Source organism: Solanum lycopersicum, chromosome 2 (assembly GCF_036512215.1).
Source record: "Solanum lycopersicum chromosome 2, SLM_r2.1".
Classification (NCBI taxonomy): Eukaryota; Viridiplantae; Streptophyta; class Magnoliopsida; order Solanales; family Solanaceae; genus Solanum; species Solanum lycopersicum.
In genome coordinates, this window is record NC_090801.1 from 34915327 (window position 1) to 34987415 (window position 72089).

Genomic DNA, 72089 nt, shown 5'->3' on the forward strand with positions numbered 1-72089 from the left:
AAGTAAGATGATATGTACTCTTAAATTCTATGTTATGGGAAGTAGGATTTTGGTCATGATTTTTTTTGGGTTACTTGATTGAGTAAGGTTATGGGGCTTTGCTTGTTCATTGCACTTGTTGACTTGATAGGGGTTCATGGATAATTGTCTTGCTTTGGTTATGATGAAATTTACCCTTAATAATGCTTGTTGCTAATATGATTTGTCGATAGAGTTACTTGAATATGTATTCAATTATATGATATGCATGTTGACTTGACTAGACTAGACTTGATGTTGTTGTTCTTGTGATTTACATGCCTATGACTAATGAACATGTCCTATTGGTGTTACCAATCTGTGTTAAGAAAATCAGAAATTACTGGTTGTAATAAATCATTCAGAAACACAAAGTAACTGAGATTTTTAGAACCAGTAAATAAGATGAACAGAAATTTATTTGTAAAAAATAATTTTATCTGTAAAACTTACCAAAATCTTAAATACTTTTTTTTGATAATTTAGGAAGAAAATCAAGTCCAGTGAATTCACAGTGTCCCCTTAAGAAAATTATTCCCCTCTAGTATCCGAGGTTTGATTTGGAATATAACCTCCCAGGGTAAAATGATCTTATTCAGAAGAGTATAGATACCAAAACTCTACTGTCAGCGAACCAATCCAAAGAAGGAAAGTACACGAATAAAAATGTGTTTTTTTAAGAAGAAGGAAGATCAGAAAATTCGTTAGTAATATTCTAAAGACTGAATGGTATTTATAGGCAAGAATAATATATTCTGAAAGGTTGCAACCCTTTCAGAATTGACACGACCATTAATTAAAGGTTGCAAACTTTCAAATGGTATTGACTGTTCCTGAAAGTTGCAACCTTTCAGAACAGTGACAGCAATTTTTTAAATATAACAGAATTTAAAACGAGTCACGTGCGCGGATCCGAGTCGGGTCGGGTTAACTAAAAAGTTGAAAACATTTCGGTTAATTTATGTTATCAAATGATTAATTGAAAATAATTTTTGGCCATTTAATTAATTAAATAAATAAATAAAATAAATTTGTCCAAAAAATTATCTCTCGATCGATCATTTGCCAAAGGCAAAGCCAAAGCCAAAGCCGAAGCCGAAGCGAGCGAGCGACGACGACGACGGCGCAAGGGGGGTCCCTCTTTCCAACCCTTTTAATAATTAATAGGAGTGTTTATTTATTTATACTCTCCTATTTTCATTTCCATTACCGATGAGGGACTATTGCCTTTTTTATTAAAGCATTAGAGGACTTTTCAAGTTCCCAACCTTTCAAGTTCTAAACTTTTCAAATTCCTCTCCTTCCCTCTATTTCCCATCAATTCTTGCTACATACCCAACAATCCCCCACATTGATGGGGAATAGTTATAACATAGGAATGCACGGACAATTGTGTACTTTACAAGCAAGTATTAATTGCATTTGGATAAGTAGGTTTCCCCTTGGACTTTCCGTAGTGAACATATGTCGGATATACTCTGTCAATCGGTAGATGTGATATCTTTGAACCATCGAACTTTGGTGTATACCTAGACAACCATATGTCACACAATTAACCCTTTACTGTTTATGATTCTTACGGTTGTGTTCATTTCAGCCATGAACACCTCCTGGTTTCATGAGTGTATAGAGAATAGGCTTTTGACATAAAATTCTCTTTGAAGCGGCTTCCACTTCACACTCACATAGGTAATTTCTAGCTGTGTCATCTCGTAGATACACTATTTGGTCAAACCTACCAAACTTAGCAAATCATTAAAAAACTTTAAGCTTTATTACCTCATTAACAAGCCTTAAAGTCTTAACCTTTTCCTGAACATTGTCTTCATCATGAGAATGGATTGAGTTAATTGACAATGTCGAACCGTCAGCCACAACTTTGTTTTTCTCCTTGAATCTAGCTCTTGGGATCTCCAGTCCGCTAGATAGAGTTACCGTCATGCTGACTTGTCCTAAGCCGTAAACCCATTCCCTTAGATGATCTTTCAATTGCCTCCCTCACTAGGCCTTTCGTTAGTGGATCTGACACATTATCGCTTGACTTTACATAGTCAATTGTGATAATTCCACTAGAGAGCAGTTGTCTTATGGTGTTATGCCTACGTCGTATATGACGAGACTTCCCGTTGTACATAACGCTCCCTGCCCTACCTATTGTTGCTTGACTATCGCAATGTATGCAAATTGGTCCAACAGGTTTGGCCAGAATGGAATATCCTCTAGGAAATTCCGGAGCCATTCCGCTTCTTCACCAGCCTTATCCAAAGCAATGAATTCAGATTCCATTGTGGAGCGAGCAATACATTCTGTTTGGAACATTTCCAAGAGACAGCTCCTCCACCAAGTATGAATACATAACCACTCGTGGATTTTACATCATTTGACCCGGTGATCCAATTTGCATCACTATATCCTTCAATCTCAGTAGGATATTTATTATAATGCAAAGCATAATGTTGTGTCCATTCTAAATAACCCAACACACGTTTCATAGCCATCCAGTGAGTTTGATTCGGATTACTAGTGTACCGACTCAGTTTACTAATAGCACATGCTATATCTGGTCGCGTGCAATTCATAATATACATCAAACTTCCCAACACTCTGGCATATTCAAATTGAGAGTCACTTTGACCTTCATTCTTCTTAAATGTACAACTTAAATCAATTGGAGTTTTGACTACATTGAAATTCAAGTAATTGAACTTATCCAATACTTTTTCAATATAATGAGATTGAGATAATGCTAGTCCCTGGGGAGTTTTGATAATCCTGACCCCTAAGATCAAATCAGCAACTCCTAAGTCTTTCATATCAAACTTGCTGGACAACATGCGCTTAGAAGCATTTATATCGTCAATTTCTTTACTCATTATTAACATGTCATCAACATACAAACAAACAATGACTTTATGATTCATAACGTTTTTAATGTAAACACATTTATCACATTCGTTAATCTTGAATCCATTTGCCAACATTATTTGATCAAATTTATCATGCCATTGTTTCGGTGCTTGCTTGAGTCCATAAAGTGATTTCACAAGTCTGCACACTTTCTTTTCTTTACCAGGAACTATAAACCCTTCAGGTTGTTCCATGTAAATTTCTTCCTCTAACTCTCCATTTAAGAAGGCTGTCTTTACATCCATTTGGTGGATTTTAAGATCATGCACTGCTGCTAGTGCTATTAACATCCTAATTGATGTTATCCTTGTTACTGGAGAGTATGTGTCAAAGTAGTCCAGACCTTCCTTTTGTCTGTACCCTTTGACTACCAGTCTAGCCTTATATTTGTCAATAGTCCCTTCAGGTTTCATTTTCCTTTTAAAGATCCATTTTTATCCTAAAGGTTTATTTCCTCGAGGAAGATCAGTCAATTCCCAAGTGTGATTGCTCCAAATTGATTCAATCTCACTATTGACTGCTTCTTTCCAATAAGTTGACTCTGACGAAGACATAGCTGCTTTAAATGTTTGAGGCTCATTTTCAAGCAATAGTGCTACAAAATCTGGTTCGAAAGAAACAGATTTTCATTGTCGAGTACTTCGCCTAGGTTCCTCACTAGTTAGAATATTTTCCATTGATTTTTCTCATGGTCGTTTAGGTATTTCACTTGTTGACTCACTTTCAGTTTTATACGGATAAATGTTTTCAGAAACTCTGCATTATCTGATTCAATTATCGTATTAACATGAATCTCAGGATTATCAGATTTGTGAACCAAAAATCGACAGGCTTTACTATTCACAACATACCCAATAAAGACACAATCTATTGTTTTGGGTCCAATTTTAACCCTCTTAGGTAAAGGAACCTCTACCTTGGATAAACACCCCCACACTTTGAAATATTTCAAGTTGGGTTTTCTTCCTTTCCACAACTCATATGGAACTGATTGTGTTTTTCGATGGGGTACTCCATTGAGTATTTTATTAGCTGTATGGATGGCTTCCCCACAAAGATTTCGCGGTGAACCAGAATTGATCATTAAGGCATTCATCATTTCCTTTAATGTTCTGTTCTTCCGTTATTCCAAACCATTTGACTGTGGTGTATAATGTGTAGTAGTTTGATGAATAATACCATATTCCAAACATATTGTCCACCCCTATCACTCCGAATCATTTTTATCTTTAGATTCAATTGGTTTTCCACTTCATTTTTGTATTGCTTAAATGCATCAATTTCTTCATCCTTACTATTAAGCAAATCTACATAACAAAATCGAGTGCAGTCATCAATAAAAGTTATAAAATACTTTTTCCTACCACAAGATGGTGTTGACTTCATATCGCATATGTCTGTGTGAATTAAGTCTAAAGTTTTAGAATTTCTTTCAACAGACTTGTAAGGATGTTTAACAAACTTACTTTCCACACAAATTTCACATTTCGACTTATCGCATTTAAAATCAGGCAATACTTCTAGATTAATCAATTTTTGCAAGGCTTTGTAATTTACATGTCCCAAACGGGCATGCCATAAATCACTTAACTCCAATAAGTAAACAGAAGCAGAATTTTTATTAATACTATCAATAACCATTACATTTAGTTTGAAAAGACCCTCATTGAGGTAGCCCTTTCCTATGAACATTTCATTCTTACTTATTACAGCTTTATCACTAACTAGGACACACTTAAACCCGTTCTTAATGAGTAGTGCAGCAAAAACTAAATTCTACCTAATAGTAGGGACATGCAGAACATTGTTTAAAGTCAACACTTTGCCGGATGTCATTTTCAGCATTACTTTCCTAGTTCCTGCAATCCTTGCTATTGTTGTGTTTTCCATGAATAAGTATTCATCCTACTCAGCAGGAGTGTATGTTGCAAAGGCTTGTTTTGCAGAGCAAATATGTCTAGTAGCACCTGAGTCGAGAAACCACTCCTTGGGATTTCCAACTAAGTTACACTCTGATATCATTGCACACAAGTCATTTGCATCTTCCATCTTTTCCACGATGTTTGCTTGACTTTTGCCTTTGCCTTTTTTTTGTCCTTTCTTAGAGCATGACTTCTTTTCGGCATTTCTGTTATCTTCCTCAATCTTGAGACGAATCACAAGATCTTCAAGCTTCATTTTTTTACGCTTGTTCTTTAGATAATTCATGAAATCATTCCACGAAGGAGGAAACTTCTCGATCATTGCAGCCACTTGAAAAGCTTCATTTACTACCATATATTCAGCAATCAGATCATGGAGAATAAGTTGAAGTTCCTTCACTTGTGATCCAACAGTTTTACTATCTACCATTTTAGAGTCTAAAAACATGCGACCACAAATTTTTTCAAGCATGCATCTTCTGTCTTATATTTCTTCTCAAGTGCATTCCACAACTCTTTTGAAGTTGTTATTGAACTATAGACATTATATAAGTCATCCTCTAAAGCACTCAAAATGTAACCTTTACATAGGATGTCTGACTGTTTCCATGCTTCAACAATCATAAATTTTTCCCTGTCTGGCATATCATCAGCAGGTACTGGAGTATCTTCACTTGTAAATTTCTGCAGACCAAGAGTGGTAAGCCAGAAAGATACTCGTTGCTGCCATCCTTTGAAATTCACACCTGTGAATTTACCCGGTTTCTCTGCTTGTGATACAAGAGTTTGGGTTGGTGCAGCAACAGCCACTATAACACCAATGTTTTCCATTTCTGATAAACAAAATTGATACAATATAAGTAAGCAATAAATTATAATTGATGACTTAAAGGAGTATAAAATCACAAAGATTTTTGTCTCCACCAAAAACACAGATTTAAATAATTTCCTTAAGATTGTTACCAATTTGTGTTAAGAAAATCAGAAATTACAGGTTGTAATAAATCATTCAGAAACACAAAGTAACTGAGATTTTTAGAACCAGTAAATAAGATGAACAGAAATTTATTTGTAAAAAATAATTTAATCTGTAAAACTTTCCAGAATCTTGAATACTTTTTTTTTGATAATTTAGGAAGAAAATCAAGTCCACTGAATTCACAGTGTCCCCTTAAGTAAATTATTCCCCTCTAGTATCCGAGGTTTGATATGGAATATAATCTCCCAGGGTAAAATGATCTTAATCAGTAGAGTATAGATACCAAAAACTCTACTGTCAGCCAACCAATCCACAACAGGAAAGTACACGAATAAAAATGTGTTTTTTTAATAAGAAGGAAGATCAGAAAATTCGTTAGTAATATTCTGAAGACTGAATGGTATTTATAGGCAAGAATAATATATTCTGAAAGGTTGCAACCCTTCAGAATTGACACGACCATTAATGAAAGGTTGCAAACTTTCAAATGATATTGACTGTTCCTGAAAGTTGCAACCTTTCAGAACAGTGGCGGGAATTTTTTAAATATAACACAATTTAAAATGGGTCACGCGCGCGGATCCGAGTCGGGTCGGGTTAACTAAAAAGTTTACAACATTTCGGTTAATTTCTGCTATCAACTGATTAATTGAAAATAATTTTTGGCCATTTAATTAATTAAATAAATAAATAAAATAAATTTGTCCAAAAAATTATCTCTCGATCGATCATTTGCAAAAGCCAAAGCCGAAGCCGAAGCGAGCGAGCGACGACGACGACGGCGCGAGGGGGGTCCCTCTTTCCAACCCTTTTAATAATTAATAGGAGTGTTTGTTTATTTAAACTCTCCTATTTTCAATTCCATTACCGATGAGGGACTATTTCCTTTTTTATTAAAGCATTAGAGGACTTTTCAAGTTCCTAATCTTTTCAAGTTCTAAACTTTTCAAGTTCCTCTCCTTCCCTCTATTTCCCATCAATTCTTGCTACATACCCAACAATTGGTTGGTATGTTCTTGTTGAAAGTGTATAAAGTCTTTTAAATGAAAAGTACATTGTTTATGAAATGTCCTTGTTTCTTAGATATGTGTGTGCATATAGTCTCGTACTTTGAACAAGTGGTGTACTATCTAGCTTATCGAGATGTTTTTTGTTAAAGACTTCTATGGTTCTTTCTTTCCATTTAGTATGAAACATTGAATAGCCCATGTGAGGCATTATTACATTGATGTATGGGTTATGACCAAGTTCTTATATTCTTATTAGATGGTTATGAGATGAGAAGACTATTATGATTATGTTATGTTTTATATAGTTATGTGCAATAAAACTAAAAGACGAAGTTATCTTCCTATCCAAAGTTTCTATGTACACTCTCTCTATATATATGTGTGTGTGTGTGTGTGTGTGTGTGTGTGTTTTTATGTGTCTGTGTGCGTGTGTGTGTGTAAATGTAGAGGTCTTTATATATATATGTATGTATATATATATGTGTGTGTGTGTGTGTGTGTGTGTGTGTGTGTGTAAATGTGTGTCTGTGTGTATGTGTGTGTGTGTGTGTGTCCGTGTTTTTGACCTAAGAATGTTATGATGTAAGCTAAGAGGCTAGTCTTAGTACTCAAAGAGGATAACGACACTGGTTACGTCTAGGGGGTAAATACATATGTGATAGGATTTCACATAGGAATATTGCACTTGTAGGCCTGGGAAAGGGTTGTGAGTAAGGGTCTTATATGTTTTGTGATGATATGAACTCTTGTACATGATCTATTGTTATGACATTTTTGTTGAAATTTTTATGCTTATATGATCTTTATATGATGTCATTCATGTTGAAATGACCGTATGTCGATAATATATCCATGTTGAATTGACTTTGTGATGGTACTGTTCTTATGTTGATTATGGGCTTGTTAGAGTAATGTTGTTACTATTGGCTTGTATATGTTCTCAATTGTGCATAAAGGCTTTTGAAAGTGAGTTAGCATGGTTTAGAACTAAATGTCCCTTTAAGCATGATTTCAATATTTTATGTTCATATGTTACCATACTTAATACATGTGGTTGTACTAACCCATATTCTTTCACTTCTCCCAAACAATTTAGGTTCGGGTTTTTGAGGTATCAAGGTCAATTCGAAGAAGACTTGGACATGTTTCCCATGTTGATTGGTGTATCCTCAATGTTAGAGGATGGTGACATCTATCTAGCCTAGTAGGATTTGGTTATAGTCTAAACACATTCTTTTCTTTCATATTGTTGAAGATAATTTTGTAAGCCCTATGTGGAAATTATGGATTTATATAAGGGCTATGCCGACTGTTCTACTTCTTTTTAGAATATTTAATGTGAGACAGTATTATTAGACTAAATTCTTATATGCTGGTTATGTTGTCTAAAAGAGAATCCTAAGGAAGCTTCATATGCGAGGAGTCTAAGTAAACTCCATATGTAGTATGTGAGAGGTCTATGTAAACCTCAATATGTACAAAGTTTTAATTTTTCCGCATTTTAACCAGTGATATGTTATGACGAATGTCAAGAGGCTTGTCTAAGTCCTCTCCGAGGACGACGACGACGGTTATGTCTAGGGGGTGCTCCCCGGTCGTGACAGCTTATCCATAAACTTTTACTTATCATCTATATGTATTCCCTAGGTTCTATGAACCTTTTTAGATAAGAATGTATCTATTTATTATAATACTTAATATGGTGATTTTTGGAGTGATTTCTCAACCTATAAATATGGTTGTTCATTCACCATTATAACACACACAAGAGACATGAAGAAATTTAAATAAGATGATCTCTACATTCTACTACCATATCTTTTGCATATATTATTTGCAATATATGTTTATATTTTACAACATAACTCATTATTCATCTACTATTCTGCTTAATTATATCTTTTAGTTCATGTAATATTCTTTGAGCCATTTATTTACCCAATTTACTACCATATTATCTTCCTATCCATTACAAGTATGAGTGTTTGGTGTTCTGTTTGGATTAGTGATCGGTTAAAATCAAAACCAAACCAATTTAATCAATTCTTAGATTTCTAAAATCAAACCAAGTCAAACAAAAAAATAAGTATTGGTTTGGTTATTATCGATTTGATTTATTTTTTCTATTTTTCGGTTTGAAATTAATTATTTTGAGGACTTACGTATCTAGATAGACATATACACCTAGTACATGAGCAATCGACATGAAACCTACTGTGAGTTCAATTAAACAATACTAGAGGTATTATTACACTAACAAAGTGACTCAATTAAGAGAAAATGTGACTATCTTTTGTAGGTATGGTAAGTAAAGATTAAAGTAATGGGTTTGATGGTCTTGGACTTAGGATTGTAAGAGTTTTTCTAAAATTAAGTGTTGGGCTTGCGAAAATGGAAACCTTGCATATTTAAGTTAAATAAAAATATTTTAAAAAAAATATTTCATTTATAAATGAATAATATATAAATAATCATAAAATTTATATATTTAATCTCTCTGTTCAATTTGATTATTTTTGTGGTTTATTTTTAGTAAAAACAAACAAAATAGTATCGACTTTTAAAATTTAAAACCAAACCTAACCAAACCAAAATCAAATATAAATTTTTTAACGAGTTTGGTTCGTATTACTGTTGGATTTGATTTTTTCAGTTTAACCATGAACAGCCCTAAATGCAAGGTCCAGTAAATAGGGATGATTTACTTTGTTTCAAAAATAAGAGAAATATGCAAGGAAAACATAGTGTGAAAAGATGAAGATACTGCCTTGTTTTGAGATTAAGTGAAAGAGAGAGTTGAGACAACGAAAAAATATTCTAAGTCTTTAACCAATTCACTATAAAAAAAAAAGAAAATAATATATGTTGAAGGAGTATGTTCTTTTGTTAGAGTTTTGGACTCTTCAACTAATCCTGAGTGGTTTGAGTTGTATAACATTGTTGGGTTGTTGTGTCCTGAATGGGAAAAGTCACAAAATATAATAGTGTATCAATGTAAGATATGTCGTAGTGGACTTTAATCTACTTAAAGAGAGTGAAATATTTGTGCCTCGGCGTGAATACATTTTTATTTATTTATTTTAGTCATTTTATTTTCAACGATAATTTATTGCATTTATGATATATTAAAGCAGCATAAGTGCCACGTAAAAGGCCCCAAGTTATTCTTTTATATATCTTGTATAAGATAAGAATATTATTTTGGTTGAATACAAAATTTAAGAATATAGGTTTTCTTTATATAGATTTTTGTAACACTACAAAAAGTCAAAACCTAATATAGCTATTAACTTGAGTTTCTAAAGGTTTAGAAACTTTTTTATGACCTAAAATAATGTTTAGAAGTCATCCGAGAAGTTTTAGAGCCAAGACGTCAAATAACGTCCATGACGTCCGAAAACTAGCCTAGTTGAACTAGTTGACGTCGCTATGTTTGGGGATGGTTTCGGAGGGTCAAATGAAGTCTAAAATTTGTAAAAATAATGGGGTTAGTTAGAGTGTAGTATAGATAGTCTAAACGTCCCATAACGAAGTTTCAAGGACAACCGAAAGGTCAAGGAAGAGGACCTCAACATGGTTGGGTAGGTTGCCTAAGCAGCCTGCGAGATGTAAAAATTCAGTGGGCTGTTGCGCGACGCGCGGTCTACACGGGCCTCAGTGGTCCAAAAATAAATTTTGGGGAAAAAACTGTGTTGGCCCCGCGACGCGGAGCCACTTTCCAGATTCGGTAAAATCATAATTTTGACATTTAGACTTCATAAAATACCAATTTAAGTGCGGGTGTTTTGGGTAATTTAGAGGGTGATTATGTATAGCCTAAGGGTTATTTTAAGTCATTTATCTCAAACCCAAATTTCTAAAATAAAATCCAAAAGTTCTCACCTCTCTCTACTCTCTCTCTCTCTCGCCAAATCCTCCATTGAAGAAGAAGAAGAAGATTAATTTCTATAGGATTTCACTTCAATTTAGTGGGTTAATATTCATTATGGTATGGGTTATTCACTCTTGGTATTCCTTTTCCCAAGAGGTCCTTACAAAGTTGATTTTCAAAATACCCAATTCCATCGAGTCTTCCAGTTTTAATGGGTTTTCTTCTAAACTTCAAGTTGATGATAAATTGTGATTTCCAATGATTAATTGAGTATAGATTGTTGATTAATTAATGTAAATTGATGCAATTTCATGATGATAATGTTCCCTTACCCAATTTCCTAAATCTTGGATCTTGGTCCTGAATTGATGGGAATTGAAGATGAATTGATTATTAGACTTGTTTTATCTATTCTATTCATGTATGGATTGACTAGGGTAATGTATTATTAGTATTGGATCTAATTAATGATCAATTTATCATGAACCCTAATTCCCCTAACTCTACGTTATGAATTGATGTTAATTGGGAAAGTGATGATGCAATTGACCTAGTTATTGTGTTAATTACTATTTATTGATGTAACTACACCTATTGGATGTTCATGTTACCTCTAGGGGTAAACCCAAATGTGACAGGACTCTACCAAAGCATTGCACTAGTTAGCCTTGAAGGAAATATTAGGAGAATGTTCTTATGTATGAATATGCTTATGATGATATATATGTATATGATAGACTTGCACATTGTTGATACGATACGTTGATTAGTCTCACTTATGAATATGTGTTGGTCTGTATTGTTAAAGTATGAAGACATGTACCGTTAAATGTTATGATATGGGAAGTAGGATGTTAGTCATGATTCTTGTTTGGTTACTTGATTGAGTAAGGTTATGGTACTTTGCTTGGTTATTGCACTTATTGACTTAATAGGAGTTCATCGGTAAATGCCTTACTTTGGATAGGATGGAATGTACTCTCATTAATGCTTGTTGAGGTTATAACTTGATGATTAGAGTTGTCTTGATATTATGTGTAAGTATGTTGATATGATCATTAACTTGACTATGCTTGGTATTATTGGTTTTGTGATGTATATGCCTATTACTTAAGGAATATGTCTTTTTGATTGATATGGCCTTATTGGGTGTGCATAAGGTTTTCAAAGGATAAAATAGCATGTTTTTATGAAAGGTCCTTTTTTAACATGCTTACATGATATGTGTGCATATGATCTCATATTTAGTACAAGTGGTGTACTAACCCCATTTCTTTCCTTTTTCCCCAACATTTTAGGTTCCGGTCGTTGAGAACTCTTTCTGACGACTTTGAAGAAGGCTTGGAGTTTCTCATTCATCCAAGTGGGTAGGTCCTCACTTTTCGAGGGCGATGCCAATGTCGAGCTTATGGAGTTGTTTTACTTTTAAGACTCTTATGTTCATTCTATTTCCATTTGAGTACGAATTATACAAGCATATATGTGGCTTCTTTAATTGATGTATGGGCTAGGCCCAATTTGATACACTCTTATTAGATGGTTATAAGATGAGACATGTTTTTGAGAATAGGTTATCTTTTAAATACTTATGTACATTAAAAGTAGAAGACTAAGTAATCATCATATACTAAGGGTCTATTTATACTCGATATATATCTATTATGTGTATGTAGAGGTCTATGTAAACCTCAATGTAGAGTAGTAAAAAGTTTTAAATTTTCCGCGTTTTGACCTATGAATGTAATGATGTAAGCTAAGAGGCTAGTTTTAGTCCTCAAAGAGGACGACGACGCTAATTACGTTTAGTGGGTAAACCCGGATGTGACAATTTTATGATTTAAGCTGAAGGGGTGAATAATATATATCTTTTTACCTTAATCATATCATAACATTCCTACAAAGGAGTTTGTTAAGGATAAAATAACAATATGTTAAAATTAAAAGTTACTAAAATACAAAATGGTGAAATTTTTGAAATAAACTAATATAAAAAAGAAAGACATATTAATTAAATTAAAAGAGAGGAAATTCATTTTTTTTCTTTTTCATGTATAAAAGTTGTGTCTATAAAGTCTAGGACTTTGGAAGCAAATTTAAACTTTTCAAACTCTTGTGATGTGAAAGAAGCAAATATCTTCCACACAGAGAAATATCTTCTCCCAAACTAAAAGGAAGAAGGCCTTACCCTTTTTCACCACATTTTCCTGTGGAAAAAAATGCATTCTTCTACTCTGCCCATACAAACCGTTCCCACGAAAAGCATAAACAAATTTCTAAATCAAAGAGCTCATTTTCCAAATTCATGGAAATTCCATAACAAAAATACTTATAAGAACTCTATTGTATGCAGAGCTAATACTAGTTCAATCACTGATTTTGACCTCTATGATCTTTTTGGAGTTGAAAGTTCATCTAACCAGGCACAGATTAAGCTAGCCTATAGGATGCTTCAGAAGCGATGCCACCCAGATATCGCTGGACCATCTGGACATGAAATGGCTATTATACTGAATCAAGCTTATGCGCTTCTTTCTGATCCTGTTGCGCGTATGGCTTATGATAAGGTCAGTCCATATACTTGCCTTGCTTATTGTATTCCATGGAGATAAAGAAATGCATCGAATACATATGTTAATTAATTAGATCATTTATTTTTGAGTTATATATATATATATATATATATGATATCAGCCTATGTTTAACCCATAAAAATATGAGTCTAAAATGTCCACAAGACTCAATTAATATATTATATACATAACTAATCAATTAATATATAAAAAAAATACAAGGCAGTAGTTGATATATATGTTGGTTTTTTTTATGTATGTGTATGACGCAGGAAGTGACAAAAGTAGCAGATTTAAAGGGGTATACAGGAAAACCTTTGTATTCGGCATGGTGTGGTGAAGATAATGAAGAAAGAGCTGTGTTTGTTGATGAAGTAAAGTGTGTAGGCTGCTTAAAATGTGCTTTGTTGGCTGAAAAGACATTTGCTGTTGAATGTGTGTATGGAAGAGCTAGAGTTGTTGCTCAATGGGCTGATACAGAAGCCAAAATTCAAGAAGCTATAGATGCATGTCCAGTTGATTGCATCTCGTAAGACATACATATATATAATACTATCGTATATTCTGAGTTCTTTCTTACTTACTTACTTACATGTGAAAATTTTCATAGAGTTGTTGAGAGGTCGAATTTGGCTGCACTTGAATTCCTAATGTCGAAGAAGCCACGAGGTAATGTTAGAATTGGTACTGGCAATACAGTTGGTGCTCGTACCTCCAATATATTTGATGATCTAGACAAATTTCAGAGCAGATATCAAGGTGCCTTCAACAAAACCAATCCTAAGGTAAACCTAATAACTGTTCTTCGTCTTCTTTAGCAAACAAAGCGATTCACAACTGTTACTATATTACAGGCTTCAGAAGAGGCACGAATATTAGCATTTCAAGCAATCCGAGCTATATCAAATTTTTTCTACTGGCAATCACCAATTGGAGGAGATGCAGAAGACATCCATGCTTTGGTACCAGTTAGGAGAAGGCTAATTGAACCCAACGTTAAGAAGCTTAGACATGTTGTAGAAGCTATGAAACAAGTCAAAAAATCAACAGTTAATCAAAGTAGCAACGATGAGTATTGGTCTCCATCAACTCCTACACTTGCGGACACCAGTTTGGTAGTAGGTGAAGTTGATTCCTTCCCCAAATTACCAATGGAATTCTATGATGAAGCTTTCTCACCAAGGGAGAAACATCAAGGTAGTCCCAGACTCGGGATAGTGCCATTCACAACAGCAACAGCAGCAGCAATTACAGTTTGGATAAAACTTGGAGAAGAAACGAGTGTTAGACTCAAAGATCATATTGGTGGTTCTCTCGCATTAGACATTGTGAACAGCCCATGGCTCAAGGTCATTCTGGCAGGTATTACATGGTATATGATTGGTATGGCACTAGTGGAACTCACAGGGACGATTCATAGTTTATTTAACCAGGACAGAAAATTGTGAGAAATTTCATTCCGGAATATAAGCTTGTAACTGGAAGGCATATAAATAGATCTTGTAACATAAATGTAAAGTTCAAATTATATGGCCCATTCAAATTTTGAAGTTATTGTATAGTCTAATCAGTCCTAAGTGCCTCAAAATCTGCTTATGGAAAATACTAGTTTCAACTATGGCTATGGGATTGAGTATTGACTAGTGTTCCGCTTTAAGTATTTACGAGGTAAAACATTAAAATGGTACGCTCGTATGATCTACAAGCATAGATAATATATTATTGAGATAAGAATTTGATAGACTTATTCCTTGTTTGGTAAGTTATTTTTGGGATAATTTGTAGTTTTATACCAACACTAATGTTTCGTGTATCTCAACTTATATGATTAACAACATATCTTGCTATCAAACCAAACGACCTGCAGAGATGACAAAATGCAGTCAACCACATACACATGCACACTAAATTAAGAGCCCATTTGAATGGACTACTTTTGACTAAGTCAAAAGTCATTGGAATTTATTTAAAACACATTTTTATTCAACTCAAACACTAGAAAAATATTTGAAACTTATTGTCTTAAAAACACTAAGCTAATGAATGGTTCGTCTCTTACATTGAAAAAGGATCACAACCATCCCATTATTGGAATTGGGATGGGAAATGCTATTCTCTATAGAATTAATTGAAATAAGTAACTTGTATAGAGAATAATAGCTACCTAAACAATTAAATATTTTCCCTATCAGCATGCTGAAGCCGGAACGACAACTACAATTACAGAAAGGTCGATATAGTAGAAAGATCATAACATGGTTTCAACAAGAGTTTAGTCCTTCCACTTGCAACAATGGAAAATTATTGTACACTTGGTTCCTGACAGCAACTGAATCAGTCTAATGGAAACCACTCAGCAACTGTATGTTGTAAGTTCAGTCATAAAAGTGCAGCATATTCCACAAACAAAATACAATATCAACACACTCAGTAACGATACTTGGTAGAGTAATCTTTTGGTGCAATAACTAGACCACGACCCTTTCGTGCACCACGGTACACTGTCTCAACAATATCAATGAACTCCTGTTTATCTTTGAGTGCCCAGTTGATCTTGTTGTTGTTTCCTGTGCCAAGATCAATCATGATGTGCTTGTTCCTGAAGAAGAACATGATAGTTGATGGATCGTACAATTCATACATCGTGTTAAAATCAGGGACCTCTGTTATGTCCACCAGGTATATCACAGCAAAATTCTTTAATGTATCTGCAACTGAAGCTAGCACCTCATCCATCTGAAATGCCAGAAGAAATACAAACCAAATAAAACAACAAGAGAGATTTTTACAATTTTACAGCAATGGAATATGAGAATGGGAAAAAAAAAAGTGAAAGAATCAATAAGCCACTGTGAACCCTCCTCAGGAGAAGAGAGCAGCCAAATGATGTTAAGTTACTGCAAAGTAATGCATCAATTAAAAACATCAAATATACCCATATTGCCCAAGCCAAATAGAAACAAGGTTCTGATAAAATGAGAGGTCTAAAAAGATGTATATCACTAAAAGCCGATGTGATAAGCTACTGAATGGAGAACACAAAGAATTAACAGCAGAAAAAACAATCCATATCCAATTAAAATGGACAGGCAATGACTAATGCACTAGTTCCGGTAGTACCCGACTTTAATCAGGTTTCATGGTGGAAACTAATGCATGTCAATGTGGTGCAGAAAGCTGTATTAAAAGATGGCCAATAGCATTCTGAATAACTCAAGCACCTGGACATCAAAGAAAATCTAGATACGAGAGATTTTATGACACCACTGAATGTTATAGACAAGTGGAGGCACTCTGCACTATAAGAGCTGATCACCTGACCTGCAGTATTGGGTGGAACAGAAGGTCATTACTGCTTATTTTACAATAAGGGCTCACTAAGCTGCATGGTCTGGATTATGAGACCCAAATAACAGGGAGCTGAAAATAGAGTTGTCAATCCACTATCAAAGAGAAATGAGGATGAAGCTATGCACAAAGAGACTGAAGCAGGGTTACAGGCCACAAGTTATTTTTCTTTTTTTTCAATGACAAGGGGAACCTGCAGCCACTACACTTTGGATATGCACAGGGTGAAAACCCGCTCCTATGCAATAGCTCGCAAACAACATAGGAGAGGTAACCCGCATTGGGCCAGCCCAATACGACGAGCTCAACCCAGAAGGTAAATCCCTTGCTTACGCTGGCAAGGGGTTCCTAACTTAAGACCTCCAACATGGAAGTCTCAAGCCCAAACCACTAGGCCACCCCTAAGAGTGTCAGGCCACAAGTTATTGTACCTACATGGCTTCAAAAGATTCAACACTGCTATGAAGGAGCAACAGAGTATAGAGTACAGACCTAATAACTTATAGTTCACACCACAGAGTCAGAGAGGCGACATATCCAGCTTACAATCCGTAGTACCACGACGAGAAGGAAAAATGCATGTCGGCAGAATTTAGACATCAAGTACTCAAGCATGAACCACCAGTAGGTAGGTAATCACGTCATATAGGAAAATTTAGGAGCATTTCCTGAAATAACTTAATAAACCCACGGTAGCTGTCGTGAAGAAGTGTATCAGAGAAGCAAGAAAAAAAACATATCCTATCTAGGGCTTCTATAACTCTTTCCTCTTCACCAGACTTGGAAGAGGTTCATTTTGTGATAGTAGAAAGGTTGACGAAGGGGTACAGAAGCTAAATTAAATCCCTGAAACCATCCTTTCTGACAGAGATTGGATAATATAGAGCAACTGCTGGGAGGAATTATTATTTCAAATTACTGGGAACACAACTATGTTAGCATAGCTTATCACCCTCGATCAGATGGACAGGCTTAGACAGTGAATGAATTTACTGATACCTATCTGAGATGCATGAAGATCATAAACTCAAAAAATGGAATCAATGGTTGGTTTAGCTGAAGTGTTACAATTCAAAATTCCATAACTGTTCAAACTGTGCACCATTTGAAACATGGAATGGATCCTCACCAGTCACCACCCAAGATATCAATTGGACCCTTATTAAAAACTAATGTACCAGCAGCAAAAGGTTTCTTAACCCAGAGGCAACAGATGCAGCAGTTATTGAAAGATAACCAAAAGCAAAGCACAAGAAAGAAGGTAATTTAATGCATATATGCCACAAAACTTGGTGAGAATTTATAGTCCGACATCAAGAAAATATAAATCCGGAAAAATTGAATTTCAAGTTATATGGCCCTTCAAGGTTCTGGATAGGGCAAGGTGGCATACAGATTGGACTGAACTTCTGACCCTAGTGCACCCTGTAATGCACACATGTATATAAGTGCTGAGCAAAGATGTGATCAATTTCTGGTGGAACCAGTAGCAATCTTGAAGAGACGGTGGGTCAAGCACACCGGCCAACCAAGAAACTGTTTGCATAACAACTTAGACAGCAAATTATTTGACTCAACCAAAACAGGATAACCCAAGATACTAAAACCTCTTGGGAAAAAAATTACTCATTCTAGGAGGGCATGCGCTACTTTTTAAAGGTCTCTTACTAGTGTTTTTACTCTCTTCTTAATTTCTAGTTTAATTTGGTTTTGGACAACCATTATTTTTCGTTGTGAAATAAATTATCTGTATTTTTTTGGCATTAATCTAAATTAATTTTTTATTGTGCAGGAATCAGGATCATGATAACAGTTTTGTCAATATTTTGAGGCTTGGTGATCTTATCAAGAAATTAGTAGTGACAGAAGCATGGAACTATCCCTGTGTTTTCTTGTAAAATTATTGGGAAAGTTAAGAGAGCTTTCTCGGCAATAAAGTTACTTAAAAATGATATATGGAATAAATGAATGTGAGCTTTTGAGAGGTTATTTGGTGCCATAAGTACATTTCTGTACAAAAATTAGTCAAAGAAAGTTTTTGAATGGTTATTCAGTGTTTTAAATACATTTAGAAATATGAAGACTTGTAGAGGGAAGTATGCAAGAGTTGAGAGCTTATATAGCAGAAAAAAGTATTTAGTACTATTTTGTTTTGAGAAGGTAATATAGTTGTTTAGCACTATATCTAATGAGACTAATATAAATACATTTCAAAATATGAAACTCACCGAGGGAGAGTTGTAGTGGTTTATAAAATTTATGTTTTACTAATATGATTTGAATAGTTATGCTGTTAATATGATGTTATAACAATTTTCTTTTTGATGAAATAAGAAGGATACCATTAAGAAAAAGCATTAAGATTATCAGCTCCCAGACCCCAGTCCCAGTATGGCAAACAAAAGTTATCACAACTTTCCACATAAATCTATGGAACTAATAAATTCAAGGAAAGATTCAGCACTCAGCAGTATTACAGAGGAGTGGTTTTACCGAACTAAAAGACTAATCAAAACAAATAGTCTTAAGAGAGGAAATGGGAGTTGATATGCCATCAAAACACCCTTTTATCCTCTATCCATCAACACCACAAGATACAAGCAGGAATCAAATACCAAATCTTTTTGATGGACATCCCAATTTTCTAGGAACTCCAACACACAAAAGCTTCTCTCAAGGAGCCTGACATGGCTCAGTCAATGCAACGAAGAAACGAGTGATTGATAGATTATGGGTTGAACAAGCATACATAGCATATGTTGGCGATATGAAGCATCCTCATTAATTGTTTTGTCCACTTTCAATAAATCTCGACAACGCTTAAAAATTATATGCATGCCACTGCACTTTGCACTACTTGGAATAAAAAGGATATTTCTACAAGGGGGGTAAATAAGTTGCAGGAATATCATTATGGAGTCAGCCAGTGGATCAAAATTCGAACCCCGGAGTAGTCAAAAATATCAGACCAAAATGGATGTCGGAAATGGTCAAGTGCTTTTGATTCCTCTAGTACCTTTGGTAGTCAGAAAGAAGGAACCAGTCTAGCTAGAGTAATCCACAGGAACATGGTTGGGGAGAAGTCATATCATTTTAAGGATAGAAAGCTGATAGTAGGAGCATTGTGTATGTTGTATCTATCCAGCTAGTTTTACTTTTTCAAAGATTGGAGCTAGTAAAAGGAGGCACTTTTACTCAAGGACATCGAGAAACCGTAGATGTTACAGCTATCTTCATCTTAACCTTTTCTCCAGAAGATGTCTTCAACTTAATTAGAAATTACAGCAATAAGGTTACTGCAGCTATTGGCCTTGGCTTGGAAAACAAAAGCTGAGAGATGAGCATTCTCGTCCTTCAACCGAGAGTAGAAGAATTTGATGTCAATATTCAATGTCATAAAGCAATAGTCCTCTCCGCCCTGGGGTTTCTTCTTAGATGGTTGTGTTTAGTTGTAACATTTCTCATACGTTCAAGTGGCAGAAAACACCAATACTTGAGTCATTGCAGGAACAACGGGCAAATGCTTCTCAATAATGATTCATATGGAATTAGCATAACATAGATAGGACCCATATTACCCAACTTATATATGGAACTATTACAATTGTTAGTAGCGCTTGATGGACTTAAGAACAATAACATTTGCAGCCGCAATGAGAAAATTTACTGATTGGGAGGAAATTGATTATCACTGTTTGATTCATTTCTAACCTTGAGAACAACATCTCCTAAGGGGATGGAATGCAGCAATTTTGGGTAGATTTGCAATCATATTTACAGTCTTGGGCTAATTAGATGTCTTTCAACTAGTTATTTTAGTCTCCAAAAGTTTCCTTTGGTTAACTAAACTCCTACATAATTGTAGAAGCATAAGAGACCCACATGGAGTTTTTTGAGAGGGTTTAGGAGGAAAGGAAATGGAATATTCCAGCGGTCAAATTTAGCTATTTATCATAAAAACCAGGCCAAGTCATATTCCAGATTATTATCCATGTTGAATGAAGAAAAACTTCATATTCTTAGCCTCTTTCTCGGTATTCTGCAAATTTTCATTATGTTTATGATTGTGCTAATAAATACAGTTCTATATCTAAATTGGAATATCAATAAACATTACAGAAATATCACAACTAATTGAGTATTCTAAGAAATTAACCAAACAAAATTCGCAAGAACAAAACTTGGATGGTTCACCTCAATCAAACAGGTCGTATGGTTAAAACTAGAATAATCGAGAACATAGAAAAACCTAGAGTTTTCCATCAAAAATTCGAGATTAGGGGCATGCATACCTGCATACAAGTTTCATCCCAGTCATGGCCGAAGCGGATGATGACAAGGCGTTCCTCTTCAGCGAGAATGGCTTGATCGACGGCCCATCCTGAGTGAAGGTGAGGTAACAAGTACGACATCTTTCTGAGTTAAGCTCACCAAACCAAGGGTTTTCTCACTTAATAATTTCAAAAACCTAATTCATTTTTCGCCCTTCCCCAAACCACCCACTTATTCACCAAAATATATTCATATTATTTTTCAATAAAAATGCTAACCCATCTTATTTAACCCTATACTCCTAATTTATTTACTTATTTTTATACTTTTTCGTTTTAGGTTAGGTATAAATATATATTCTTAAGAACTTTCTCATGTATCGATTATAACACCGATGAAAAATTTATTTTAAAAAATTTCTTTTGGCGACAAGTAAAATATATTTACGGTATGGATATATCTAACGCAAACAAAAAAAAAGATTAGAAGCGGAGGGTTAGGAGTGGATATAATATTTTTTTAAAAAATAAAATAATATCTGAATTAATATTTGATTGGAAAAGGGGTTAGATGAAGTAAAAGGAAATTTAAACTAAACTAAAACAAAAAAAAGGGGGGGGGGATATGGTGAGAGGAAGTGATGGAGTATGGTAAAAAATATTTTACATTTTATTTTATAAAATAATATTAGATTTTTAAATAATAATTTTTTAATCTTTAATTTTAATTAATACTTGATTTATTTAACTATTTTGTCAAGTTGAAATATTTTGTTTATGTCGAGTGTTGATGTGACAATTTTTTAAGTAAGAAGTATATTGCACACACCTCGATGAGAGTGTTATAAAAGAGAGAGGTGTGTTTTTCAAACAAATAAGTGATAGTTTAGATATGAAACTTACATTTTCAATAATTTAAATATAAAAATCAAAAAAATATATAGTTTAAGTGTGTTTTTTTACAGTTATCTCAAAAAGACTCTAAATATTGTCACAAATCAAAATAGTTTTTTAGTTTGTCCTACAATTCATGTTGGTCCTTATTCTATAGGAAATAGTATTAATAATAATAGTTAAGTTCATAATGGTTTGACTGATTCTGGTAGTTCATCCTTGATTCATGAGAAAAGTTTTACAAAAATTTATATCTAATCATTTTAATGAAATAACTTTTGGATAACATTATCTTTCAAACCTAACAAATTAAATGAAACATAATATTATATTATAATTGTGTTTTGATAAATAAGTAATGAAACTTAAAATAAAAACTTTTTCTTCTTTTCCTTTTCCTTCTCCTTCTTCTTCTTCTTCTTCTCCTCCTTCTTCTTCTTCTTCTTCTTCTTCTTCTTTCTTTCCTTTTTTTTTTAGTTCTTTTCTCTCTTTTTTAAGCTACAAAATTATATATTTATACATTTTGTACTTCTTTCAAATAAAATTTATCCCTAGACTCTAAAAGTAAGTATTAGATTCAATTTTACATCAAGCTTCGACTTGATTTTTCAATTTTTTGTTTTGAAAATGTGTACACTAAATACCAAACTGAATTAATTTGGTTAAGTTCGATTTAGATCGGTGGTTTTTTTAACAAAAATTAAAATAGGGTAATGTATAAGACACTTAAAATTTTAAAACTATATTAAGTGATTATGTTTCTCATCATGAAACTATTTTGTTGAAAAGACAATATTTGATTGTGTTAAGAAAATTGTGACTTCAACTGTTGTGCAAGGAAAACACGAATGAAGACAATTTTTTGTACATGACGTATATGGGGGGGGGGGGGGGTGTTTGGGTTTCTCTTAGGAATTGATATTTGAAGTTAACTATCTGAAATTGGTTTGATGCTACTTTGATTTATTCATGAATGGTTTGATTACTAGTTTACTTTTATTTTTGTCAAGAAAACGCCTCTTTCTCTCTATTTATTTGTATCTCTCTCTCTCTCTTTATATATATATATATATATATATATATATATATATATATATATATATATATATATATATATATATATAAATAAATAAATAAAAATTTCTAAAATATATCCGAACTTTGATCGAAATCGATGTAAAAATCTCAAACTTTGGGCAAGACATATTGCTCATTACACTATTTAATAGTGTATTTTAAGGATATATACGTTCTCATCTCGACAATTTACTATTTATAATGATACAATTTTTATGATGTCCACGTGGCGCACATATATATCTCTGAAATGCACTAATAAATAGTGCAGGAGGGTAATAGGTCCGACCCAAATTTTGGGATTGTTATAGAATTTTGGTCAAATTTTTGAAATATTCCAACCATTATTTTTATATTATTTTTATTTTTTGAGAAATTAATAAACAATTTAATGTTCGGCATAGGAGTTTTGAGACCCTTACAATGAAACAAAGAGTCAAACTTTTGAAAAAAAAAACGCAGAAATCAAATCAGAGAACCAAATCAGTTTGGTTCTGTTAGATTTTTTATTTTCTAATATTTATGTCACCCCTACTAGATTAAGGTGTAAAGGTTTAAGACATTTTTTATTACTATGCTAATTGGTCTAGCTTTTATGCACCTCGACTAATTCCACGAGATGCTTGTCACCTCCCACCAACAATAGGTATCAGGTAACTATATCATGTATTGGTCTATGTTACTATTTGATGGTGAATTACATATATGTATGAATTGTTCTATCAGTGCATTGTATTATGTGTATTGATATGTACTTGTTCCTTTCTTGTTGAGTCTAGCGAATCTTCTTGTAGCTGATTCGAGACCTCAACTGAGAGATACCTGATTTCAAGTCCTAGGGTGGGCTTAAACTTTCAGCGGGTTTCTTTTCAATTTGTTTAAACACAAACTATAGTTTTAATACATATTAAGTTTTTAGGTTGTATGCCAAGTTTGATTATTTCTAGAATTTTGGTGTGGTGACTTTCATGTTATAAGGGTTATTACCGCAGGTAGATGTTATGTTCGGGCCATTGGGTTGAGTTTATAGGGACTCAACTCTCCATTATTCTAAATTATTTCCCTTATATAATGAACTTGTGTTATTTTGATACTGTTGGATTCAATGCATTTAGTCATTGGTCCTCCCACCAGGTTGTTTAGTAAGGATGTCACTCACAATGGTCAGGGTTATAAAATTCTTGGTATCAGATCCCTAGGTCAATTGATTTTATCATATGAAAATGGGTCTAGTAGAGTCTTATATATATATATATATATATATATATATATATATATATATATATATATATATATATATTATTGTACTTTTGTGCATGAGGCTACAAGACTTCCGTAAATTCTCTTTCCTTTTGTGTTATTACTTGATTTCAATTTGTATCAGGCAATTAAATTGGTATCTAATCTTTTTCACTCCTTTGTCTGTAGATGGTTAATATTGTATGCAAAGAAACAAGGAGTGACTCCAAGAGTAGAGCCAATGATTAAGCCTATAACAAAAGCGAATGACAAGGGTATAAAAACCCTCAAAATGAACTAAGGTAGCTAGCGCCTCACATGTGCCTAAAATTGTTAATAACATGTTAATAAAGTGTTTTATAGCTTTCATAATTGATTTGAAGTCATTTTGAAGTAAAACGTCCACGACGTTCGGAAAGTGGTCTTGATGTGCTAGTGAGTCCTTGTATGTTTGGCTTGTTTTAATGTGTTGTTTGGAGTTGAATGTCAGTGTAGTTGGCCCTAGTAACTTAACACATATGTTAAGGGTCAAAACGTCCGTGTACAACTCCCCAGGAACCACCCCAAGGGCCCCCAAGGAGGACCCAAACCTTGGACAAAGGCTGCCCAAGGCAGCGTGCAGGAGCAAGAATGAGACCTTGCCCTCACGATGCACACCTAGAACAAACCTCACTGTCCCAAAAATTATTTGGGGCAGAATTGGGAGGCTTCCCCGCAACGCGCAGCCCACTCCCAGATCCGGTTGCGTCGTTTTTAAGTCAATTTTGACATGTCTAAGAGCCCCAATTAGTGTGGGGTTGTTTTGGTAACTTAGGGGACGTTTTATTAACTTATTTTAGGACCTTTTTAAACACTTTACCAAGCCAAAACCCCAAAACCCCATTAATAAATCAAATTTCCAAAGTTCTCTTCTCTCCCAAAACCCCCAAAACCTCCATTGAAGACCAAGCTCTAAAACAAGCTATGGAGTTGGACTCTCGGAGATTTCTTCTCAAATTTTTATGGGAATTTTAATGTACGTGTTATGGTGATCCTTCATCCATAGATAACCATTCATCTATGGAGTCCTTTCAAAGATTTTCTAAACATGAATTCTAAGTCAAAAATCTTATCTTTCAATCTAGCCATGGGTTTATTCTCATATTGATTTCAAAAGCATTATAATGATGAATATATGTTTATATACTGATTTTATGATGAATTTCTATCCAATTTTATGAGGAACACATGATCCTCCTAATTTCTCAAATTACGTTATATTATGGGTCTTGTGATCTTGACTAGATTGTGATTCAATTGTTATTAGATTGTAGTATATTGATTATTCCTAGTCTTATATATATCAATTGATTATGAATTGTTGGGAATCGATCAAGATGATCATTAGCATGGAGATTTGGTATGTTGACCTATTTCCTCTAATTAACTTAGAATGTATATTTAATTGTGTTCATTGGTATGGTCCACAAATGGTAACTGTGTTTACATTCTTTTGCATATTTATGTGTTATGATCAAGGCCTTGAAAACATTAGATGTAAGATGAATTGATATGATGATTCCATGTTTAGGAAGTTGAAGGATTTAACCTTGATTCTAATTATCATGTTCTAAGTGAATTGATGTTATGTGAAGTATATGAATAGCCTTCCACACTAGTTGCATAATTTAGGTGTGTGGATGATGCTATGTATATGTGAATGGTAATGTTAGGGTTAGGTGTGGTCTAAGATGGCTAATGTTGATGAATACTCTCGTAGCACGACCACTACTAGTATGAACCCTATATGAATGTGTGATCAAAGTATGCTAGGAATCTTTTATTGTATTATTGAATATGTACTTTCCTCCTATTATGTAATGTGAGTGTGTTGAGTCTATAATCTTAAATACTCTATATGTGTGTATGACTTGAGACTTGATGAAAGGTTGTACATGTGTTGTGGTCTTTAGAGGGTTGCTTCGTCAATGCTATGTTATAGCCATTATGTGATCATGTTGACCCATGTACACACACACACACTTTATGCATATCTATGAATAGGATAGATTCATGATGATTAAGGAAAAGATAGTTCTCCTATGCATCATTACCTATTTCTATGCATGTAAAGTATATGATTAATGAATTTATAAACATGTGTGATTAGAGGTGTTATGTAAAGGTAGATCTCACATGGTATGCACATACACATGATGTATGATTGCATGATTATGTGAAAGGAAATTATCACATGATGGAGGTTCTATGAAGAAAGGACATTCTCATCATAGATACCTTTGAGCTATATCATGCATGATGGAGCAAGTCCCTACATCCTAATCTTTATTAACTAATGTTATCTAAAGGCTTAACTATATTATATATATATATATATATATATATATATATATATATATATATATATATATATATATATATATATATATAAGGGAGTTAGATCCTAGCACCGAGTGAACATGACAAATGAGAGTGGGACCTCTTCACGTTAGTAAGTTCGGCTTCCCACAAAGAGAACCTTCACGTTTAGCAAGTCTGGGTTCCCAACCTAGATGTTGTCTCATGAGATTGAAACCTCCACGCTAGTAACTCAAGGTTTCTAGAAGAAATCTCCATGTTCCATAACTACGTGCCTCCGTAGGTTATAGCTTGTTTGGTTACACCTTCGACAAGTCTTAACCCTTTCTTTTCAGTGTGGGAGTAGAACGCCGGATTCCATGTAGCTCACATGGTCTATGTCCGTTAAGGATAAATCTCCCAAATAAGAAATGAACTAAGATAAGATTATGGACTCTAATCACAATTCCTTGAGGAGGTTACTTAGTATAGGTAGGACTATGGAGCCTACCCATGCATTACACTACTGAACTTCAAGAAAGGATAAGATTAGTATATGCATGAAAGTAAGACTTATGTTATGAATGACTTGTATGAATGAATTTTAAGTGACCTTGTTATGTTAAGATATGAATCATTACTATGCATGTGAATTACACTTATGGCTTCTCAATAGGTTTACTTAGTATATGTGGGGTATGAGACTCCATATGTACATTGCTTAAGTAAGCTTGTGAAGGGGTTATGAGGGTGGTTTACCTATGTTATGAACTAAATGAGTTGTGGCTAAGTTTGTAGTAAAGAAAAGAGTCCTTATATGATGCTATGAAATATGTGGCCTTATGTGTAGTTGTAAATGAATATGTTATGACTTGTTGAATATGTTATGACTTGTTGAGTATGTTATGCCTAGTCTAGGGTGACTTCTTAAATACACTTGGTGAAAGTAGCATTATGGGATGTTACCTACATATTGCACTAGTGTGACTTAGGAGTTGTCTTAGGTGATGGTCCTTATGTGGAATTGATGTCTTTGATGTGATTATGACTTGTGAATATATGTGGTTGTGTTATGAGTCATATTATAAAAGACTATTGTAAGTTGAACTCAAAGTGATACATTGTACTAAGTATACTTGAGGGTTACTTAAGGAATGAAGTAAGATAAAAGAGAGGTAATGTATGGTATATATTGAATATGTTTCAAAGTATGATAAACAACTTTATGTGCTATTATGAGTAGTATCCATGTCTATATTATGTATGTGAACTATATTGAGCTTATATGTGCCTATGTTCATGAAGTTTACTAAAAGACATGTTGCAGGATTTCAAACGAAATGTCCTCTTCAAATGCATGTTTTTGTATGGTTGTCATGCTTCGTGCATTCTTGTACTAGTACAATTATTCTCCATCTTTTTACACAAAGTATAGGTGGTGATTGCTAGAGGATGTCTCTTAAAAGAAGAGCTTGGGTAGATCTCCCAAGTTCAAGTAAAGGGACCCTTATGATTCAAGGGTTGTCTATGTTAAGATATTTCATTATGTTGATATAATAGCTTAGACTTATATTTTATGTTTTAAGGCCATGTCCCTATTCTACTCTATTGATGTTGAGTCTAAGATGACAAAGAGACTTAGAGTCTAACTATGTATTATGATATTTTAAATATATACGAAGTGATGATTCTAGCACATGTTTGCTATGAAATGTTTTAAATTTTCTGCTATTTTATTACGATTATGCAATGAAATATGTCTAAGGGCTTGTCTTAGACCTCTGAGAGGTCGATAACGTCCTGTGGAGATCTAAGAGTACTCTAACTTCTAAGGGGTACTGTGGGTTGTTACAAACGTCATAAGAAGGGCAACACCTATCAGAGGTGAGAGCTCAGAATGTGGAGCCACCAAAGGATGTGATCCCACCCTACCCGTAGACACGATTATTAAGAAGTATGTTGAGATTGAGACGGATGATGAGGTTGAGCCTGAGGTAAGGACAGAGATGATACATTGTGGATTTTGACTCATTTAGGGTTTAATATTCAAAGTTTTAGTGTCCTTAATGCTTACATTATGCTCTAGATAGATGTTAAAATGCTAATCTGTAGCAATGAAGGCAAAAGAGCAAGTCAAGGACATTACCAGGCACAAAGAAGCGAACAATCTAAAGAATTTGGAGAAAATCAAGGATGGTACTCGCCGGAGCCACTCAGTGAGTTACCAAGTGGATCTTCAGCTCACCTAAGGTGATGGCCAGCCCAAAAGCAAGACCAACTTGGAAATTGTATAGGTATTTTGATGATTAGGTGGAATGGTCGGCAATGCCAATTTAGACTTGAAAAAGTTACATAGTAGTTGGTGAAAGACAAGCTAAATAGGTGAATGATAGAGATGATCTTAGGCACAAGTTTTGGGAACTGAGACAAATTGCTATTATACCCTTTTGTGACCACGTTGTGAGAGTGTGAACCTAACTTGGAACCATTTGAGCCTAACCTTTTCATTGGATGACACATGAATGCATTTGGCCTCTTTCCCCAACACCTAAAACCTTCATGAAGCATTGGTCCATTTGAATATCCAACTTAAGTCAAAACCTAAGTTGGGGGTGTTGTGAAAACATGAGGAAAGTCCAAAAGTTTGTGAAAAATCTACCCTTGATGGATTGTGTTAAAAACATGGAACCCCACTATATGTATCTTTGTACCTGCCTCTTTTGTGGACATTAGTTTTGATATCTTGCTCTGAATGCTTATTCTCTTTTTGCCTCTTTTTTGAATATTGCTTGGGTTGAATGTCGTGTTTGGTGAGATTTTCTTGAAGTATGTGCTTGGTAATATTTAAAACTTACCTCGTAGGTCCTATCCACTAATGTAGGTGAATGATAGAGATGATCTTAAGCACCAATTTTGGAGAGAGAATCAAATAGCTATTATACCTCTTTGTAACCACTTGTGAGAGTATGAACCTAGCTTGAGCCCATTCAGCCTAACCTTTTCTTTGAATGACTCATGAATTCAGTTTACTTTTTCCCCATCACCTAAAAAAATTCATTAAACATTGGTCCGTTTGAGTAGCCTAAATTAAGGTGTGGTGAGAAATGAGGAAATTTAAGAAGTTTGTGAAAAATCTACCCTGGATGGATTTTGTTGAAAAAGATGGAACCCAATCTACACACACACACACACACTCACACACACACACACACACACACACACACACACACACACACACACACACATATATATATATATATATATTTCAATCGATAAAAGAAAAGGAGTGTCCAATGAATTATAATGAAAAGAACTTAGGGTGGAGTATGAAAATAAAAAATAGTGAATGAAAAGGAGAAAAGGTGAAATACAAGCCATGTTTCATGAAGGTAGAAGTCATTATGCCAAATTCCTTTACCCTTATCCCTGTTACAATCCTTTAAGATCTTGATTGATCTTGATGTCATGTTGTTGGAAAATACAGGCAATCATACGAGTAGAATCATGCATGTATTTATCATTGAGAGTGTAACTATTGATTTTGATTCCTTAATTCTTAATTTTTGATGAGCTTTGTGAGGTCATGGAATCACTCTTGATGTGAGGGTATTCAAATACTTTTGTTGAGCTTAAATATTCATTTGAAGCAAACATTGTGAGCTTGAGTTCTATTTTATGATGGCTATTCACAATTTGAAACTTGTAGTGGACAATTGAACATTGCAAGGGTAGATTAATTAAACCTTGTGTGCATACATGTTAAGTCTTGAGTAATTCTATTTGCACACATCTCTATTGAACTTATTGATCTTGTGTTTTACTTGAGGACAAGCAAAAGTTTAAGTTGAGGATGTAATAGGTGATTTTGACTAATTTAGTGTCCCCAATGCTTCGAAAGACAAAAAAGCAAGGCAAGGACATTAATGGACAAAAAAAGGGAAAAAAGCTGAAGAAAAGCAAGGCTGGTACTCGCCAAATATACTCGGTGAATCATGGAGTGGACCTTAAACTTGACAAAAGTTCCAGCATGCCAGCCCATGGATAAGACCAAAATGGCTAAAATATGATTCAGCGAAGCCCCGACTAGATGCACGATAACAATTTTGATTGGCTAAAGTTACAGAAGAGAAGTGGTGAAAAGCAAATCCAAGAAGGCAATATAAGGGACAATTCAAGCGTCACCAGCTAGGTCAGCGAAGACTGACTCATTTCGCGAATGAATCTGAAGCTGAAAATTTGGGAATTTATGAAGGCAAGTTTTAAAAGGAGAAAAGGAGTTCCCATATTGTCCAGTTCTAGGCTTATGATCTTTAAAATTCAAAACATATCTTTTACACTTTTTGAATAGAGGTTATGGTATTTTTTTATTTTGAGGTTTAATTGGAGCATTTGAAGACTTGTGGATTGTTTTCTCAATATGATGGAATACATAGTTGGTAACAATATATTATTCTTTATTATGTTTGGATAAAACCCCATTCTGGGGAGGGGGGGGGTGGGGTAATTATGTGAATGAATGTTTTAATTATCTTATGGGTGTTATTATTTACTGATTTTGTTGTTAATTAAAGTGGGTTCAATTAATAGTTAAGTTTTAATTGATGAAATGTAGTTGCAACTGCGATTCTAGTTTAGCATTCAAGATTTCTTTAGGGAGAAGTACTAGAGTTAAAACTATTAATTGATGATTGTAGTGATTGGGTTATTGTAAATTTAGCTTGATAAAGTGGGTCTAAACTTAATCCTACTAATCTGGCTTGAAAATGTAGATTGATTGAGGTATTGGGTTGTTCATATGTGTTATGTTTGTCGGGGTTAAAGAGAACTTACTTGATTCGTGATAGTTGATTGAGAAATGACTATTGCATCTGAAGCCTAACCTACCCACTAAGATTAAACGACTTTTAATAAATAATAATCACCCATTTTGTGAAATTGGCATTCAATGGACCACACTCCCAAGAACTACCCTCTACTTCTGTTCTCTTGATTGTTCATAGTTGTAAACTATAACACCTTGAAAATCCAAGACTCATTGAAAAGTATAACATGGGTTTCATAAAGTCTTAACAATGTTTTAAGTCCATTTCTAATGAATATAGGTCATTTAGGAGGTTTTAGAACCAAAACGTCCAGGAAGTTTGTTCAAAGGGATTTTAGTAAGCCTTAGCCTTTTTAACTTACTTTTAGGAGTCGAAAATGTACAAAAGTTGGTGGAAAGGGAGCGAATAGCTGTTTGAGTTGATCCATGGTTGAAACGTCCGAGTATGACTCCCCAAGGACCAACAAAGGGCCCTTGATTAGGACCCATGTAGTTTGATGCAGCACTGCCTGATAGTGTGCACCGACGGGACAAAAGACGGCGTGTGTGGATCGACAGGGCATCGATGCCACCGTCGTCTCACACTTAGGCTGGTGGAGAAGGTCCCTTCACCTGCACAGTCTCTGGACTCATTGATTGAGTGCAGAGGTGCAGGCTACGGTCAGTGTGTGGATCGATGGGGCGTCAATGCCACCGTCGTCCCACACTTAGATAAATTAGAGGAAGCCCTTGCCTGCAAAGTCTCTGACCAAGACAGTGGAGTACAGGACGGAGGGGGGGTTGTCCGTCGACTAATAGACAGACCGTCGATTGAGGTCTCGTCTGTGAGGGACGAGTTTCACTGTTAAATTTTAAATGATTTCATTTAATTAATTAAGTGGTTTAGGGGTTAGTTGGGGATTAAAGGGAGACTAATTAAGTTAATTATGCCCCACTATAAATACCCTCAATCCTCATTTACCTAAAGATAACTCTCAAAATAAACTCTCTTCCTTCTCTCTTATTTCTCTCTCTACATGAATTCACCGTTGGAGGCTAGCAACAACTAGGATTTGGGGGATGGAAAGGGACAAATTCACCATCAATTTATTGACAAACATTAAGGTATGCGTTCTATTCACCTTTGATATTCTTTCCACAAAGGGTTCCTTCAAAATAGATTTCAAAAAGTTGAGTTTTCTTATGTGTTTCATTCAATTACGAAATTAAAGTTATGGATTGAGTTGTTAATGAATTATTAGGGTGATATAGAGTATATTTACTTGTAATTCAACTTGTTTAGGGTAATTGTTGATGGTTTGGTCTAAATTAAAGAATATGATCCTCTATCCCCAAACCTAGGTAGTGATCTTGATCTATATTATATTATGATCATTCAATTGAGTTGCTTGTTGATTTGATTACTATACTAAGGTGTTATTATGATCAAATTAAGATTAATTATAGGCCTATCATTCTAGTTCTTGAGATGTGATTTTGGTTATGAATTATAATGAGAAATTAGACTATGTACCTTGTCTCAAGTTGTGATCTAAAGATGAATTGCGTTATAGAGATGCAATTGGCCTTGTTATTATATTGGTTAGTATTGTGTGATTATTTTAGTCCCAATGTTTGGTTATTTATGGGTTGATTGTATGACATTGATGATAGACCACGAGGAAGAAGACTTGGTAAGTCTTAGAATATCTATCTTTACTTCGAATTGTGATTACTTGTAGTTAAGTCATGATATTACATTGGAGTATGCCTTATACTAGGATTATAGGGTGGTATGATGGTTATTTGAAATGTATTGACTATGTTGTGAGGTTGATTAGGTGTTTGTGCTATAAGGATGGTGAAAACTATCAATGTGCCTTATACTCATACAATTCTTATATGAATTGTGATGAAAGGACTTATACTCATATAATTATTATTGAGCTATTGATGATGATTATTATACAATGGATCGACCCTATGGCCTAAATTAATCTATGATTGATAATTAAATGCTTAAAGACATTTCAAAAAAAGGGACTCTAGTTTAGCACCGAGTGAAATAGATAGAGGAGTGTCCCATCCCACATAGGGAAGGTATGAACACTACATTACTCTCGATATTGGAGACTATAATGCATGGCGCATATATGAATAGGGTCCCAACTAAATCTCCTAGTTCTTAAACTATGTATCCCCCATAGGAATACTAGATAGTGGATCCACGTAGTTGCTATGTTTCATGTTCTGGTACTACTTTGGCAAGAAGTCCGCCTTCTTTTTGTGTAGGGTCTTATGACACCGGATTCCACACTAGCTCATGTGGTCTATGTCGGTAAGGGAAAGATGTTCCCAAAAGGTAAAACAAATTAAAGGACTTGAAACTTAACTTGGATAATCTAAGGGTCTAGCTTAGTCTAGGTAGGGGTATGGGACTCTACCTAGACATTGCAATAGTTAACCTTGAGGGGAATCTTATGAGTAGGTTCTTATATATGTTTATATTATGACAATATATGATGACCATGTCATATTGTTGATACTCTATGTTGATTAGTTCATTTATGAATATGCCTTGTGTTATAATGATATTATATGATGAAATGCAAGACTAAATGTCATGATATGTAAAGGTGGACATTGGTCATGTTTTTCTATTGAGGATACTTGATTGAGTAAGTTATGGGGCTTTGGTTGGTCATTTCACTTGTTGACTTTATAAGGACTTTTGAGTAGTTGTCTTGCTTATTATGATATGTTTAACTTTTATTTATTTTTGTGATATTATCCTTGATGTTAGGGTTGTAGTAAATCATGGTTTCAAGTATGTTGGGATAAGTATTACTTGTATGATAGCAAGCATGTTGATTGATTGATATGACTTACTTGACTTTACATTAAGTTCTTAAAGGGGTGAAATGATATGTTTTGATAAAAAGTCCCTTTTAGCATGTTTTGCTTGTGTATGTGCATAAGATCTCATACTTAGTATATGTGGAGTACTAACCCCATTTCCTTCCCTTTTCGCAAACATATTAGGTTCCGGTCATTGAAGAGTTTGGAAGGTGACATTGTTGAAGGCTTTGATTCTTACTTTCATCCAAGTAGGGTAGGTTCTCAACTTTCAAGGGAAATTCCGTCCTCTAGCTTTGGATTTTGTTATGAGCTTATTGACTCTATCATTCCTTTCCTTTTTAATTTAATATTGTACTTTCCTATGATATACATGGTCTTGTTGAATTGATCTAAGGGTTATGCCCATATTGTGATATTAGTTTAGATGGTATGAGATGACAAAATCGTTGAGACTATTTCTATATTTTTATATATGTATGTGCAATAAATCTAGAAGGCTATGCAACCTTCCTATATGAAGGGTCAATGTATACTCGATATGAATATATATTATGTGTATGTAGAGGTCTATGTAAACCTCCAAGTAGTGGCAATGAATGTTTTAAATTTTTCTGCATTTTCAACCTATGAATGTAATGACATGAGACTAAGAGGCTAGTCTTAGTACTCTAAAAGGCCGCCGCCACCGCTTACATCTAGGAGGTAAATCCGTATGTGACAAACTTTTTAGCAGAGCATAAGGTTGAATATCATTGAATTATATCTCTCTCTCAACCATGTCAACGTAGGTTTGTATTCATACTTGTGAAATGCGCCACACATATGAGTAGGAACCTATATGATGCTTAAGAATCACTCTCTTTCTTGGAAATCTTATATTGTGCTAATAGAGTACACATATGGTGTGCTTTTGCATCTAATCCTATTGTTGTGCTTATAGGTTGCATGATCACTTGAATGGATGCGGCTCGAAGACTTGCGGAGGAAGTTTCTAATGCGGGAGCTCCTTTCCATGATGAGCAAGTTCCTCCACTTGAGGAAAATGCTAATTTTGATCAAGCCCCGGCTAACCCTCGACCTATGACGGGAGGCGAAGATGAGGTCTATTCTTACTCAAATTGCCCAAGCCATGACTACTCAAACAGAAGCCGCGAAGGTTCAAGCATAAGCTATGACGGCCCAAGCCAATTGGGATATTGCTCCCCGTCCTTATCAACAAGTCACTACTATGGCTTCCCATCTAAGGGGCTTCTCTCGAATGAATTCTACTACTTTCTATGGGTCTAAAGTTGATGAAGACCCCCATGAATTCATTGATGAGGTCTATAAGATACTATATGCTAAAAGGGTGTCTTCAAGTGAGAAGGCCAAGTTGGCCACATACCAACTCAAGGATGTGGCTCAAACTTGGTATGTGCAATGGAGGGATAGGCCTTTGAGGGGTGGTCCGGTGACTTGGGACATCTTTAAGGTGACTTTCTAGATCGGTTCTTCCCTAGAGAGATGAGAGAGGAGAAAGTGACGGAGTTGATCAATCTTCGCCAAGCAGGGAAGAGTGTCCATGAGTACTCTTTGGAATTCATTAATTTGTCCCAATATGCTCCTTCTTTGGTCACCAATCCTAGAGACCAAATGAGCCATTTTGTGACGGGGGTGGCGGGCGACTTACAAGAGGAGTGTCAATCGGCCATGCTACGTGACAACATGAACAGTTCCCTTCTTATGGTTTATGCAAGAAGGGTTAAAGAGGCAAGGGTTAAGCGAAAAAGTAGAGATGCTAAGAGGGAAAGGTCATTTGATGGAGGTTCTTCAAAGAATAGGCCTGAGATTCAAGACAAGCCTAAATGTAAGAAGCGGGTTTTTAATCAAGTCCCTTCCAAATTCCCAAGAGCTTGTGGTGATAGGATGTCTAACCCAAAATTCAAGAAGGGAAAAGATACTAATTCACCAAATGAGAAGCCAACTTGTGGAAGGTGTGGTAAAAAACACTATGGTGATTGCCTTAAGGGAACTTATAATTGCTTTAGTTGTGGGAAGAATGGTCACAAGATGCAAGATTGTCCAAACTTGAAGAGTCAAGACAAGGGTAGTGGCCAAGCTCAAACAAATGGTTCTAGTGATGCTCCAAAGAAGAACCGCTTCTATGGTCTCTTCTCTAGGGGTGAGCAAGAGACCTCTTCCGATGTGGTGACGGTATGTTAAAAGTTTTATCTCTTGATGTATATACCTTAATTGATCCCGGCGCGACGTTATCATTTGTTACACCTCTAGTAGCTAAAAAGTTTAAAATTTTACCTGATATTTTGCATGAATCTTTTTTGATTGTCTACTCCGATGGGTGAGTCGGTTGTTGCAAAAAGGGTGTATAGAAGTTGTTCTATAATGTAGCCCAATAGAGTTTCTTATATTCATCTAGTAGAATTTGATATGCTTGATTTTGATATTATATTGGTTATTGATTGGTTGCATGCTTGTTTTGCATCCATTGATTGTAGGACAAGAGTGGTGAGGTTTAACTTCCAAAATGAACCCATTTTTGAGCAGAAAGGGGGAAATTCTATTCCTAGAGGTCGTATTATTTCTTGTCTAAAAGCATGCAAAATGATCTCAAAAGGGTGTCTTTATAATATAATAAGAGTCCAAGATCTAGACTCCAAAGTTCATCCCATTAAGTCGGTACCCTTAGTGAGTGAGTTTCTGGAAGTCTTTCCTAATGAACTTTTCTGTATTCCTCCCGAACGGGAAATTGACTTTGGCATTGATTTGCTACTGGATACAAATGTCATATCAATTCCTCCTTATCAGATGGCTCCGGCCGAGTTGAAATAGTTGAAGGCTCAACTCAAGGATTTACTAGATAAGGGTTTTATAAGGCCTAGTGTTTCTCCGTGCTGTGCACCGGTTTTGTTTGTGAAGAAGAAAGACGGGTCCTTGAGAATGTGTATAGATTACCGCCAACTCAACAAGGTAACCATTAAGAATAAGTACCCTCTCCCTTGGATTAATAACTTATTTGACAAACTCCATTGGGCGAGTTACTTTTCAAAGATAGACTTGAGGTTGGGGTATCATCAACTCAGAATGAGAGGGGCGGATATACCAAAGACGGCCTTTCGAACTAGGTATGGGCATTATGAGTTCTTGGTCATGTCTTTTAGTCTCACTAATGCTCCGGTGGCATTTATGGACCTAATGAATAGAGTATTTCAACATTACCTAGATTCATTTGTCATTGTCTTCATTTACGATATCTTGGTATATTCGAAGAATGAGGATGATCATATGGATCATTTGAGAGTAGTATTGTAAACCTTTAAAGAAAATCAATTGTATGCCAAATATAGTAAGTGTGAGTTTTGGTTGAGGTCGGTGACTTTTCTTGGGCATATCATCTCTAGTGAGGGATTAGAGGTAGACCCAAGGAAAACGAAAGCGGTGAAAAACTGGCCTAGACCATTTACTCTGACTGATATTAGGATTTTCTAGGGTTTAGCGGGTTACTATCAGAGGTTTGTGGATGGCTTCACGTCCATTGCGTCTCCTTTGACTACTTTAACCCAAAAGAGTAAAAAGTTTGAGTGGTCGGAGACATGTGAGGAGAGCTTCTAATTGTTGAAAGATAAGCTTACTTTCGCTGCGGTGTTGACCTTACCGGAGGGTACAAAGGGTTTTGTGGTGTATTGTGATGCATCCCGAGTGGGTTTGGGGTGTGTGCTTATACAACACAGGAAGGTGATAGCTTATGCCTCTAGGCAACTAAAGGTACATAAGATAAATTACCCCACTCATGACCTTGAATTAGCGGCCGTTGTGTTTGCTTTTAAAATTTGGAGGCACTAGTTGTATGGGGTTCATGTTGATTTTTTACCAATCATAAGAGTCTCCAATATGTGTTTACCCAAAAGGATTTGAATCTCTAACAAAGAAGATGGCTAGAGTTGTTGAAAGATTATGATATGAGTTTCCTTTATTACCCAGGCAAGGACAATGTAGTTTCGGATGCGCTAAGTCGGATGACTATGGGTAGTGTATCCCATCTTGACGAAGCTAAAAAGGATCTAGGAAGGGAAGTACATTGGTTGGCTAGGTTGGGGGGTGAGGTTGGAGAGTTCTCCGGATGGGGGTGTCATAGTTCATCGTAACTCCATGTCCTCTTTGGTGGTTGAGGTGAAGTCCAAACAACATCATGATTTAGACTTAATGGAGTTGAAAGAATCGGTTCTCGGCAAGCTGAATGAATCATTCTCCTTAGGGGGGGATGGTGTGTTAAGGGACCAAGGGAGATTATGTGTTCCTGATGTAGATGGGTTGAGGGATTGAATCCTAGTAGAAGCACATGGGTCCCACTACTCAATTCATCCAGGGTCGACAAAAATGTAGCATGACCTAAAGGAGATATATTAGTGTGAAGGGCTAAAAAGGGACATAGCGAAGTTTGTCGCTAAGTGTCCAAATGTCCAAAAAGTAAAGGCCGAACCCTAAAGCGGGTTGGCTTACTACAAGCGATCCAAATTCCTACTTGGAAGTAGGAAGACATCAATTGGACTTTGTAGTAGGTTTACCTCAGACCCAAAAGTCCTATAATTCCATATAGGTGGTTTTGTATCGATTGACTAAGTCCTCTCGCTTTATTCCTATCAAATCTTCATATTCGATGGAGGATCATGCAAAAATTTTACTAGATGATATTGTGTGCCGCCATGTCATTCCGTTATCCATCATATTGGATCGGGGCACAGAATTCAAATTTAGATTTTGGAGGTCATTCCAAAAAGGGTTAGGTACTACGGTGAAGTTGAATACCACTTGTTATCCCAAAATGGATGGACAAGCAGAGCGTACGATACAAACCCTTGAAGATATGCTTAGAGAGTGCATTATTGATTTTAAAGGGAGTTGGTATAGTCATTTACCTTTGGTGGAATTTGCCTACAACAATAGTTTTCATTCATCCATTTCCATGGCTCCCTATGAAGCCTTGTATGATAGGAGGTGTAGGTCTCATATTGGATGGTTTGAAGTGGGTGAGCCATAACTTCTTGGTCTTGAGCTGATTTATAAGACTTTGGAAAAGGTTCATATCATAAGGAACCGGTTGCAAACGACCTATAGTCGGCAAAAGTCTTATGCTGATCATAGGAGAAGGAATTTTGAGTTTGAAGGAGGTGATAAAGTGTATTTGAAGATTTCACCAATGAAAGGGGTGGTTAGATTTGGTAAGAAAGGGAAATTGTGTCCTCGTTATGTGGGTCCCTATGAAATCTTTCAAAGGGTTGGTAAGGTTGCCTATGAATTGAAACTTCCTAGTAAATTGGATTCGATTCATTCATTTTTCCATGTTTTTGTGTTGAAAAAGTGTATCGATGATCTCGAGTCCATTTTTCCTATTGAGGGTCTTGGTGTCAAGGATAACCTCTCTTATGAGGAAGTTCCGGTTCAAATTCTTGATAGGCAAGTCAAGAAGTTGAGGAATAAAGAGGTGGTTTCCATAACGGTGTTATGGAAAAATCATTTAGTAGAGGGTGCAACATGGGAGGCCGAGGCCGACATGAAGTCCTGTTACCCTCATCTTTTTGAGAATTAAGGTTAGTCATTCTTTTTAATAATATAAATATGACAAGAAATTGAATTTTCTTGATTTTTGGGTGAAGTTTTGCACATTATTCCTTTTTGAAAGAACTTACAATGAAATTACTGTAATATTGTTATTAAAAACTTGAAATTTTGCTTTTTGCTTGTTTTGAGTTATGTTGTACATTTTGACATGGTGAGTCTTTATGATATGATAGGTAGCATGTTGTTAAGTTGAAATTTCTGCAAATTGACTCATGCATTGTATATTGAGCTCATAAGTGTTGTGAGAAGAAAATGCCTCATGATAAAGCGTTTTGAGCCTTATGTGTGGTAATATGAGTTTTGATATTTTCCTTGTTTAAACGACATGATTTATGTTGATTTGATATTGTTGATTGATTGGGCTACTAGTCTTGAGTCTATTCCTTCATTCAAAAGAATTTTAGTGTCATTTCGGGACAAATATTCCTAAGGGGAGGGGGGATAATGTAACACCTTGAAAATCCAAGACTCATTGTAAATCCTAACACATGTGTCATAAAGTCAAAACACTCTTTCTAAGGCCATTTTTAATGAATATAGGTCATTTAGGAGGTTTAATAACCAAAACGTCCAAAATATCTGGGAAGTTGGTTCAAAACTATGTCAGTGTGCCTTAGCCATTTTGACTAACTTTAAGGAGTCGGAAATGTACAAAAATTGGTGGAAAGGTAGCTAATAGTTGTTTGAGGTTTTCCATGGTTGAAACGTCCAGGTATGACTTCCCACGGACCAAACAAGGGCCTTTGAGGAGAATCTTTGTAGTTTGATACAACACTGCCTAACAGTGTGCATCGTGGGGACAGAAGATGGCCCGTGTGTGGATCGACGGGGCGTCGATGCCACCGTCGTCCCACACTTAGGCTGGTGGAGAAGGTCCCTTCACCTGCACAGTCTCTGGACTCATCGACGGAGTGTAGAGGTGCAAGCTACGGTCCGTGTGTGGATCGACGGTGTGCCGATACACCGTTGTCCCACACTTGGTCAAATTGGAGGAAGCCCTCTCCTGCAAATTCTCTTACCGAGATGACGGAGTGCAAGACAGAGGGAGCGGGTTTTCCGTTGTCTCACAGACAAACCATCGGTTGGGGTCTCATCTGTAAGGGTTGAGTTTAACTGTTAAATTTTAAATGATTTCATTTCATTTAATTAATTAAGTGGTTTAGGGGTTAGTTGGGGTTTAAAAAGGAAACTAATTAAGTTAATTAATCCCCACTATAAATACCCTCAATCCTCATTAACCTAAAGACAACTCCCAAAATAAACTCTCTTCCTTCTCTCTTATTTCTCTCTCTACATGAATTCACTGTTGGAGGCTAGCAAGAAATAGGGTTTGGGGGATGGAAAGGGACAAATTCACCATCAATTTATTGACAAACATTAAGGTATGGGTTCTATTCACCTTTGATATTCTTTCCACAAAGGGTTCCTTCAAAATAGATTTCAAAAAGTTAAGTTTTCTTATGGGTTTCATCAATTACGAAATTGAAGTTATAGATTGAGTTGTTAATAAATTCTTAGGGTTATATTGAGTATATTAACATGTAATTCAACTTGTTTATGGTAATTATTGATGGTTTGGTATAAATTAAAGAATATGATCCTCTATCCCTAACCCTAGGTAGTGATCTTGACCTATGTTGTATTGTGATCATTCAATTTAGTTGGTTGTTGATTTGATTACTATCCTATGGTGTTATTAAGATCAAAATAAGATGAATTATAGGCCTATCATTCTAGTTCTTTAGATGTTATTTAGGTTATGAATTATAATGTGAAATTAGCCTACGTATCTTGTCTCAAGTTGTGATCTGAAGATAAATGATGCAATTGGCCTTGTTATTATGTTGGTTATCATTGTGTGTGATGTTACTCCCCAAACTGGGTTGAGTTATGGGTTGATGGTAAGACCTTGATGATAAACTATGAGGAATACTTGGTAAGTCTTAGAATCTCTATCTTTACTTCCAATTGTGATTAATTGCTGTTAAGTCATGATAATATATTGGAGTATGCCTTGTACTAGGATTATAGGGTGGTACGATGTTGAATTGAAATGTATTGACTATGTTGTGAGGCTGATTAAGGTGTATGTGATATAAGGATGGTGAAAACTATCAATGTGCCTGAATATGTTAATGAAATGCTAATGTGCAAACCTCACTTATATGAATTGTGATGAAAGGACTTATACTCATACATTTCTTATTGAGCTATTGATGATGATTATTATACAAGGGGTAGACCCTATGGCCTAAATTAAGCTATGATTGATAATTAAAGGCTTAAAGACATTGCAAAAAGGGACTCTAGCTTAGCACCGAGAGAACTAGATAGATGAGTGTCCCTTCCCACATTGGGAAGGTAGGAACACTACATTATTCTAGATATTGGATACTATAATGCATAGCGCATAAAGAGGGTCCCAACTAAATCTCCTAGTTCTTGAACTATGTTGACCCCATAGGAATACTAGCTAGTAGATCCCGATAGTTGCTGTGTTTCATGTTTTGGTACTACTTTGACAAGTAGTCCACCTACTTTTGGTATAGGGTCATATGACACCGGATTTCACACTAGCTCATGTGGTCACTAGCTCATGTGGTCTATGTTGGTTAGGACAAGATGTTCCCAAAAGGTAAAACGAATTAAAGGACTTGAACTCTAACTGGGATAACTTTAGGGGTCTAGCTTAGTCTAGGTAAGATAATGTGACTCTACCTAGACATTGCACAAGTTAACCTTGAGGGGAATCTTATGAGGAGGTTCTTAATGTTTATGTTATGACAATATATGATGTATATATGATGACCATGGCATATTGTTGATACTATATGTTGATTAGTTCATTATGAATATGCCTTGGGGTATAATGATAATATATGATGAAATGCAAGACTAATTGTTATGATATTGTAAAGTTGGACATTGGTCATGTTTTCTTGTTGAGGATACTTAATTGAGTAAGGTTTTGGGGCTTTGCTTGGTCATTGCACTTGTTGACTTGATAAGGACTTGTGAGTAGTTGTCTTGTTTATTATGATATGAATAACTGTTATTCATTCTTGTGATATTATTCCTTGATGTTAGGGTTGTAGTAAATCATGGTCTCAAGTATGTTGGGATAAGTATTACTTGTATGATATCAAGCATGTTTGTCGATTGATATGACTTACTTGACTTTGCATTATGCCCCTAAAGGGGTAAAATGACATGTTTTGATACAAAAAAGTCCCTTTTAGCATGTTTTACTTGTGTATGTGCATAAGATCTCATACTTAGTACATGTGTAGTACTAACACCATTTTATTCCATTTTCCCAAACATTTTAGGTTCTGGTTGTTGAAGAGTTTTGAAGGCGACATTATTGAAGGCTTGTATTCTTCCTTTCATCCAAGTAGGGCAGGTCCTCAACTTCTGCAAGCAATTTCATCCTCTAGCTTTGGATTTATTTATGAGCTTATTGACTCTATCATTCCTTTCCTTTTTAATTTAATATTGTACTTTCGTATGACCTACACATGGTTTTGTTAAATTGATGTAAGGAATATGCCCATATTGTGATATTCATTTAGATGGTATGAGATGAGACAATCGTTGAGACTATTTATATATTTCTATATATGTATGTGCTATAAAGTAGAAGGCTATGTAACCTTCCTATATGAAGGGTCAACATATACTCTATATGAATATATATTATGTGTATGTAGAGGTCAATGTAAACCTCAAAGTAGTGATGATGAAAGTTTTAAATTTTTCCGCATTTTAAACCTATGAATGTAATGACATGAAACTAAGAGGCTAGTCTTAGTCCTTGAAAAGGATGGCGACACCGGTTACGTCTAGGGGCTAAACCCGTATGTGACATTAAATGTTCACTCGAATTCCCATATGACATTAGTTGTCATCACCTCGTCATTTATTTTGTTAATTCAAAATTTCTATATCTACAAATGAGTTTTACTTTGTAATTGAGTTTTTCACCGTGGTACTCCTTGTGGTATTGACCCAAAATCCTAGTTTGATTTATACTTATTAGCGACTGCCTACACTTAGAATCAGATGACGTGTAGGTGAAAGCTATCAATAGTCAAAGTAGGTGACACTATGGATGATGGGATGAGGATCAAGTAGATCTCTCATGTTGCGTCCCTGGCCAAATCTCTCGGATTATTAAAATGAAGAGAGGATAAATGTAGCCTATTTCCTATACGTCTGGAGGGAAGAAACATGCCAAAAAGTTTTCCCCTTAAGAAGGCCATTTTCAAACTCTACAACATTCATATCTCTTCTGTTATGCTCAATCTGGTCCTCAAACTATGCCTCCCCAACTTCCAAAGTACCCCTCCTAGTTTCCAAACTCCCAATTTGAGCTACCAAGCTCCTCCCACTATATATCAAACTCCACCACAACAATATGAAAGTTCCCCCAACCTATATAGCTCTATCCCTCAATTGTATAAACATTCAACCGAATTACCAATGCCCCCCTCCCCCGTATATCTAACCCTACCTCCATATTACCAAAATACCCTGCTAAACTACCAAACTCCAAAACAAAACTACTAAGCCAATTCATACCAAAGGTTTCAAGCACCATCACATCCCTACCAAAACACTCTATTCTATCGCCAAGTACCTCCCTGAAAAAATAAATTATCATCCTCCCTGTCTGCACTTTGCAATATTACTCCCTTGGTAGAAAACTGAACAAAATTATTTGAACAATTAACTACAACATGCATAATTCATTCGGTTGAGTATAAACTACTTATGACAAGCTCTAGAATTTTTGGACCAAATCGTACATGTGTGCATCATTCCAACAATATTAAGAAAAATACTGAGGACTGTATTAATATGAAAACAAGATTAAGGATTTAATCGAGCAGAGAGTCATCACTTTCTAGAATATTGTACCCAACGTCAATAGAAATCCTTTTTTGAACCATGGAGGTGTCACTATCAACATAATATATATAGAAGATGATTGGTAGTTCCAATTAATTATGATGACACCGGGAAAGTTGTGGCCTCATTGTGCATAAATAAGAAGCAAAAATTTGTGATTCGAATACCCTAAGAAGTTTTGCTTTGGTGCCAAGGGAAATTCCTACACAACAGAGATTCATGATTGAAACTACTTCCACTCAAGGCATAAAAAAATCTTGTAGATATTATACAACAATAGATTTAGCCTTAGGATGACACAAAAATGACAAACAAAAAATGCCATCAACAAGGCTGAGGCGGAAGAATTTTGGCAGAAAATGCAGCCAAATGACTGTTCCATTGTGTAACATTTTGAAAAGACACTAGCTTAGATATCTATGTGAGCTTTGATGATGAGTTTATAACATCATAGACAAGCTCTGATGAAGGCTTTGGACGACAGTTATGTGACTTTGGGTAAAAACCATGATAATCTGACGTCTATGGTGAGTCAAGTTATTGGGGGCACCACATTAGCTTTTGTGATAAAGACTTATCTTTTAAAGGTGCAATGCACAAGAAAGATTTGAATGTCACTATAAAGTGTCTATAAAAGATTATAAATCATGTCTTTGTTGATGACAGATCTTGTTTTAACATTTTCTTACTATTGACCCTCAAGTAGTTAAAAATTTGTCTTAGGAAAGGTTTAACAGAAAAAAGTCAACATAAGGGATTTTGATGGAGGTCAAAGTGACACACTGAAGCAGTAATTTAGGGATTCAAGTAGACCTTATAGAGTTCAGTGCTGAATTTCAAATGATTAATATCAACCCCAGCTACAACTTGCTATTGGAGAGACCATGGATCCATAAGGCTGAGGGTGTGCCTTTTATCCTCCAATAGTTGATGAAGTCTATATGGAATGATAACGAATTGGTCATTTATGGCAAAGAAAGTTACTAAAATTGTTACACACCGATTGTGACAAGGTCTTCAGTTGTTTTGAACTTTATATGGTAGAGAGAGTGAATGCAACTAGTGATAACTTAGCTCTGCAACGTCTTATGCCTTTGGTCTACAAGATGATAGAAACAATCATTCTCAGAAGTGTCTTTCAACCAGATTTTTGATTAGGAATGTACTTCTAAGTATTTGTCGAGCTTATTAAGATTATTGCCAGCCTGTTGACGTTTGGCTTGGGATATGTCCAAAGGAAGATGATGATGCGGTGATAATGAACAGGAATGTTGATTGGGAATTTTCCGAACCAATACCTCATTTATATCAGTCATTTCTTGTGCTGGAGTATATTGATGATGACGGTCTCAGGGAAGGAATATGTGATCATTTTGAAGAAGTTGATTCCATCCTCTATGAGGTGACCAAGATATTAGGCATTCCTGATGCTGAACTAGAGGAACAAGTGCCCTAATTGGACCTTTACACCACTCCAATTCCCCGCCTTACTAGTAGAAAAATATATGCATCTATTTCACTACTACAAAAGAATCCTTTAGCGATAACTATTTAATGACAATAAGACATTTGTTGTTAATGGAATCTTTAACGGCTGAAATACAAGCAATACAAAATTGTTAGCCAATAAAAAATATTCTTTTACCGACAATAAAAATAGTTTCTACAAAAATTAATTAAAACTAATTATTATAAATTTTATCTTTCCGTTCATTTCCTTTTTATAGCATTTTTTTTATTTCTCCCATAATTAGAAAAACCCTATTTTGTCAAATCAATTCATTGCATGGTTGATGGCGACATTTAAGATGACTAACAATACTGTTCATTAGCATATCACGCTTCTCTCCTTGAAATTCATGCTCATCGACTGTCTTTCCCTGGTAAATCAACCATCACTGACTATTGTTTTGGATAGATGCTCACCCTAACAGTCTCAATCACATTAGTCTCCATCTTTTTTTTTGTGGGTTTCAATATTATCGCATAAATCAGTCTTCTCATTCAGTTTCTTGCACTCCCATGTAAAATATTCTCCTTCCTAGGTACTCAATAACTCTGTATATTTTTGAGTTTATGTCTAACATGGATTTGTATAAAAAAAAGTTATAAAATAATTGTTGATTTGTGATTTGTGATATCTAGTTTCTGTTAAATAGATGTACAATTGATTGAGTCACTTCCTCCTCTTTGTTATATTATATTATAAATTTATTTCTTTGTTTGCTAATGTATTATCAGAAATATTTTGATTTTCATTGGGGTACACTTATGGTCTTGATTGAATCTACCACAACTCAAATATGAATTTTACTTTTTTGGATTATTTGTCCAGATATGACGTACTCTTTATTTTTATTTTATTGTTAGTTGGAAATTTAGTGTGTCTTGCAAAGCATTTGTTATTCCATCAATTGTACAAACACCTAGTGCATGTTTTCAATTTGTTAGGCGTATTACTTCTCACATTAATTATGAGAGTTTGAGTTGCAAACATGTTACAAAAATGTTTACAACTCATTACTTTGTCTATGTGAAGGTCTTTAAAGGTCATAATAAACTTTAGATTTTATTCAAATATTAAAAAGATCTAGTCAAAGTGAAATTTTATACTTTATCATTGGTATCAAATAACAAAGAAGTGATAAAAGAGAAGAATGAAAGGAAAGAGTATAGATGAGAATTTAAGGTAGAGAAACTAACAAAGTATATTATCATTTGTCATAATGTAATAAAAACATTTTATAGAGCTTTTAAACTTGTTTTTAGTTGCTTAGTGCATGTTTTCAATTTGTTAGGCGTATTACTTATTACATTCAATATGGGAGTTTGAGTGGCAAAAAGGTTAACAAAATGTTTACAACTCATTACTTTGTCTATGTGAAGGTCTTTAAAGGTCATAATAAACTTTTTGTTTTATTCAAATATTAAAAAGATCTAGTCAAAGTGAAATTTTATACCTTATCATTGGTATCAAATAATAAAGAAGTGATAAAAGACAAGAATGAAAGGAAAGAGTATAGATGAGAATTTAAGGTATATAAACTAACAAACTATATTATCTTTTATCATAATGTTGTTAAAATTTTTTATAGAGCTTTTAAACTTGTTTTTAGTTGCTTAGGAAGAAGGTGTAAAAAAGGATTTTCTACCAATGTAAGATCAATAATTTCATGAACATCATCAACTATTACATTCAAAGTTTCTTCTAAGACTAATTAAGATAACACACAAGTGTTAACATCTTAACTTCATGTAAAGCTAAGTTAACTCCACTTAGTGCTTCAAGCATTGGTTGAGATATTCATATGTATGCTTGTAAATATTCTTATTATTTAAGATAACATCTCATCTCTCGCTAAATATTCAAATTTACCAATAATGAACGAAGTAGGCTAAATCATGTTGTTTTATCTAGGCATTAACATACACCAGAACGTCACTTGCTAATCCCAAAGTTGGCACACAACAAGAATTGTGTCCTTCAAATATGAAAATTTTCCAAGTATATATAATTTTTTATCAAATTAAGTCAATATTGATTAGTGCTAATGAAGCATTTCTAGGCAATTGTATCAACTCAGTCCATCATTATTATTGAAAAATAACGTACACCTCTACAAATAGAAGATAAAATATAGCTAACAATGGGGCAGAAATGTCAGAGGGGTTAAGGTTATAATAAATTTTTATAAAGAAATACTATATTATAGTGCATAATAGTACCAATAACATATTAGATTTTTTATTCTCTATAAAATAGTTTGTGAAAGAATTGGAATGAATCGGGTAAATTCTTGAAGATGAATCTGATCAAGTGCCTTGTCTCAATAGATAGGCAAATGTAGTTGGGAATAAACACCAGGAGTTGCAGTACCACTTTCATGTTTTTTATTTTTTTATCGGTATGCCTGAAAGCTTTAGTTTGTCTTACTTTCGTGATTATTTTTCCCGTCTAGAAGATTATGGCTTCTAAAAAGCTATTCTAGTTAAAATTATCTAGATTAAGTAATGACTCGTGGAGGAATGAAAAAACAATTCAGAATATTTCAATGTCCACTTATTTGCTTGATATAATGAATATGGTTAATGACCTCCGAGGAAATGCAAAAACATTTATCTTTAAAGTTATTAAGGTATCTAGGAACGCTTTAATTAGACCCTTGAAGAAGATTTTATATGTTTATAGTGAATAACAAGAAGTGAGTTAAATAGATTTTAGTACTGCAGTGCATAAACAAATTATTTTAGGTGTTGGAAGCAAGCCTGTAATGTAGGATAGGCAGTGTTACGATATTGTTATATCTTTGGTGAAATGTATGGTATCTTTATAAAATGTATTTAACTAAATTCTTTTCTTATTTTTATAAATTTAGTAATGTTTATGGTAGACCCTGTAACATTTGGATAACTCCACCTATCACCCCAGATACCTCAATACCTAATCATGCTTCTCCATCTCTAAGGAAACTGGATTACTCCAAGTGATAATGTAAGTTGAATTTCATCTAGTTTGTAAATTTATTTACAATGTATTTATCCCTCTACATTCAGAAAAAATAGGCGGACAATAGTTTTTAGGTAATCTCAGTTTCTAGGAAAAATCAAACTACTTTCTTTACACTGATCACTGAAAAGGTATATAACTAATTAAACATGCATACCTATGACATATAACTTTTGTTGATAAGAAATTGAAGCATCTTGAATTCTTGTACGATTTTATTTCATTTTGCACAATGTTATAGCTAAGTTGTACTCTGGCTAAGACTACATGTTTAATTTTACACATTACATATTAATGTTTTTGATACATTTGTTTTATTATTTCAGGTCATAATAATGTCTGGAATTTCGAATGAGAAATATTTCAATATGATAAAGAGTTGCAAACTTATTTGAAGACATTATTCTACAGGTTTGGTTATATTTGGTCAATAATATAAATTTAGTTATTTAGTTGTGACATAAATAGTAATTTTGTTTGTTTATGTTTACCAAGATATATTATGTTTTATATAGTAAAAGATATATGATTTTTAGCATTTGTTAAACTCTATAACAATTTTGAGAGAGAGAAATAAAGATATTTCACAAGGCATATTGTAGTGTTTCAAATTGGCACCAAACAATGGGCATTAAACATTCAGATTATTTGTGACAATTTAGTTGAATAATTTGTCTATAAAATAGATGCTATCAATATGAATTGCCACAAAAAATCTTTAACACCAACAAATTTTAGAGGAAAATCTAATTGAATTTACAAATTATGAAAATGGATGCTGAGGGAATTGCTAAAGGGAATTGCCGTTAAATCTAATAATTCTAGTGGAAATAACTCTTACATTTAACCAGCTTTTATAAGAAAGGCTGCAACGTCTTTGCCGACGCCTAAATCGTCGCTGAAGATCAATAACCATTTATATAGCAGCAATTTTTAAGGCCACTAATGCTATTTTTTATTGCCGCTAAATCCCTCATGTAAGTAGCACAAACACTCATATAGCAGCAATTGTTAATACCACATACTATACTGATGATTTATATGATGTTTTGTGACTTGATTCATGAAGGTAATAGTAAAATAGGATGAAAGGTTTATTCCAACCAAAAGGTCCTCTTTTATATGTGTTTTTGCATAATGCCATATTTATTACAATGTTTGTACTAACCCCATACTTTTCTATACTCTATATGTATAGGTGGAAGGCAAGTGAAGTTTTGTTAGGAGGCAAAAGCTTTGGAAGTCGACCCTCTCATGATTGGCATGTCCTCATGTATTCGAGGACATAGTCTATGTTTCTTTAGTTTCTTCGTTAAGATTCATATAAGACTTATTATGTACTTTTTCAATGCAAAGGATCGTGACCCTAAGATATTAAGATGTGTCTTTAAGTTGGCTTGTGACGATGAGACTAATTCCTTAGCTTTTATAAATGAAGTTTCTTATTATTTTTGTTGTGAAAAGTTTTAATAACGTACTACTTTTCATACTTATGTAATGAATGATAGATAAGAGGTTTGTACAAGACTCCGTGAGGTCAAGTACGCCGCGTAATGACTCATGAGTGCCCTCTTCTTCTAGGGTGTACTTGCGGGTCGTTACAAACTTGGTATCATAACATAAGGTTTTGGGAAATAGTTTATAGTCCAAAGTCCCACAAGCCACGTCTAGTACAATCTTGTTCATTGGTGTGAGTCAACAAATCCATAAGAGAGAGGCTATAAGGCGATAGAAGTTTCAGTTTCTTTATTACTCTTGTGCCGTGCCATAGAGCTTAACTATAATGACCCGAAGGTAACCGTAGAAGTTATGGTGTCCTCAAATATTAACACGGCGTTTTTGACCTCTCGGAGGTCTAAGACAATCCCTTAGGCATCTTTCATTGCATAATCATAATAAAAATAGCAGAAAATTTAGACTTTTTATAACACATCATATGCTAGAATCATCACACACATACACACACACACACACACGCACACACACACACACACACACACACATATATATATGTGTGTGTGTGTGTGTAATATCATAATACATAGTTAAACTCTAAGTCTCTTTGCCATCTTAAGACATAACTCAATAGAACAGAATAGGAACACAACCCTTACAACATAAAATAAAAATCTAAGCTATTACATCAACTTAAAGAAACATCCTGAATAAGCAACCCTTGAATCACCACCTAAATTTTGTGCAAAAAGATAAAGAATAATGGTATTATTACAAGAATGCATTAAGTACGGCAACCATGAATAAACATGCATTTAAAGAGGAAATTTCTTTTTAAATCGTGCAACATGCCTTTAGTAAACTTCATGTAACATTCCAGAAAATATACTCGTCTAATGAAGAGTCTATTAAGTTTTAAGAATAGGTATTGGGGTACATAGGCATCCCAATGCCCAATATTGAGTAATATTGGTCATGATAGAGAATATTAACTTAAGGATATTAGCCAAATTTTATGTATTAAAAAAATAACTTAAAATACAATTTGGTTCAAATGCCCCAATTCAAGCTTGTTTAGGAATTATACCTGCAATAAAGACCCTAAACTAAAATGCTTAATTCCCTAACTCACAAATTAGGTACGAGGCATCCAAGTGTCAATCCTAAGCACCATAGCACATAATCATTTAAAATGATCATGTAGAGTAAGCAGTGCCCAAGGATATAGTGAGGATCCCTGGGACAACAATAAATGAGTAGAAACACATGTGCTAATCGGACAAGGGACAAGCCCAACCGATTTCGGTTAGGGCGGTTAGGAGAAAGGGACGCGTGCAGGTAAAGCCACATGGGGCCTAGCTTCCTAACCAGTCCTAGGCTCTAACTAACTTACCTAATTAGTTAACTAACCTAGGACAAACAAAATAAACTAACTAGTGCACTCGACAATCGGGTGACATTAGCCTAGTAACTAACTCAAGAAACATCCTAGTACATCACCTATGATAGTCTAAAAGCGTTGGTTATGGTCCTAGTGACGTAAGGGTATTTTGGTAATTACCCTAGGTCACTTAATTAATTAAATTAGCAACTTATTTAATTAACTTAAATTCAAAATCAAGGCCGAACCCTTATCTAATTATCAGATGTGGCTAAGTCAAAGACTTTAGTCAATTTAGGAGGGGCATTTTTGATAATTAACTAATTGATTTATTTCATTAGCTTAGTTAGCCTAAGTTGAATTAGTTGATATCAGTTCCTAAGACTTAGACTCAAATTTAACCACTAGAAACTCACGACTCAAAATAGTAAGCAAAACGCAAGAAAAACAAAAAAAATACTCTCAAGTTCTCTTAGGCTATGTCAATGTTATTCTTTAAGATTTTCATGTAAAGTTCAAGGTGATCTTCGTAGATTCAATTCTATAGTAAGGTATGAGTTTTCTCTATTGGATTCCTTTGCCCTAGAGTCTTTTCAAATGTTTGAACTCAAGAAATGGAAACTAGGATTGTTCACAATGAAACGAATGTTCCTCTCCCTAGTTTATCCTTATTTCAGATTCTATTGAATGTATAATATAAGACTCGAGCATGCTATTGGTATGTGGTGCTAACGGATCATTATGTTTAGGTTTCTTGGTTTGATAATTTCGAATGAGACCTATGTGTTAGATCAATATGATTAGAGTATTATTTACATAAGATAAAGAATGTTGCACTGCCTAATTGTGTTTGAGAAGATGAAATTGTTACGAATTGCTTATGAAGTTTAGTTTACTGTTAAAAGTTGATTTGATTAAAATTATGAGATTAAGATAGTATATACATGAAGTTAAGTGAATTGTCTAATGATATTCTCATGATCAGTGTTTAGTGAAAGTTTGGTTTATGCCAATAAATTGGCTTACAATGTTATTATCAAAATATGGTATAAAATTGGCTAATGACTAAGTTATACCAAATTAAGCATGACCAATGTAACTTAATGAATTCATAACCAAGGGTATACCAATAATTGGGACAAGTCCCAACATACCCTATCCCAATGAATTATGAATATAGTAGTACATTGATTAAGTTTATAACTTTCATAAAAAATGGTACAAGTATAACAAAAGACATTGAGCAAGATAAGGTGAGTAACGACATAACTAAAAGCTTATGAGTCAATGAAATTGACCAGAATGGGGTGTTAAAGGAAGTGATACAAGTCTCACTGCACCTAAACAATAATGTTAAAGATGCTCACATAAAAGGGTGTTAGAAATCGTGAGATAAGTCTCATTTAACACCATCATGATAATGTAAGGTTTAAGTTCACATTCATAAAGAAAATAAAGGGATGACAAGTCATCCATTGAGTTAATCATACCTCATATTAGATGCAATCTTCCATTTTGTATGAGTCAACTCTACAAGTTATAATTTATAAGAGATTGAGTAAAGCACCGATAGACTAGCAATGAGCTTGTGCAAACACATGTAAGCGTCATGAGATGAGGCTACCACCAAGGTGGATAAGTAGTCCTTGAAATCTCCTAGTCTTCTATGTTTCCATCATAGGAACTAGCCAGTAGATTCCACCTACGAGAGCTATGTAGTATTCGGTTTCACTTTGGCCGGTGAACAACCCCTTTTCAATGTGGGGAAGTAATTGAATTTCATTATTATCTCACATTATCTATGTCAGTTAAATGATCAAGAAATTATTCGGTTTCACTTTAGCCGTGAACCACCTCTTTTCGGTGTGGGGAAGACATTGGACTTGGTTTCATTTTAGACGATGAACTACCCCTTTTCAGTGTGGGGAAGACGCTGGATTTCATGTTAAATTACATGATCTAGGTTCACTTTAAGTGGTGAACCACCTCTTTTTGGTGTGGGGAAGACACTGGATTTCATGTTAGCTCACATTATCTTAATTCTAGATATTTCTTTAATAAAGTAAGAAAGAAAGAAGATGAAATGTAAGTTCAAATTGATCTTAGAAAGCAAGATCTTAAGTATATGAAATCATCAGTGGTTGATAAGAATGAAGTTTTAACAAGTTCTTGGCTTATTCAAATAAATATATATGCTCAAGTAACTTCACAATATGCAAATGATCAAATAATGGGCATAGCCAAAAATGATTGGCTTATAATGACTACTTATATTATGCAAATGATCAAATAATGGGCATAGCCAATAAAGATTGGCTTATAAGAGCAAAAACTTAATAACTCATCAATCAAGTATGAATATATGTCCCAACATCCTCATAGTATGAAAATGATCAAATAATTGGTCTAGCCAATAAAGATTGGCTTATAAAGATTTCATGCCCAATTTAACAAAAATGGAAAGAATAACTTGTGAGTAAGGTAATGAAATCATTTCCTTAGTCTTTTAGATTACTTACTTGATTCATCGTAGGTATGGGACTACAATGAATCATTTCACTCGTAAGTAAATCATAGGATCAAAGGAGATCATTGAACTACACAACGAAAAGAAGAAAAGACTGAAAAATAAAGTATAGCATGGGAGTAGAGCTCTCGGCCTAACAGGGAGCAAAAATAAATTTTTTTGCTTGAGTTGTTCTAAAATTATGTTCATGATTCCAAGTTCTTGTGTTCATATAGAAAATGAATTGTGTGCCTTAAATTCATGATTCATAGTATGATTCATAAATAAAGAAATAGGAAAGTAAAGTGACTTCACTTTCAACAAATGGCGTATTTTTATAGGAAGAGATTTCCTTGATCATGCATAGTCCTTATGTGTTTATGTTCATGCAACCATACTTAGTACAAGTGTGTACTAACCCCTATGCTAATGTTATTTTGATAGGTGCAGGTTCTTGAAGAAGATTGAAGATACGTTGAAGCGGTTCAGACTAGTATCTCCAGACCTTTGGTAGGTCCTCTTGAGTTCGAGAACACTATGTTTATTATTCTATATTTAGTACATCAGACATAGCTAGTGGATGTTGTCCCTAGCGTTTCCTTTCAAACAGTTGTTCTAAGCTTTTGTATTAAGGTCGTTTGGCAAACTATTATTATTTTATGGATTCTTTCATTTCAATTGTTTAATCTAATATAGATGGTTGTATAGTTTGAGTCGTAACATATCACTCTTATGCAGTAACTGTATGAAGTCTAAGTATACTTCATTAAGTTTTATAAAGTTTTATATTTTCCATAAATTTAACTGTATAATTGTGATGAAAGCTAACAAAAGGCTTGTCTGCGACCTCAGAGAGGTTAACGATCCCGGTCTCATCTGGGGTCTAGATTCTAGGTATGACAAACTTGGTATAGATCCAGGTTTAATTACCTAGGAACTAAGTCTCAAAACAACCACGCTGCGTAGTTTCTAACTTATGGTTGTGAACTGCACCACAATCATGACATAGAGACTAAGTGATGTTAAGAATCTTCCATTCTTCTACTCTTTATCGTGTTGTGTAGATATTTGACATTTTGTGTCATTCTAGCATCTAACTTCCTTCTTGTGTGTGGGAGTAGATATATGAACATAAGAAGAAACGCACGCTGGAGAGTTGGAGAAGCAGCTGCTGGGGGAAGTCCTCAAGCCCCAGCTGTTGGAGTACAAGTGCCTGTCAACCTAGCAGTGTTGATAGATGGAGATGTGAGAGAAGCACTAGTTCATATTAGAATTAACCATGCTTGATTTTGATATAATTTGGGTATAGATTTGCTCCATAAATGCTATGCTACCATGGACTGTCAAAACAGGGTAGTAAGTTTTCAGTTTCCTAATGAGTTAGAGCTGGAATGGGAAGGGCGTATTTCAAATCCAACAAGCTAAATAGTTCTATTCTTAAAGCCAATAAGATGTTATCTAAGGGGTATTTATACCACTTAGTCTGCGTCAATGACTTAGATAATGAGGTTCCTTCCATAGACTCTGCGTCCATAGTGAATGAGTTTCCAGATGTCTTTTAGGAGGACTTACTAGGAGTCCCTCCGAAACGAGAAATTGACTTTGGTGTTGACTTAGATCCCAACACCAAACAAATTTCCATTCCTCCATATAGAATGGCTCCAGCTGAACTCAAAGAGTTGAAGTTGTAATAAAAAGATCTACTTGATAAGGGCTTCATTCAGCCGAGCATTTCCCCATGGGATGCTCTAGTGTTGTTCATTAAGAAAAATGATGGAATCCAAGAATGCGTATCGATTATAAATAACTCAACAAAGTCTCTATAAAGAACAAATACCCTATTCCCAGAATTGATGATCTATTTGATCAACTCCAAGGTTCAAGTTTCTTTTCTAAAATAGCTCTTTGGTAAGGTATGAGCAACTTAGAGTAAGAAAAGAGGACATTCCTAAGACTGCCCTCCATACGAGGTATGGTCATTACGAGTTTCTTGTCATATCATTTAGTCTCACTAATGCACCAGCCACATTTATGGACCTTATGAATAAGGTCTTTCATGAGTACCTTTATTGTTTTGACATAGTATTCATAGATGAAATCCTCATATTCTCTAAGTATAGAGAAGAGCATGAACAACATTTGAGAATTACATTGCAAGTACTCAAGGAACATCAGTTGTTTAAAAAATTCAGCAAATGTTAGTTTTGGCTAAGATCAATGACCTTTCTCGGTCATGTTGTGTCCGACTAGGGTGTGGAGGTTGATCTAAGAAATATTGAGGCAGTAAAGAGCTGGTCGAGACCACTTACCCCTACTGACATATGGAGTTTCTTGGGTTTGTCTAATTACTATTGCAGCTTTGTTAAGGGCTTTTCACTATTGATGCTCCATTGACAGCTTTAACAAAGAAGAAGGTGAAGTTTGAGTGGTCTGAAACTTGTGAAAAGAGATTTCAAGAGCTCAAAGACCGACTCATTTCATCCTTAGTTCTCACATTACCAAGGAGTGTGAAGGGTATGTGGTGTACTGTGATGCTTCCCGAGTAGGTTTGGGATTCTTGTGCATGGTGGAAATGTGATTGCATATGCATCAAAACAGTTGAAAATCCACGAGAAGAATTACCCTACCCATGATCTTGAGTTAGCTTCTATGTATTTGCATTAAAACTTTTTATGCATTTTTTATATGGTGTACATATTGATGTATTTACTGACCATAAAAGTCTTAGCATGTTTTTTAAACAGAGAGAATTGAATCTTCGGTAGAGAAGATGGCTAGAGTTGCTCAAGGATTATGACATGAGTTTCCACTATCACCTAGGTAAGGCCAATGTAGTGGCTGGTGCTTTGATCCGATTGAGGATGGGCAGTGTGTCTCATATTGATGATGAGAAGAAGGAGCTAGTTAAAGAGGTACACCAATTGACTAGGTTAGGTGTACGACTGGTAGATACATCAACAACTGGGGGTGTTTCAGTTCATTCCAGTTCTGAATCCCCATTTATTGTATATATCAAAGCTAAGCAACATCTCGACCCAGTACTCATGGAGTTGAATGGCTCAGTGTTGAGTAAGCTGAATGAATCATTCTCCCTAGGGGGGATGGTGTGCTTAGATATCAGAGCAGATTATGTGTGCCCAATATTTATGAACCGAGGTCTAATATTATGGCAGAGGCTTATGGCTCAAGGTATTCCATTCATCCAGGTTCCACCAATATGTATCATGATCTTAAGGAGATCTATTGGTGGGAAGGTATGAAGCGAGATATTTCTAAGTTTTTGGAGGAGTGACCCAATTGCCAATAGGTTAAGGCCGAATACCTTAAGCATGGAGGTCTAACCTAGTCAATTGAGATTCCAGCATGGAAGTGGGAGGCTATTAATATGGATTTTGTGGTTGGTATGCCCAGGACCACAAGATTGCATGATTCCATTTGGATCATTGTTGACAGGATTACTAAGTTTGCTCACTTTATACCTATGAAGTCTATGTACATGGCCGAATATTATGCCAAGCTGTATAGTGATGAGATAGTGAGGTGGCATGGGATTCATTTATCTATCATATCGGATGGGGGAGCTCAGTTCACTTCTCACTTTTGGAGATCTTTCCAAAAGAGCTTGGGTACACAGGTGAAGCTCATTACTCCATTTCAATCCCATACGGATGGACAAGAATAGCGTACCATTCAGATCCTTGAATACATGCTGAGATCATGTGTGATTGACTTCAATGGGAGTTGGAATGATCACTTGCCACTAATTGAGTTCTCTTAAATAATAGCTGCCATTCCAGTATTGGGACGACACCTTTTAAAGCACTATATGGCAGGAGATATAGGTCTCCATTTGGATGGTTTGAGGTAGGAGAGTCTTCTATCCTTGGCCCCGAGATCATACATGAGGCTGTGGAAAAGGTGAGAATGATCAGGGACAGATTGGCTACTGCTTAGAGTCGTAAAAAATCCTATGCTGATAATAGGAAGAGGGCTATTGAATCCAAGGCAGGTGATCAAGTCTACCTAAAAATATCACCCATGAAAGGGGTGATTAGATTTGGAAAGAAAGAGAAGTTGAGTCCGAGGTATATAGGTCCTTATGAGATCTTACAACCAGTAGGGAATGTTGCCTATGAACTGAAATTACCAAATGACTGGCTTTTGTTCATCAAGTGTTTCATGTTTCAATGCTTAAAAAGTTTCTAGGCAATCCAACATCCATTCTGCCTGTTGAGGGGTTAGGAGTCGATGAAAACATTTCTTACGAAGAGGTTCTAGTTGAAATTTTAGATTGCCAAGTGAAGCGGCTGAGGAACAAGGAGGTTGCTACCGTAAAAGGTGGTATGGAGGAACCACCTTGTTCAGGGAGCAACATGGGAGGCCGAGCCTATATGAGATCTTGTTACCCTCACTTGTTCAGTTCTTGAGGTTAGATATACTCTTCCTAAGTCTTATTTTGTTTATGAAACTCTAAATTTTAGTGTATTAGTCGGTTTTGGTGTTTAAGTCCATAACTGTGTGTTTTATACTGGTACTATATGTTTGATATGAATTCAGGCTTGCATTCATGTTGATGTTTTTGTATAGAGTTGACATGACTATTGTGTTGCATGAGTTGTGAGGTGCATTGAGTTAAAGTTAGACTGAGAAGGAAGTTCCTCAATTTCACATATGAAGCTTCAGATAAGCTTTGAGTGATGTGCATCATCCAAAGTAAGTTGTGAATCAGATATTCACAAAGAATATAGTTTCAAATATGTGACGTGTTTTTCGAAAATACCCTGTTTGTTTCAAAATGATGTGTAGTGTCATTCAGGGGACGAATGTTCCTAAGGGGTGATAATGTAAAAAACCTGAAATGTACTCGTCTAGTGAAGAGTCTATTATGTCTTAAGAATAGGTATTGGGGTATATAGGCACCCCAATGCCCAATATTGAGTAATATTGGGCATGTTAGAGAATATTGACTTAAGGGTGTTAGCCAATTTCTGTGTATTAAAAAAGTAACTTCAAATAAAATTTGGCTCAAATTCCCCAATTCAAGCTTGTTTAGGAATTGTACCTGCAATGAAGACCCTAAACTAAAATGCTTAATTCTTTAACTCACAAATTAGGTACGAGACATCCAAGTGTCAAGCCTAGACACCATAGCACATAATAATTTAAAATGGTCATGTAGAGTAATTTGTGCCGTGCGTGCGGGTAAAGCCACATGGGGCCTAGCTTCCTATGGAGTCCTAGGATTTAACTAACTTACCTAATTAGCTGACTAACCTAGCGCAAACAAAAATAATCTAACTAGTGCACACGACAATCTAAGACCTAACCGCTTGACATTAGCCTAGTAACTAACTCAAGAAACATCCTAATACCTAACCTAGGATGGTCCAAAAGGGTTGGTTATGGTCGTAGTGACATAGGGGTATTTTGGTAATTACACTAGGTCACTTAATTAATTAAATTATCAACTTAATTAATTAAATTTAATTCAAAATAAAGGCCGAACCTTAGCTAATTTTTAGATTTTGCTAAGTCAAAGGCTTTCCTATTTTTAGTCAATTTAGGAGGGGCATTTTAGTAATTAACTAATTGATTTATTTAATTAACTTAATTAGTCTAAGTTGAATTAGTCAATATCATTTCCTAAGACTTAGACTCACGAGAAATTCACGAATTAAAATAGTAAGCAAAATGCAAAAAAATAAAAAAATACTTTCGAGTTCTCTTAGGCAATTTCAGGGCTATTCTTCAAGACTTTCCTGCAAAGTTCAAGGTGATCTTCGTAGATTCAATTCTACATTAAGGTATGGGTTTTCTCTCTTGGATTCCTTTCCCCAAGAGGCTTTTCAAATGTTTGAACTCAAGAAATCGAAACTAGAGTTATTCCCAATGAAATGAATGTTCCTCCCTAATTTATCCTTATTTATGATAGTAGTGAATGTATAATGTAGATATCAAGCATGTTGTTGGTATGTGGTGCCAACTGATCATTATGTATAGGTTTCATTGTTTGATAATGCCGAATGAGACCTATAGTTTAGATCCGTATGATTAGAGTATTATTTACATAAGATAAAGAATGTTGCAATGCCTAATTGTGTTCGAGAAGATGAAACTGTTACGAGTTGTCTATGAAGTTTAGTTTACTGTGAAAAGTTGACTTGCTTAAAATGATGATATTATTATAGTATATACATGAAGTTAAGGGAACTGGCTAATGATATTCTCATGACCAATGTTTAGTGTAAGTTAGGTTTATGCCAATAAATTGGCTTAAAATGTTATTTCCAAAATATGATATAAAATTTGCTAATGACTAAGTTATACCAAATTAATCATGACCAATGTAACTCAATGAATTCATAACCAAGGGTATGCCAATCATTTGGACAAGTCGCAACATACCCTATCCAAATGAACTATGAAAATAGTAGTATATTGAATAAGTTTATAACTTGTATAAACAATGGTATAAGGCTACAAATTAATCATGACCAATGTATCTCAATGAATTCATAACTAAGGGTATGACAAACATTTGGACAAGTCGCAACATACCCTATCCAAATGAACTATGAAAATAGTAGTACATTGAATAAGTTTATAACTTGTATAAAGAATGGTATAAGTCTACCAAATGACATTGATCAATATAAGGTGAGTAATGAAATAACTAAAAGTAATGAAATTGATCAGAATGGGGTGTTAAAGGAAGTGAGACAAGTGTCACTTGCACCAAAACGATAACGTTAAAGATGCTCACATAAGAGGGTGTTAGAAATGGTGAGACAAGTCTAGTTAACACCATGATGGTAATGTAAGGTTTAAGTTCACATTCATCAAGTAAAGAAAGGGATGAAAAGTTATCCATTGAGTTAAACATACCTCATATTAGAAGCAATCTTCCATAATGTATGAGTCAACTCTAAAAGTTATAAAGTATAAGAGATTGAGAAAATCACCGATATAAGCTAGCAATGAGCTTGTACAAGCACATGTAAGCCTCATGAGATGAGTCTACCACCAAGGTCGGTTGTAGTCTCCAAAATCTCTTAGTCTTCTAACTATGTTTCTAGCATAGGATATAGCTAGTGGATTCGATTTAAGAGAGCTAGGTAGTATTCGGTTTCACTTTGGCCGGTGAACTACCCATTTTCAATATGGGGAAGACATTGGATGTCATGTTTAGCTGACATGATATATGTCGATTAAATTCTCAAGAAAGTATTTGATTTAACTTTAGCCCTGAACCACCTCTTTTCGGTGTGCGGCAGACACTGGACTTGGTTTCACTTTAGCCAGTGAACCACTTCTTTTCATTGTGGGGCAGACACTGGATTTCATGTTAACTCAGATGATCTAGGTTCTCTTTAACCGGTGAACCACTTCTTTTTTTTTGTGGAGAAGACACTGGGTTTAATTTTAGCTCACATGATCTTAATGCTAATGATTTCTTTAAGAAAGTAAGAAAGAAAGAATAGGAAATGGAAATTTAAAGTGAACTAAGAAAGCAAGAGTTTAGCTATATCAAATAATCCGTGGTTGATATGAATGAAGTTTTAACAAGTTATTGGCTTATGCCAATAAAGATATATTCCCCATTATCTTCACATTATGAAAATGATCATATAATGGGCATAGAGATATATAGATTGTTTATAATGAAGTCTTATATAATGCAAATGATCAAATAATGGGCATAACCATTAAAAATTGGCTTATAAGAGCAAAAACTTTATAACTCACGAATTGAAGTATGAATATATGCCCCAGCATCTTCATAATATGAAAATGATCAAATAAGTGTCTTAGCCAATAAAGATTGGCTTATAAAGATTTCATGCCTAATTTCACAAAAATGGAAAGAATAACTTGTTAGTAAGGTAGTAAAATCATTTCCTTAGTCTTTTGGATTACTTACTTGATTCATTGTAGGTATGGGACTACAATGAATCTTTTCACTCATAAATAAATCATAGGATCAAAGTATATCATTGAACTACACAATGAAAAGAAGAAAAGATTGAAAAATAAACTAAGGCATGGAGTAGAGCTCTCAGCCTAAGAGGGAACAAAAATAATAATTTTCGCTCGAGTTGTTTTAAAATTATGTTCATGATTCCAAGGTCTTGTGTTCATATAGATAATGATTTGTGTGCCTTAAATGCATGAATATATGTCGTATTCATAGCATGATTCATAAATAACGAATTAGGAAAGTAAAGTGACTTCACTTTCCACAAATGGCATGTTGCTATAGGAAAAACTTTACTTGATCATGCATAATCCTTATGTGTTTATGTGCATACACCCATACTTAATACAAGTGTGTACTAACCCCTATACTATTACTATTTTTATAGGTGCAGGTTCATGAAGAAGATTGAAGATACGTTGAAGCGGTTCAGACTAGTATCTCCAGACCTTTGGTATGTCCTCTTGAGTTCGAGGATGCTGCGATTATTATTCTAGCTTTAGTACATTAGACATAGCTAGTGGATGTTGTACCTAGTGTTTCCTTTCAAATAGTTGCTCTAAGCTTTTGTATTAAGGCCGTTTAAAACTTAATGAAGTATATTTAGACTTGATATAGTTACTGCGTAACAGTGATATGCTATGGCTCAAACTAAACAACCATCTATATCACTGTTATGTAGTAACTATATGAAGTCTAAATATACTTCATTAAGTTTTAAGAAGTTTTTAAATTTTCCGCAAATTTAATTGTATGATTGTAATGAAAGCTAAGAAGAGGCATGTCTGCGACCTCTGAGAGGTTAACGACGCCGGTTTCATTAGGGGTCTAGATTCCGGGTGTGACACTACATGAACATAGGCACATAAAAGCACAATATAGTTCACGTAAATAATATTGACATGGATAATACTCATAATAGCATATAAAACCATTTATCATACTTCTAAGCATATTCAATACATATCATACATTGCCTCTCTTTTATTTACTTCTTTTCTAACGTAACCCTCAAGTGTAATTAGTACAATGTATCCCTTTGAGGTAACCTTACCACAGTATTTCATAATATGATTCATAAACACAACCACATATATTCACAAGTCATAAGACCATCAAAGACATCAACTTCACATAAGGACCGCCACCTAATACAACTCCTAAGTCAAACTAGTGCAATGTGTAGGTAGCATCCCATAATACTACTTCCACCAAGTATATAAAAGAAGTAACCCTAGACTAGGCATAACATACTGAAACAAGTCATATCATATTCAACAAGTCATAACATATTCATTTACAAGTACCAATAAGGCCATATACTTCATATCATCATGTAAGGACTCTTTCATTTACTAAAACCTTAGTCATAAATCATTTTGATCATATGATAGGTAAGTAAACTCATTTAGAAGCCATAACTGTAATTCACATGCATAGTCATAATTTATACCCTATCATAACAAGGTCACTTAAGTCTATACTTCATCAAGGTCTCCAATCCTATCCTTTCTTGAAGTCATCTAGTGCAACACATAGGTAGGGTCTATAGTCCTCCTATACCAAGTACACTTCTCAAGGAATTTATATTAGAGTTCATATTCTTATCTTAGTTAATTATTAACCTTCGGGAGACATAGCCATAATTGTCATAAACATAGTTAATTATTAACACTTCCCGAAGGTGCAACAATTCATAATAGCTATTCTAGGTGGAAACCACAAGCTATAACTTACGGGGGCATGTAGTTATGGAACATGGAGATTGCTTCTAGTAACCTTGACTTACTAGCGTGGAGGTTTCCATCTCATGAGACAACATCTAGGTTTGGAACCCGGACTTGCTAAACGTGAAGCTCCCACAATCATTTGTCATGTTCACTCAGTTCTAGGCTCTAACTCCCTTTTTAATATATATATATATATATATATATAAATATATATATACATATATATAATATATGTATGTATGTATATTTATATTTATATTTAATTTGAACTACTCCTCTTACCATACTCACTCCTCGGTGCTAGCCTTCGTTCTCATAGAGTAATTCACATTAAAGGTTCACATAAGAGGGTTCCATAAAAGTTCATAACCCAATCACATTTACCCTACAAAAGAAAGGTCCACTAGGGCTACCTCACAATGGCGAGAAGAAGCTCATTATGACTTTCCTAAGGTTTGATATGATGTCGTTCCAGCCAATAAACCTTAAGTCCATCATTTGTTTACTTGATGGATACCATTACGGCTTTCGACTTCAACATACATAACCTTACAACTATGTTTAAGGTTTCACATAAAGGACCCTCTTAACATCATTCAAGGTCACATCGAATTCATACATTCAATACTAAGAGACATTAGCATCCTAAATAAAGATAATACATATTCACTTTTACACAAGCATCCAGTAAGGGACACAAGTCAACCATGACAAGAAACCACATACTTCACATTAACACATATTACTAGTCATTATATAAGCACATAGGAATAATCATTATCATCTTTAAGTCATCCTACACACTACTATATCATCATAAATATAACTATTATAGACGCATATAGTCAAGTAGGAAAAACCATGTATCAATCCTAAGACTACAAATAGAAGCACATATTCATGGTCCACACGATATCCTAAGTTACATAGAAAGAGTACATACTTTCACATTTCTTCACAAATAAATAGATATACTCATACTTCACATGAATCAACTAAGTAGATCATCATAATACTTCATGTAGTGCCGGCAAGACCATGATCATCATATTGCATAAAGTAACGCCAACAAGGCCACATCAATTCACATAGCACGAACACCATTAGTGGACCATACCAATCAAAACTTAATTACAGTCTAATTAACATAAAATAAAAGGAATTAGGGCCTCATACCCCACTACATCTTACTACTTCGATTTCAATGCAAAAACATCCAATTTGATATCATAAGGCCCTTACCCAAGGCCATAACCAACCATTCAATACAATTATATAAATAATCAATGAAACAAGGTCAATTCATTCCATACTTATCAATCTAATACAACCTAGAAATCAATTGAATAAAATTATTGCATCATTAGATATCCAATAGAAAATTACATTAAAAATCAGTAGCCTTAAGTGAATATCAATTCAACAATTCTAACATTCAATAGATCTAAAAATATTCAATACTCAATTGATCAAGTTGAAACAACCTATAGACCAACTAACCATAATCTATACATGAATCAAAAGCCCATGACAATCTACACATGAATTCATCAATCTCAAAGCATAACCACTTAACCCATATTTTAGTCAAATTGAGAGATTTGTGAATGTCAAGGGTTCATGGAGAATTTCATTGGAAAACATAAATTATACATCCATTTCATCATATAGAGACATTTGGAAACCATTTATTCAAGAACACAAGACTTAGAGTAGAAATTGGACTTTTTCATCTTTTTGAAATCTTTGAAAATCATCTTTGAAATTGGCTCTAAGGTTATACCAAGCCTTAGATGAAGAAATACCATACCATATTTGAAGAACCAATTGATAATTGAAGAATAAACTCCATTGAAGAACCATATTCAAACTCCATCTTCACCTTGAACTGTCATGGAGGTTTTTGGAGGAACTTTTGGAGGGAATATGTTTTAATTTAGGTGTTAGGGTTATAATGAGAGTTTAATGACTTATATAATGAGAGTTTAATGACTTATATACTCTTAAAATACCCATGAACACTCAAAAAAACCATCCTCACATTTAATAACACTTGGGGTGAATTTACAACTTCACCCCTCAATTTCACAGAAAATTGGCAGAAACACAGTCAGCCCCATCGACGCCCATTCCAACAAACTGTGGTTTCACCCACGCCCCGTCGCTGGCATCTCGTGTATTGCACCTGCAACTCCAAAACCTGCAGTACAAGTGGCTCCATCGATGAGACCCATCGACGGGCCGCTTCCTGGATGACTGGCCGTCATTTGGGTCGTCGATTGGCACTGCCTAGCAGTGTTTTGCTTAAATATTGGGGTCTTTCTTTAGGGCCCCTTGTGGGTCCTACATGGAGTCGTGCCTTCACGTTTCCAATCCAAATATGTTCGTATATGATTTATTCACCTACCACATGAGTTTCATTCAGAAAGAAGAGGTAAACTCGACGAAAAATACATAGACACACAAGGTCGTTTCAAGGCAAACCTTTTGAACGTCATGGACGTTCTTGGACGTTTGACCTCTAAACTTTACAAAACTTGAAAAACAGACTATATACACAATAATAGATCATTTAAGGACCTTATAACCTCATTAACTACACATAATCACATAAAACCACATATGAGGTACATAAGTGACTTAGTCGTCAACATCTTGGTCGTCCCTTGACGTTTGACTTCCAATGCACCTAAACTCTTAGACACTTCCTTAAACCCACATTATAAATCATTTTACGAATTTAGTCCATCATGAAAACCATTTTAAGCACTAGCTCTACCTAATTCATTTTCGGGGTCTTACAATCTCTCTCACTTGGACAACATTTGTCCTCGAATGACACTTGCCACTCTCCGAACACTTCCAAGAGTGGAGACTTAATTAGAAACTCATGACCATTCCATATAACATCTCATACAATATAATCATACAAGAGAACATCAATTTCATATAATTAGGAGAATCACAACACAACAAGAAACTAGAAGACAATTTTATAACTCATTATGCTATAAAACTCACATGCTTCATTCAAAATAACGAAAACTCATTTTATATTCAATATCATACTCATATACATCAATTCTAACTAAATTACAACAATTTTAGACCAAGGAATCAATAAGTCAAAATTTGGATCTTCACAGTGAATAGATAGTGAATTGACAATTTTTTCAAAAATGCAACGTTTAGGCAATTTCTGATACAAACAAGATAATATACAAGGTAACATCATATAAACACACCTTACAACATAGTCAATATCATAAAATCACTCAGACATGCTCAACATTCGCCATATGAAACAATTAGCAACCTACACTAGATGCACATAAACCATGAGGAAGATATCATACATGAAAACTCATTTTCTCATTTAATAAAACTTCAATCAAATATGCATATCATAAGGAGAATATTTGGAACTGACCTTCCATAAAAGACTCCTATAAAACTCAAGTTCCTACGAACTCTTTCTTTTAGGCTTGAATAAACTCATAAAGAAAGGTTAAGGGTACTTCGCTCCCCACAACAATACTCTTCACCATACTCCCCCACTTAGGAGAAACCTATTCTAAGTTCAACATAACATTAATATAAGGAACTCCCTCAAGGTACCTTAAACCATACTTACACGTTCTTACCAAGGTCTATATCATGAAGATTAAGGACTCTCAAAGGTCTCATCATCTACCAACTACATCCCCCTTACTAGGAGAACTCATTTTTACTCTTTCCAATCTTATCACCTCCCTTCCTATGATTGAGGTCTTAACAAATTTCAAATTATCTTAACAACCACTCCTGCACATTTTCACGCTATACCTTACCATTCTTTCAAATTTAACTACCCTTTGAAATGTAACCAAACCAAGCTAAGAGCAAAACCACCTTCTATCACATCTCATCTCACAAGTCACATCTCATATTTCCTCTCTCTTAACCCAAACTTCATAAAGTCACCCTCAAGAGACCAACACATAAGGGAAAAAAAGGAAAAGACACTTTATATTATAGGCACGATTAGATGAATGAAGAAGTGAAACTTTCTTCGCACCCAATAGCCTCCTATTTATAATGTGGCGCGCTTCACATTATAAACAAGACTCTACTAGATAAGGTTTATAAGACAACTAGGACAGTCCCTAAACCTTATGATCTGATACCATCTTTGTCACGAACCACAAGTACACCCTAGAAGTTAGATCATCCTTATGTCGTCACACGGAAAATGAGACTTCAAGAAGTCTGATCTAAGCCTGTTGCATCATTCATTGCATAATAAACATACTAAAATAGGTAAAACTTTAAAAATTTCTTCAGACGAAGAACTCTTTAATAAAATATATGCAAGCAGAAGACTTTAATTTAAAACATTAAACCTTTACAATATCTACTTGGACCATCTAAATTTTAGAGTAAACAGTACTCGGGACTAAACCCATACAAGTTAATAAAATGAAGACTATGACACAAGGGACATGTGGATATTGTCCTCAAATCGATTAGGACTCACCAATACTTCATCTTCAAGCCTTATAACCTATCCATCCTCCATGACACATTAAGACTTCCAATTACCTACACTTTAGTCAAAAAGGGAAAAGAAGGGGTTAGCACAATAGATTTTCTAAGCATGGAAGCCATGCAAAAACCATGAAAAAGAGACATTTATTAAATATCATGTTTCCATGAATTTTGATTAAAAAATCATAATATAAGCATAAGAAAAACATTTAATAACATAGAAATCATATAAGAAATCATTTAAGGAATTAGCACATTTTTGGAAAACATTACTGTGAACCTACTTCACTATTACAGTGAAATCGTTCACTGTACATTGAAGTCTCATAGCTTCATTCTACACACCATTTAGCATATAATTTCCTCACTAGACCCTAACCTAAAATTCTCTTAAGTAATACTAAGAGAGACAGCCCATACACACTTTCTAAGCACACCTAAAAGACCCTTAAGACAACCCTTAATGAGATCAACATACATTTACAAGACATCAAACATATGAACATGAGATCCTCCTACCCAAGGAGAATTCTAAGGTTCACTTGAGTGAGTTTTGAAGCGAACACCCATACAATCCCTTACACACACACACTTAAGAGATCCTATAGACTACCTAAGATAGAATCATTCTCACTTAACACATTAACATATAAATGATATGACATTCACCTTCCAAAGGCTATCAAAAGACTTACTTAAGTATCGAGAAGATAACGTCCATAGTGACCTCTTCAAGATTACCTAAGTAATCCTTAAGACTACCTAAGGCTTAGATCATGTCCACATAATCAACCAACTTCCCTAACTAGAGTAATTCTTAAGGCTTGTCTAGATAAGATAAGAAGTGACCGTTCCTATGCCCCCCTTCACACCTTAACTATACAACCCTTAATTACTCTAGATAAGTACCACTTCATTTTAACATACTTTCTTAACTTTAGACATTACATTCACTATTTCATTCAGAGACATTCAACACATAAAGTACATTCAAGTAATTGTCCTGGACAAGACCTAGGGAGTCTCACTAACACGTTCAAAGCCTATTGTGCAATGTCTAAATAGCGTCCATACCACCACCTAAACTTCATGAAACTTATCTAATGCTAATAGGTATCCCATATGATGAGAAGAAGCAATAACCAACATAGACCACTGTAGAAACTCATGGAATCCGGAGTTCTAACCTACTCCGATGCAGGTGTTCTACTTCACAAGGATAGAACTAGGACATATCCCATGTAGGCACATGGTTAAGGAATATGAAGGGCATGCATTGTAATCTAGTCTCGTACATAACTAGAACTACTCCCCTTACCATACTCACTCCTCGGTGTTAGCCTGTGTTTTCATAAAATAATTCACATTAAAGGTTCACATAAGAGGGTTCCATAAAAGTTCATAACCCAATTACATTTACCCTATCAAAAAAAGGTCCAATAGGGCTTTCTCACAATGGCTACAAAAATTTCATTATGACTTTCCTATGATTTGATATGATGCCGTTACATCCAATAAACCTTAAATTCATCATTATTTTACTTGAAGGATACCATTACGGTTTTCGACTTAAACATACATAACCTTACAACTAGGTTCAAAATTTCACATAAAGAACCCTCTTAGCATCACTCAAGGTCAGATATCATTCATAATTCAAAACTAAGAGACTATAGAATCCTAAGTCAAGACTTCACATATTCACTTTTACACAAGCATCAAGTAAGGGACACAAGTCAACCAAGACAAGACACCACATACTTCACATTAACACATATTACTATTCATTCTATAAGCACATAGGAATAACCATTATCATATTTAAGTCATCCTAAACACTACCATATAATAATTAATATAACTATTATAGACTCATATAGTCAAGTAGGAACAACCATACATACACCCTAAGACTACACATAGAAGCACATAGTCATGGTCTATATGATTTCCTTACATACATAGAAAAAATACATACTTTCACATTGATTCAAAAATATATAGATATACTCATACTTCACATAAATAAACTAAGAAAATCATCATAATACTTCAAGTAGTGCCGACAAGGCCATGATCATAATATTTCATAAAGCAATGCGGACAAGTCCACATCAATTAACATAGCACCACCACCATTAGTGGAACATATCAATCAAAAGTTAATTAAAGTCTAATTAACATAAAATAAAAGGAATTAGGTCAGCAAACCTCACTCCATCTTACCTTTTTGATGTCAATGCTAAAACATCCAATTCAATATCATAAGGCCCTTACTCAAGGCCATAACCGACAATTCAATACAATTATATCAATAATGAATGAAACTAGGTTAATAATTACATAATTATAAATCTAATACAACCGAGATATCAATTGAATGTAATTATTGCATCATTAGATAGCCCATAGAAAATTAAATTAGAAATCATAAGCCTTAAGTCAATATCAATTCAATAAGTCTAACATTAAATAGAGCTAAAAATATTCAATACTGAATTGATCAAATTGAAACAGCCTATAAACCAATTGACCATAATCTATACATGAATCAAAAGCCAATAACAATCTACACATACACATGAATTGAACAATCTCAAAGCATAATCACTTAACCCATATTTTAGTCAAATTGAGAGATTTGTGAATGTCAAGGGTTCATGGATAATTTCATTGGAAAACATCAAATATACATCAATTTCATCATATATAAATGTTTGGAAATCATTTATGCAAGACCCAAGACTTAGAGTAGAAATTGGACTTTTTAATCTTTTTCAAATCTTTGAAAATCATTTTTGAAATTGTCTCTAAGGTGATACGAAGCCTTATATGAAAAATTCCCATACCTTATTTGATGAACCCAATGATAATTGAAGAAGAAAATCCATTGAAGAATCATCTTCAAGATCCATCTTCACCTTGAACTGCCATGGAGGTTTTTGGAGAAACTTTTGGAGGGACTATGTTTTGATTTAAGTGTTAATGCTATAATGAGAGTTTAATGACTTATATAGTCTTAAAATACCCATACAAACTCAAAACAAGAGTCCTCACTTTTAAATAGACTTGGGGTGAATTTACAACTTCACCTCTCAAGTTTAGAGAAAGTTGGCATGAACACATGCCCCGTCGTTGGGGTCTCACCCATGCCCCATTGTTGGTGTCTCGTGGGTTGCAAGTGAAACTCCCCAAACTTAAGGATAAGTGTCTCCATATATGTTCCGTTTCTTGGATGACTGGTCGTCATTTTGTTCATTGAATGTCACCGCCTCGTAGTGTTATGCTCCAATGTTTGGGTCATCCTTTAGGGCCCCTTGTGGGTTCTATATGGTGTCGTACCCGTACGTTTTCAACTCAATTATGTTTGTATACAAG

The 72089-nt window shown here is 34.7% G+C and overlaps 2 protein-coding genes across 2 annotated transcripts; one reads left to right on the forward strand and one right to left on the reverse strand.

The window, feature by feature from the left end:
- Positions 1 to 12795: 12795 nt before the first annotated feature.
- Positions 12796 to 14831, forward strand: LOC101265380 (chaperone protein dnaJ C76, chloroplastic). Its single transcript, XM_004231452.5, has 4 exons — positions 12796 to 13271; positions 13550 to 13806; positions 13888 to 14062; positions 14132 to 14831. The coding sequence occupies exons 1-4, from the start codon at positions 12924 to 12926 to the stop codon at positions 14723 to 14725; spliced, it is 1374 nt and encodes a 457-aa protein (XP_004231500.1). The 5' UTR covers positions 12796 to 12923; the 3' UTR covers positions 14726 to 14831.
- Positions 14832 to 15497: 666 nt separating this feature from the next.
- LOC101265686 (thioredoxin-like protein YLS8) lies at positions 15498 to 21249 on the reverse strand. Its single transcript, XM_004231453.5, has 2 exons — positions 20918 to 21249; positions 15498 to 16013 (listed from the first exon to the last, which is right to left on the reverse strand). The coding sequence occupies exons 1-2, from the start codon at positions 21035 to 21037 to the stop codon at positions 15705 to 15707; spliced, it is 429 nt and encodes a 142-aa protein (XP_004231501.1). The 5' UTR covers positions 21038 to 21249; the 3' UTR covers positions 15498 to 15704.
- Positions 21250 to 72089: the final 50840 nt, after the last annotated feature.

What these genes read in the sequence shown, in the direction of transcription:
- LOC101265380 (XM_004231452.5), top strand. Translation starts at nt 12,924, where the DNA reads ATGCATTCTTCTACTCTGCCCATACAAACCGTTCCCACGAAAAGCATA. An exon ending in CGCGTATGGCTTATGATAAG is followed by an intron (nt 13,272 to 13,549) that starts GTCAGTCCATAT and finishes TGTATGACGCAG; the next exon opens with GAAGTGACAAAAGTAGCAGA. An exon ending in TGTCCAGTTGATTGCATCTC is followed by an intron (nt 13,807 to 13,887) that starts GTAAGACATACA and finishes AAATTTTCATAG; the next exon opens with AGTTGTTGAGAGGTCGAATT.
- LOC101265686 (XM_004231453.5), bottom strand. Translation starts at nt 21,037, where the DNA reads ATGTCGTACTTGTTACCTCACCTTCACTCAGGATGGGCCGTCGATCAA. An exon ending in GGGATGAAACTTGTATGCAG is followed by an intron (nt 16,014 to 20,917) that starts GTATGCATGCCC and finishes CTGGCATTTCAG; the next exon opens with ATGGATGAGGTGCTAGCTTC.